This window comes from Haemaphysalis longicornis, unplaced genomic scaffold (genome assembly GCF_048455015.1).
Source record: "Haemaphysalis longicornis isolate Haplotype H1 unplaced genomic scaffold, Haemaphysalis longicornis Haplotype H1 scaffold_8, whole genome shotgun sequence".
Taxonomy (NCBI): domain Eukaryota; kingdom Metazoa; phylum Arthropoda; class Arachnida; order Ixodida; family Ixodidae; genus Haemaphysalis; species Haemaphysalis longicornis.
This window is the reverse complement of record NW_027526445.1, coordinates 102,324,513-102,383,696: the sequence shown is the minus strand read 5'-3', so window position 1 is coordinate 102,383,696 and position 59,184 is coordinate 102,324,513. Positions and strand designations below refer to the sequence as shown.

The window sequence follows — 59,184 nt, the reverse complement described above, 5'->3', positions numbered from 1 at the left end:
TGCGCACGCGGTTTGCCTGGCTTTTTACTCATCGGGAAACAGAATGCCGCGGTATGGTAGGGCTCGGTTAAATATAAATACTGTGATACGTGTCATAATATGCCAGGAAATCCAGAAAACTAGATTTATATACACGCGAAGGGTAGTGGTTATCGGGCGGAATGGTAATGGTATGAAGAGTCGGTGAGAGGGATTTTGTAAGTGGTATGGAAAAATGATGTTTCGCTATAGATTCTTAAATCCCCATCGAGGCCTGCGCTTTTGCAGGTGTTCGACTATTCACAAGAAAAAAATTAGCAGTGGCTTAGCTCGGCTATGCCAGGATATACGTAGCGTAAGCTAAGGTTCAGCTCGCTAATTTTAAGGTTTCCTGGTTGTCTAGGATTAGCTGATTATCATTATTACGGCTGTTAAAAGGGTGTCCTTTCCAATCCAGTCCAGTCCAATCCAAGCCAATCCAATCCAATCCAATCCAATCCAATCCAATCCAATTCAATCCAATCCAGTCAAAGCGGCGGCGGCTGCGACCGCCAGCTGTGCGCTGTGAGACGTCCTGCTACTCCCGCATGCACAGCACGGCTCTCCAGGAGCCACGCGAAACTGGTCAACCTCAGCCAGTGTAGCTTACGATACAAAACAAAACTAAAACGCAACAAGATCTACAAAAAATGCTCAGGGCCCTTAGGTCTGCTGAACAGACTCGGGTAAAACTGTAATTAATACCTTCTTTTGTGCTATGTTGTATTGGTGTCTCTTTCCTCGCTTTCACTTCGCCTTTTTGTAATAATTACTCGACCGTATTGCTTTATTATACTAACGCCCAATGACGTTCACGACTCATGCGGCACGCATAGTTGTCGAATTTTTAGGTTCACAATTCGTAGTCTTGTGAATTCTTTGAAACGAGGGTATTAGCCCTCTCTGATCTCTGGATTCCTGGCCAATCCCACCAGTGGGTGTGCCCTCAAACGAACGGAAGAACAACAACCGCATCAATATTTGTTCCACTGCTGGAAAGCCATAATCATTGGGTGCAGGTACGCTAGGTGATTTTTTTAATGTCAGAAAAGGAATCCTTTAAGCTCCAATCCGAGCACACACAATTATTAGCCCTGGCCAATTCCTCTGTTGTGCAAGAGCGACACACATCAATGGCACCACTATCAGCAGCAGTAATGTTCGGACATAGCGCTAGGGATGCGCATGTGGCTGCCGCAGAGGAGACCAGTAATAAGTTCATCGGGACACAAATGTTTTTATCGTCTGTATGCAGCTGCAGATATTTTCTTGACGCAACAATAACAGCCGCAATGGTTTCTCTCTAAATTGGCCACTTATACACTAGTTACACGGGCACAGTTAACCACGGTAAAGCAAACAACAAAGCCGCAGTTTGCTGCAAAGCCGCAGTTTGCTGCGTTACACGACAGACGAAACTGTGGTTACCCCGATGACCAGAATTAAGATCGAGCTAGGCCAGCTCAGTTCCGTCACCCTAACCATAGTCGTCACAGATGCAGTGTTCAAAATCACACAAGTCAGTACGGAAGCAAGTGGCTACGCATCAGCACAGGCAAAAAAAAAAAAAAAAAAACACCTGGCGTTCGAGACGAAGGCCCTCAAATAGCGGGCGCCCCGAAGTTGCCCCCAAGAGGAGCTTTCGTTCTTTTCGTCGTTCTCGCCGTCAGCGCGACTTCCCGTGAGCAGCGGCTCGTTTCCCGATCCACGCAATCAGCTACGACAAAAGCTGAGCTAAATTTGTGAATTACGCGCCTCGTTTGGCAGAAATATGGGTAAAGAAGGCAACCATGAAACGTTTTCAGCAATTGGAAACGATCCGCGCACACGTCGGCCGTGCCTGCTAACACGCCGGCGCGCCTGCCCGCCCGGCACTCGAAGCGGCTCGAACCGGCCCAGACCACTGCAGCAACATCTTGTTGCCGCTCTTAAAAATCAATGTGATTACGGAAAAGAACTTCCACATACGAAAAAGTGGATGTTAGTGTGTTGAGAAATTGCGCTGTGGATTGCAATGTGCAGTTGTAGACGTAGCGGCGGTCAAATATCCACCGCGATGCTAAGCCTAAAGTTCCAAACACCGATATGACCTGAGACAGGCATGCCGCGCATGGTTGCGAGCTGTTGGGGAAGACCCCTCCCTAAAACTCGCCGTGCGAAAGTGCGTTGCGTTTGGGTCTGAAGCAATTGTTTTAACAATATTTCTTTTTAGATGCAACGCATCTCTTTAACTCGCCTTGTCCCGGGTCGTTGTCGCGGCGTAATCCGCATCCCTCCCCCATTCTCCTCGCCGCGGCAGCTGCGCGCTCCGCGGCTTTCACCGCAGCGCCATCTGTGCGTCAGCGCGGTCAGCGCGCAGCTTGCGCTCGGTTAAAAATTTACACTATCTTCCTGCGAGTGGAACCATGGGGTAGATGCGATGCATCGGGGGTGAATATGCTGCCTAAATAGGATACACAACAACAGCAATCCACACGCTAACATCGCTAACATAACGGAAATGCAACGGCAACCTCCGATGCGTTGCATCTACCCCATGGTTCCTCTCGCGGGAAGATGGTGTAAATTTTTGTCTACACTGCTTCTCTTGTGTTTTTCATCGTGAGGTTAAAAGTGTGTTTATATTGTTTTTGTTACGCTCAAAAACAAGTGTCTTCTGCCTATACACTTCGAATTTTGCGTGTAACATCCTAAGCCGCACTTTGCAATGACCGCGCTTAAAGTTTAGTAACCATGGTTAAACGGAACTGAGGTTACTTCCGCCGTGTAACTAGGGTAACACAAGGCTAGCAACCCAGATTGCGTCTGTTTTGGCGTCTCCTCATATCTCCCCCTCGCATGAAGTCCCTTCATACGCACACAGGAACAGAAAGTACAATTAATTACTGTGTCCTCAGTCGTTTATTTGTAAATGCGCATTCCCTCCTTCTTTTTATCAACGCAGAAACCAGGACATCATGGTTTTTTTCTTAAATCATGGTCACGCATTATTATACGACAACTCAATACAGGTTCTAGCCAATACTAACGAATTAGTCTTTAAAAATGTAACCGCAATTGTCTGTTGAAGTCTGCTGTATACAGGATGCGGAGTATGGTAGGAAAGTCACAGTAACGAAAAAAGTGGTACGACGGGTAAGTCCCTCTGAACAAAAAGTTTTCTCCTCTTACTACGTCACCAATCACGTCACGGGAAACAGCGGATGTTCCACAGAAGAGGAAGCACCGCGGAGCTCATGCACGGACTCGCACACAATCCGGCGAGTCAAAAGCTGTACCTGACGGGCCATATTATCGCGGCCCAATTGCCCCGTCGGGATAAAACAAGAGAGAGTGCGGGAGCGTAGGACACGCGAGAGCGCGGATTACTGTACGTCGTGGTTAAAAAAGACGTTTTCCGTGTCTTTTGCCAGATATGGAAGTTGTGAGCATTTTATGCGCTTCCGGTTTTATTTCTTTGACGTACATTTGCAGAGGCTGGGTGCCATTGAAGCTAAGAGGTTGTCGCTGTTATCATTATCTCGTGTGTATTTTTCTGTTCCTTCATTTTCGTTCTTGCTCACACTTTGACAGTCTTTGCTAAGTTTGTAATCAGAGTTTACCGGCAAGTGGAATTTACTCGACTTAAGCTTTCGCTCTTGTTCGCGACCGATTACCTGTTGAGTACTTTGTGCATTTCTTGAGACTTTATATAGTCGGAACATTTCGTTTTGTGTGTGGTGTGGCGGTGGGGTGGTGGTTAAGCGCAGCGAACTCTATAAGGCGCACCGCCACACTCCGGATATGCCGTCTTTATCACCCTTCGGCGAAGTCTCTATTGGTCGGCGTTACTTCAGTACCTCATCCTTATTCCCAAGGCTATCCCCTTGTTTCCTGTTGCCATGTGCACGCTTCAAGGTCGTGTGAAAAGAGGGCGGCCCGATCATTGCACTTAGCCGTTAGCGCATAGCAATAGAGGCCTGCGGCTTGGAGGCAGGCCGGTAAGTTGCATTACGCTGGCCGCTGGCATGGCGCAGTTTCACGAGGGAAAAATCAACAAAATTCATGGGAGAGAATTGGTGCGCAGTTTTCAGTAGAAGTAATTTGCCAATTTAGTGGGCAGTTACTTGCGCTCGTCTCTCGAGAAGATCTGCGCACAAACGGAGTCCACGGTATGTTTTAGGAGTCCATTCTTTTCCGGCCGAGATTTCTTGCCATGTTGGCGCCGTGCCGAACCGAGGTATTCCGTGCTGTTTCGTTCGTTTTCCCGAACAGCGATTCCCACAATTTATGTTCGTTGTTACATTCTCTCTCACTGTGGGAGGTCCTCGCTTACAACTACTTGTTTCTTTTTTATTTTCATTGTTTTAGTACGTGACCGTTTGGGTTCCTTGCTTCTACAGTGCAAGCCAAAATAGAAAAAAAGGAGAGTAAATACTTCGGAAATATTGCGTCTGTCTTGAGTGGCAACCATTCGTCCTTATTTGGAGAAACTACGGTGGAGTGTGCGCCGCGTGCAGAGATTTGGATTAATTGTTCATTCGAGCCTATCTATAGGCAGTAACGGAAGGTCGGAGGGCAACATTTAGTCTAGTTGATGCGTGAATAATCTCCTGTTATGGCGTCATTGTTCAGATTTGGCGCAAATGTCTGCTGACAGTTTTAGATTTCCGAAATACGAGTCATTGAAATCAGCAGGTCTTTCAAACAGAGCGGGAGGGAAAATATTATAATGGTTTGAAAATACCTTTTTATAATTAAAGCGGCGGGTCATGGCAAGGAGAGGAGATGTGCAATGGACAAACTCTTCTCCATGGGTGATACGCTGCTTTGCCTAGATTTCGCGCGAACTAATAAAGGCAAATGAAAGCGTTTTAGCGTGTCAGGAAATGAGACGTCTCGTATTCAAAATACCCAACCTTACTCGCTAACCGCAATGAGTATGCATATCTTTAATACACGACGAAAGATACTTTAGTTGCTGATGAGAACAACGACAGTATATTAATGTCTGTAATAGTGGAAAGTCTTGAAGGTAGCTTTATATGTGGGTACAAAAATAACTTCCGTACAAATGCTATGAGAATGCCGCCATAGCCATAGACCAGCCTCCCTTTTCCAGTCCTGGACGTCTACGAACGCTCACTGTAAGAATTCAGGTTACCTAACGCGAACTTCGTTTCACCAGAGCTGAAAAATCTGTCCCGTTTCACTGTTCTGACATTCATAGGGACGACCACTTTCACTTACGATACAGAAAGCGCTTAAAATATGTGGTAACACTAATCTTAGTTGGCACTAAGTTGTTCCGAAACAAATGAGTCGTCGTTGTGCTTGCGGAACCACTCCGTTGCTTTTCGGGTGGTTTTCCTTTAAAGTCGGAGAGAATATGGCTAGGCGAAAGGCTCAGCAAACAGAAACATTTTACGGAGTCCGATGTAGGGAAGCCGTTACCTGTTAATTCAGAGCCAATCTAAGCAATGAAACAGCCATTGCCCACATTGGTGGAAGAAAGTTTACGCTTCAAAAGGAAATTGAAGCCCTGGAAAGCGCTGCACAACGACTTTACTCAATGATCGATGTCTGTAGGGCCGTGGTACATCCGGCCATATTTTACGCGGCCTGCGTCTCGACCATCGACGCCGGACCAGTTGCTAATCTTCACTGGACGTGCGGCATTTCTCTGGAGACCCACATGGGAGCCGTACCACACACATTTTCTGGAGTGCGGAAGCTGGGGGTCTTGGGATTGTTAGCGTGGACCTTAAACTGGTAGTGCAGAGGGTTATGTTCTACTGCAATCATCGTTACGGTTTCCAATATCTAGCCTCTCCAATATCTAGCCCCTTTACGCCTGGCCTGTCCCCTTCGGTCGCAACAACAGCGGAGCTGACGCATGATGCCTCCTCAACGGGCTTGTGCACAGAAGTGGCGTGGCGGTGGCTGTTTTGCAGGGAGTCTTCTCTCGGGAATACGTGTGCACAGCCAAACGGAGGGAGCTTTACAGGGACTTGGTGGGGCCAACCGTCTCACCACCCACGTGGTGAGACGGTTGGTGAGGCGCTGAGCGGTACCTGTACCGTTCCGCCCCTCTAGGTCTTCTGAAAAGCGACGTCCTAGGGCGTGCGCGGAAAGTCCCCCTTCTAACCGTTTCGAATGACTTAATCTTCCTCCTGCACACAGGGATCCTACCTAATAAGGCAACAGGGGAGCGGAGGTTCCTGAGACGCCAGCCGCCAGCGCTGTGGAACGTGGGTGACGCCCGAGCATGTTTTTTTGTGGATTCCATCACGGTGCTTTATTAAAGCGAAGATTAGTTCAGTTACTGATGGCATGTTAAATTGGAAAAACTCCAAGTAAAAAAAATTCTATCGGTGGCTGGAATGGGACCTAGGCCCCTCGAGTTATGAAACCGGCGTCTATCCGATTGCTCTATTTTGACATTTTTTTGTCTTAATTGCATTGAAGAATACCCCGAAGTTCTGTAAAAAGTCACACATCTCCACGCCGCGAACGATGCCGAGGGTGCGAAGCACTGGGACGCAAGTTGTTTATTGCCTGTGTGATGAGCGTCATCGTCCGTGCGTGCTGATGCACTATGACATTTAAATGATTTTGAGGAACAGTAAATGAACCCTAAACGACAAGCGCCACACGAAAGACAATTCGTGTCCTACTACTTCACACCCTCGGCATCATTCACGGCGTCTTTTTCAACGAATTATCATTATATAGTTTAGGGTTTTTTTATTTATTTTTAGATGCGACGCATCTCTTGCTCTCAGGCATGTCCCTCCTGCGTCGGCGTCGGCGTCGGCGTCGGCGGCGTCCGAACGCCACCTGTGCATGCGCGACTCTCCTCCGCTCTTCTCTCCGACAGCTGTGCGCCGTCCGTCTCATTATCATATAAACAACAGCTGCTTTAAACAACAAAAAAGTGCGCGCATGGGCGACTCTTCTCCGCTGTCTCCTCTCCTTCAGGCGCTGTGAATATAAAGCGGGTAGCGCGCTGCGGCGGTTCAGTCAGCGCTCGCTCTCGTTCGACTTCGCGTCACTTTGCTTGACGAGTGCGTGCTTGACTTGATTCTTCCGATGAAGACGTGATGGAAGCGACAGTCCCTTCAGCGAGTGGACTGATGCAATCCAATATCAGCGTCAGTGCAAACGCTCCCCCGTGATGCGTCGCATCACATCAGCGTTCCCTCGCGGGAAAATGGGCGTAATTTTGTTTCGTTTTGTACTCTTTGAAATTCGCGGTCTTTGCTAAAGCAGTTACCGGCGCTCTCCCCAGTTGGCGCGCGGATGGTACTGCAGTGTGCGCCGCTCTCGATAGATGGCGTACAATGCTTTGCGCATGCAAACCCCCTTCCGCACGCACGGACAACTCCATACATCGGCACCGGCACGGACATTGCGAGGTCCTACACACAAAACACAAGTTAGCCTGAATGGGAGTTTTTTGGCTGGAATACGTTTTTAAACTCCTCACGGCAGGCGGCCTGCTCCTACGTGTGGTAGTATGATGGTGGAAAAACTGCCAGTTTACACCTTGGGCCACAAGCCGTCGTAAATAAGCGCATTTACCACGATTGTACCCCTTCACAAAACGCAGTATCTAGCTGTGATTACTGCGTTTGTCCTAATGGGAGTATTAAAAACTCCCACGCCTCCTCCATTTCCTTCTCCTCCTCCTTCACCCCTTCCTCCTCTACGCCTCCTTACAAAATGGCTGCCAGTTGGTGTCGTGTGTCGTGTGAGCTCCAGCGTCCCCGAAAATTTATTGCCGGTGTGAACTTGCGGCCGCACGAACGGATGTGAAGTGCTTCCCAACAACCGAAGCTCGTTGCGAACATTGTGGAACCAGCCTGGACTGACGTGCGACGGGCTGCAACGTCGCCTCCGTGTCACCTACCTTCGAGCCGACGGAATACGCCAGTGAGCCCACGCGAGGCCTAAATGCAGTGATCGCTGAGAGTGGCTCGTTAAAAACGACGCGGTTGTGCCTCTGCGAGGTGGTTGAAGGTAAGATTTTCACGTTTTTTATTGTACGCAACATTTTGAGAGACTTGTGCCCCTTCTAGTGTCAAATAAACTCAACGTGTTTCCCGCGCCACTGCACGGGCGATTCTCCGCCACTGGAGGTGAGCGTTGTGCGTGAAAGACGGCGCCATGCCCGGAACGTCATTGGAGAGGCCGAACGGTGCGAAAGCAATGCGTATTTGCGCGGGTCTCGAGCAGAACAATCACTTATCACACTGGCGAGCAGAATGAAAATTGTCCGAACTCTGAACGGCTGTTAGGCTGTGTCTGTGGCTTACTGGCAGGCGAGGGTGAAAGTGGCCGGTCAAACGTCTCTAGGCGGCTGCTTTTCTTGAGAAGTACGTGTGGTGCCAGCCGCGCCTGCTAGGAGGAGGGTGACTGCCGCGTGCCGCCGGCGATTAATTGCTTTCACTGGAGAGGGAGAAGGTCGGGGCCCCGTGGGAGCTCTCCGTACGCTAGGCGCGTGTAACTATAACCAGCAAACGCCATTCGAGGGAGCATTCTGTAGAGTCGACAGACGACTGCTTATTTTATTTTATTTTTTTAAAAGGTGGGGCAGGCGCAGGCGTCACACAAATTTTTACTTGACTTCGGGTGGGGGAAGAGAGGGGCAGTACGGGTGGTAAAACCTGAAGCTCGCTCCCAGAACACTACAAGCAAGAAAAAGATGGAAAGAAAGCATTTTCAGAAATTGGTCGCCACAAGGGTCGCGCTGCATTTCGAACAGCAGAGCACTTCGTTTTGACGAACTGGTGAGCGCAGGTGCCTCGGACGGAAGTGCAATTTTGCGTAGCTTTAAATAAACATTCAGACATTACGGAAAGTTGGACACAAGAGTGACAAGTTCAGCGTCTTTACAGTGCCGCTTCTTTTTTTTTTCAGGTCAGATGCCCAATATGCTTCTGTATTTGTTACCGCAGATTTAAAGCGTTTTGCTATCCTTCTAATGAATGTGCTGCTGTGGCTTCCAGGGGAATGTGCCAGGGGGTGCGGCAACGTCAGCGTTTGGGAGGCAGGTGCAAGCAAACAGCGCACCGACGACATGCTGACCTCATTGTTTGCAAATGGCTTAAATTTTTTTTTGTTGAGGAGTGTTGTAGTAGATAAAGTTCTTTCCAAGGTACCTTGTGTTATCGATGTAGGTGTTTTGTTGATTCTGTGTTTTTATTGTCTTATTAACGTGTTCGCACGTATATCGTATTCCTGTAATTTTTATGCAATAAATTGACTGTGCAGAAAACAAACTTTTCACGTTTCGCCATTCAACGTTTGAAGCAGAAAAAGACTAGAAATTACGTGATCCCCAACGAAAAATAAAAATTCGGCCTGTGCCCTCATTAAGAACTCCCAAATACAGTAGTAAACTCCACTGCAGCACATATATATGAAGCGCACAAAAACACACACAAAAAAAACCTCGAATGCAGGTCAACACTGCTCCCAACGCGCCCCCTGAAAACTCCCAGTTGGAAGAAACAATACACTCCCAATGGTACCCCTGGAAACTCCCATTGTAGTGGCAGTAAAATGAAACTCCCATATGCTACTGAAAAAAACTGCCGAAATAATGGGAGTAAGGTGAAACTCCCATTGGAAGGAGTTTTGAAAACTCCGAATTGGTACTGAGTTATGACACAAGCCATTTACTCCCATTCCGGCTTATTTGTGTTCTGTGTGTAAATGGCTTCGCTCTTAATAACAAACTAACCTCTATGATTGTCACAAACTGCAGGCCAGACCCTCCATTTTTTTATTTCCGGACGGCCTCCCGGACGGAGTCGGCCATTTTGCGCCGCGCGGGGGAATTCGGGGTCCCCCCTTCGGCTTTGTGCGCACCTCCTTTGTTTCGTCCTGCCTGCTACCAGAACAATGCGAGCTGCCGCATTCCAGCGCTGTTGTCCGAGGGTGACGTCACGGTCGCTGGCGTGGACGCGCGCTTGCGATCGTAGCGAAGGAAGCAAGGGCCCCCAGGAGGGGGAAAAGAGGAACAATGGGAATACTTCGAAGTGGGTCTACGGGACGGCCGGCGGAGGTTATTTAAGCGGACGCAAGCGATCGCTTGGGGCAGTCGGCGGAGATTGGAGAACGTGCTACGTGGGGGTGATGCGCGGTGACGAAGAGTCCGGGGGTGATGCGCGGCGCGCCTTAGCGGAAGTGCATCGGTAGGCTCGCGACGGACCGGTCTACGCCTCGGCTCAGGGCTCGAGTTCGCCCGTCGCCGCGAGTCCCATGGCCGACCAGCTTCTGCACCCCGGAGCCCCGAAACACGTGAGCTGCTGCCCGGCGAGGCCATCTCCACCTCGTCGTGACTTTCTGCTGTTCAGCCGGCGGGTTCTACTTGCCTCGTAGAGACTTTCTCTTCCCGCGCCCCCTCCTTCGTAATTGTTTGTCGTATCGGGTAAAAATATCCGCCTTCAGTTTTTTTTTCTAGCGTCACTCGTAACTAACAATGTTTGTCCCCTAGAGGGTTTTGCGTGTTGTGTAATTGTTAGTATTTTTTTGGTAGTTACGTTGTTGAGGGTTAAACAAGTGTCTGCCTCTAGAGTGTTTTGCGTACTTGTTAGTACTTTTGTTGTAGTTGCGTTGTCGAGGTTAAAACCAGTGTTTGCCTCTAGAGTGTGTCGCGTACGGCTGTCTAAGTATGTTTTCGAGATAGAAGGTTAAGTCGTAGGCCACGGCGGATTAGTGCCTGCGCGCACAGGCCGATGGCAGTGTGAAGGTTTTTTTTTCCCCTTGTGTCGGGCGTTGCCCGTACTTTTTTTTTGTTTGTTTGTGTGTACAGTAAACCTATATAGTTCAAAACGTAGCCGAGCCTCTCCGTTGTGATTTCCTTCACCCCAGCAATCTCGGCACACGTGAAAACTCACGGGCCGGCCACCCTGCTAAAATATAAATAACTGTTGTCTCGCGCCCCTCCTTTGGTATTTGCAAGCGGACGCAATTACGCGGGGGAGGAGTTTGTGACAATAAGTGGCGTCCACGGCAGGACCGGTCGGCCACGTGTTGAGGTTGCTGAAATCGGAGAGGCTCACGTGTAGTAACGCTAGCCGCTGGCTCGCGCCTTTGTTCTTTGAGGCTCCACAGTAGCTGAACTAGCCGCCGCGACACAAGGTGCTTCTAGCAGATATTTTTTTTTTCGTGTTCTCCCGGCGCTCGAGATGGCGGAGACTGACAAGTTGATCGAACAGGGCCGAATTTTCGGACTGGAAGGAAGTAAGTTGATGGAGTTCGTCCAGCAGGAGATAGCAAGGCGTAGAGATGAGCGTAATGAAGAACGGCAAAGGAATAAGGAAGAGGCGGAAGCCGAAAGGCAAAGAGAGAGGGAAAGGTTTGAAAGAGAGAAGGAGGCGAAGGAGCTCGACTCGCAGTTGCGTATTCGGGAGATGGAAAAGGAGCAGGAGCGGCTGTTTGCAACGCCGGGAACGCGAGAGCCCAGGTTCGGATGCACCGTCGGACGGGTCTACAGGTTCAAGGGCGAGCAGGATAAGTCCGCATAAATTCATGCCGCCTTTCAACGAAGAGCGTGACGACCTGGACGCATATCTGCGACGGTTCGAACGTGTGGCCGAGGGCCAGAGCTGGCCTCGGGAACAGTGGGCCACGGCCCTGAGCCTTTGCCTGAGTGGCCAGGCTCTATGTGTCTTTAGCCGCATGCCGGCAACCGAGTGTGGGGATTACGACAAGTTGCGGCAGGCGCTAATGCTAAGGTTCCGCATGACCGAGGAAGGATTTCGCGAGAGGTTCCGTGATAGCGCGCCTTTGAACGGCGAAACATGCACGCAGTTTGTTACGCGCTTGCGAAATTTCCTGGAGCGTTGGGTTGAGCTCTCGGGGGGGGAGAAGAGCTACCAGGCCCTGTTAGAGTTGTTTTTGAGGGAGCAGTTCCTGGCCAATTGCTCCCCAAGTTTGCAGTTTTTCTTGAAGGAAAGGAAGGACTCCGGTCTGACAGACCTCGTGGCCCGGGCGGAGCAGTATGTCGAGGCTCAAGGGTGGAGTAACTTTGCGGGACGCACAGCGCTTAAACCGAAGCCAGGGGGAGACGCAACTGGAACCAATGGGAAAACGGGGCCCCTGCCTCCATCTCTCCCCGCCAAGGGCTTGATGGTAAAGCAATGTTTTCTTTGTTCCCGTGTGGGACACCTGGCGCCGGACTGTCGAGGCGAGCAGCTTGGTCGGGGTGTGGCTCCCGTGAGATGTTTCAAGTGCGGAAAAGTTGGCCACGTTGGCCGGGACTGCAGATTAGTGGCACCGCCGCAGACTCCAGGGTCCCGGGGAGAAGCCGCAGCCGCAGGCGTCGAGGGCCACTCCGTAGAGTTCGGAGATGGAGAGGAGGTGCCAACGGTTGGCGCGGCACACAGTCAGAAGGCGCCAGGAACGGACGTGGGGCTGCCTATCGTAGAGGGTCTGATCGGTGGCGAGAGGGTTCGTGTACTTCGCGACACGGGTTGCAACACGGCCATCGTGAAACGCTGTCTAGTTCGGGACAGGGACCTAACAGGAACGAGCTCTCCCGTCTGCCTCCTAGACCGGTCGGTCTTAATGCTCCCCGAGGCCTCGATAGTGGTTGACACACCCTACTTCACTGGTCGCTTGAGGGTCAAGTGCCTAGACAGCCCGCTGTATGACTTGGTTTTGGGAAACGTTGAAGGCGTCCGGCCGGTCGACTGTCCGGACCCCGACTGGGGGGAGAGAACCCGCTCTCACGCGACAACAGGCAACAGTCGAGGGGGATCGGAGGAAAAACTGTCAAAGCGGGCCGCGGGTGCGCGTGTGCAGGATCGCATGGGCACCCAGACGCCGGACCTGTACGGCGCGACTGCAAGCCCCGTGGTTACCCGAGCCCAGAGTCGCGACGCGGCGCCGTTCCGCAAGCTTAAGGTGGCTGAAGACTGTCCGGAAGTTACGCGCGGTGAGCTCGTCCGGGAACAAAGGGGTGACCCCACCCTGAAAGGATGTTACGAGCGGGTCGGAAAAATTTTCAACAACAAGAAAGGGGAAGGCCACCACTTTTTTATCAGTGACGAAGTTCTGAAGCGAAAGCACACCACCAGGTTTGGCGGCGAAGTTACGCAGGTAGTCGTTCCGAGGAAATACCGGACTGCGGTCTTGGAGCTCGCGCATGATGGGGTGATGGGAGGACACCAGGGGGCGAAGAGAACGCTACTGAAGATGCCTGCGGAGTTCTTTTGGCCGGCGATGCAAGCAGATGTCAAACGATACGTGGCCTCGTGCGACGTGTGTCAGCGTACGACTCCGAAGGGGCACACCCGGAGGGCGCCGATGGTGCGGGTGCCTATACTCGACGCCCCTTTTCAGAGGGTGGCCATCGACATCGTGGGCCCACTGAAACCAGGTTCCGCGCAGGGGAACAGGTACATCCTGACCATGGTCGACTACGCAACACGTTATCCCGACGCTGTTGCCCTCCCGAGCATAGAGAGCGAGCGAGTAGCAGAGGCGCTCGTCGGTATGTTTTCGCGGGTCGGGGTGCCAAAGGAGATCCTGAGCGACAGGGGAAGTAACTTCACCTCCGACGTAATGAGGGAGGTAGGCCGCCTACTCTCGGTGCAGCAACTCCACACAACGCCGTATCATCTCATGGCAAACGGGTTGGTGGAGCGCTTCAACGGCACATTGAAGCAAATGCTGAAGCGGATGTGTCAGGAAAAACCGAAGGATTGGGATCGGTACCTTGCGCCACTGCTGTTCGCGTATCGGGAGGTACCTCAGGAGAGCTTGGGTTTCTCTCCTTTCGAGATGTTGTACGGCAGGAACGTGCGAGGCCCCCTAACAGTGCTGAGTGAGCTGTGGACCAATTCAGGGATACCGAATGACACCAGAACCACGTACGAATATGTTCTTGGCCTCCGCGACCGGCTTGAGCACACGTGTCGGCTCGCACATGAGGAGTTGGAGAAGGCAGGTGAGCGGTATGGTCATTACTACAACCTGAAGAGCCGGAAGCGCTCCCTGAGGCCCGGCGAACAAGCTTTAATTCTCCTGCCCACCGACCACAACAAGCTGCTGCTGCAGTGGAAGGGGCCATTTCAGGTTGTCAGACGAAGAGGTGACGTCGACTACGAGATGGACCTCGGTCATGGAACGAAGACATTCCATATCAACATGTTAAAGAGGTACCAACCCAGGGAGCCGAACGCCAGTGTGGCGGGAGCAGGCACAGCAATTGCCTGGGAAGATGGTGACTCCAGCGACATGGAACTCCCACCGCCGCGCCAATCCCAGTTTTTTCACGACGTCAAACTGGGTCCAGGCTTAACAGAGCAGCAGCAGCAAGAGATGCGGGACCTGTTACAAGAGTTCGATGCGATTTTCTCAGATTTACCAGGGAGGACAGGCGTGGAGGAATGTAGGCTGGAGGTGAGGACTGAGCAGCCGGTCTATGTGCGGCAATATCCGCTCCCGTTTGCCGTGAAAGGTATCATTGATCAGGAGGTCAACGAGATGCTCGCCCTCGGCATCGTGGAGCAGTCAACGTCGGCTCATAACTCTCCACTTCTCGCGGTGCGCAAATCGGACGGAACGCACCGTGTGTGCATTGATTTTCGAAGGCTCAACGAGGCTCTTGTGGATGATGCCGAGCCGATTCCCCGCTCGGACGAGCTGCTGGCGGCGGTTGGCCAGAAACAGATCTTCACCAAGCTCGACTTCGCGAAGGGTTACTGGCAGGTACCGCTGTCGGCAATGTCTAAGCCTATGACGGCCTTCTCCACGGATAAAGGACACTACCAATTCTGCTATATGCCGTTCGGCATCAAAACCGCGCCGGCAATCTTTACCAAGCTCATGCGCAAGGTACTTTCCGGCGTTCCTGACGTCGCCTACTACTACGACGACGTGCTCATTGCGAGTCAGACATGGGAACAACACTACGGGGCTTTGCGAGAGGTCTTCACGCGCATCCGAGGCGCGGGGCGCACTGTAAAGCCAGCTAAGTGCGAAGTAGGCATGCAGGAGGTCTCGTTTCTGGGCCACCTGATAAGGTCAGGGGAAAAGGGAACGATAGCGACGACTGTCCAGAAGATCCAAGATGCCCCGCGGCCCAAGACCAAGAGGCAGGTCCGATCGTTCCTAGGGCTCACGGGCTACTATAGAGAGTTCATGCCGAGTTACGCCCAGGTTTCCACCCCCCTTTCTGACCTAACAAAGAAAGGGCAGCCTACAGCGGTTAAATGGGGCCCCGAGCAGGAGACGGCTTTCACTGCTCTTAAGGAGCGCCTGGCAAACGCTCCAATTCTCAAACTCCCAAACTTCGAGAGGGAGTTCGTGCTCCGGACGGATGCCTCTGATCGGGGATTGGGGGCCGTGGTTATGCAGGAGCACGACGGAAAGCTGCATCCCGTGGCGTACGCCAGCCGGAAGTTGCTCCCCCGGGAGACAGCGTATTCCACTATCGAAAAGGAGGCGTTGGCTCTGGTTTGGGGAATAGAAAAATTCCAATCGTTCCTGTATGGCCGGAGATTCCTCGTTCAAACCGATCATCAACCCCTGAGGTTTATCCAGTAGGCCAGCTCCGCCAACAGCCGGGTCCTTCGCTGGAGTATTAAACTCCAACAGTACAGCTTCAGGGTAGAGTACATCAAGGGAAGCGAGAACGTGGGAGCCGACTACCTGAGCCGTATGGACTGAGGGAGTAACCTGCCGAAGCGAGTAAAAAAAAAAAACACACACACATCGCGGTTGGATTGCTTCGGGGATACCTTTTTTTTCTTCTCATATGTGTTCATTTTGTACAGTCTCTTTGTTCCGTGCCGTGTGCCGTGTGGCGTGCATCTGCTCCGCACGTGGATAGAGTGTTGGTGTAGGATTGAAGGGTTTTATTTTCGTTCACCTCATGTGATTTGTGCGTTGAGTTCTCCCTGTGTAAGACTAGTGTGGGAGTGCAAGAGAGAGACTTGAACAGTTGTGTGCGCGATGTGGTGGCGCGTGAATTTGCGCAGTGCAGTCGACCGAAAGTGCTCTGCAGGTGAGCGCGTGCTCAGATTCGTGAGTGCGCGTTTCCACGATTCATCTGAGCTGTGCGACCAAAAGAGACACTGACTCGCCACGAACATTTTTTTTGTTGCTTTTTCTCATTGCCTGTGTAGAGCAGTGTGCATGTGTTGTGGCCTGTTGTTTGTGTGTGTTGGAATATTCTGGGATAATATTCTTTAGGAGGGGGCAAGTGTCACAAACTGCAGGCCAGACCCTCCATTTTTTTATTTCCGGACGGCCTCCCGGACGGAGTCGGCCAGTTTGCGCCGCGCGGGGGAATTCGGGGTCCCCCCTTCGGCTTTGTGCGCACCTCCTTTGTTTCGTCCTGCCTGCTACCAGAACAATGCGAGCTGCCGCATTCCAGCGCTGTTGTCCGAGGGTGACGTCACGGTCGCTGGCGTGGACGCGCGCTTGCGATCGTAGCGAAGGAAGCAAGGGCCCCCAGGAGGGGGAAAAGAGGAACAATGGGAATACTTCGAAGTGGGTCTACGGGACGGCCGGCGGAGGTTATTTAAGCGGACGCAAGCGATCGCTTGGGGCAGTCGGCGGAGATTGGAGAACGTGCTACGTCGGGAAGAGTCCGGGGGTGATGCGCGGCGCGCCTTAGCGGAAGTGCATCGGTAGGCTCGCGACGGACCGGTCTACGCCTCGGCTCAGCGCTCGAGTTCGCCCGTCGCCGCGAGTCCCATGGCCGACCAGCTTCTGCACCCCGGAGCCCCGAAACACGTGAGCTGCTGCCCGGCGAGGCCATCTCCACCTCGTCGTGACTTTCTGCTGTTCAGCCGGCGGGTTCTACTTGCCTCGTAGAGACTTTCTCTTCCCGCACCCCCTCCTTCGTAATTGTTTGTCGTATCGGGTAAAAATATCCGCCTTCAGTTTTTTTTTCTAGCGTCACTCGTAACTAACAATGTTTGTCCCCTAGAGGGTTTTGCGTGTTGTGTAATTGTTAGTATTTTTTTGGTAGTTACGTTGGTGAGGGTTAAACAAGTGTCTGCCTCTAGAGTGTTTTGCGTACTTGTTAGTACTTTTGTTGTAGTTGCGTTGTCGAGGTTAAAACCAGTGTTTGCCTCTAGAGTGTGTCGCGTACGGCTGTCTAAGTATGTTTTCGAGATAGAAGGTTAAGTCGTAGGCCACGGCGGATTAGTGCCTGCGCGCACAGGCCGATGGCAGTGTGAAGGTTTTTTTTTTCCCTTCTTGTGTCGGGCGTTGCCCGTACTTTTTTTTGTTTGTTTGTGTGTACAGTAAACCTATATAGTTCAAAACGTAGCCGAGCCTCTCCTTTGTGATTTCCTTCACCCCAGCAATCTCGGCACACGTGAAAACTCACGGGCCGGCCACCCTGCTAAAATATAAATAACTGTTGTCTCGCGCCCCTCCTTTGGTATTTGCAAGCGGACGCAATTACGCGGGGGAGGAGTTTGTGACAATAAGTAGGCTCGCGACGGACCGGTCTACGCCTCGGCTCAGCGCTTGAGTTCGCCCGTCGCCGCGAGTCCCATGGCCGACCAGCTTCTGCACCCCGGAGCCCCGAAACACGTGAGCTGCTGCCCGGCGAGGCCATCTCCACCTCGTCGTGACTTTCTGCTGTTCAGCCGGCGGGTTCTACTTGCCTCGTAGAGACTTTCTCTTCCCGCGCCCCCTGCTTCGTAATTGTTTGTCGTATCGGGTAAAAATATCCGCCTTCAGTTTTTTTTTCTAGCGTCACTCGTAACTAACAATGTTTGTCCCCTAGAGGGTTTTGCGTGTTGTGTAATTGTTAGTATTTTTTTGGTAGTTACGTTGTTGAGGGTTAAACAAGTGTCTGCCTCTAGAGTGTTTTGCGTACTTGTTAGTACTTTTGTTGTAGTTGCGTTGTCGAGGTTAAAACCAGTGTTTGCCTCTAGAGTGTGTCGCGTACGGCTGTCTAAGTATGTTTTCGAGATAGAAGGTTAAGTCGTAGGCCACGGCGGATTAGTGCCTGCGCGCACAGGCCGATGGCAGTGTGAAGGTTTTTTTTTTTTCCCTTCTTGTGTCGGGCGTTGCCCGTACTTTTTTTTGTTTGTTTGTGTGTACAGTAAACCTATATAGTTCAAAACGTAGCCGAGCCTCTCCGTTGTGATTTCCTTCACCCCAGCAATCTCGGCACACGTGAAAACTCACGGGCCGGCCACCCTGCTAAAATATAAATAACTGTTGTCTCGCGCCCCTCCTTTGGTATTTGCAAGCGGACGCAATTACGCGGGGGAGGAGTTTGTGACAATGATAGTAAGTTGACCGACACATGTTTAAAAAGTCAGTTGGCCGCCTTCATTCCTGAAGAACAGGCAACCAGTAGCGCAGCTGCAATTCCGCCGCATGGCCACTGTACGCAATCGCACATGGTTTACAAAAAATGATTTTGTTTCTCGAGGTGCCTCCGAATTTCGGTTAATCATGCGAAACTTCTATGGGCTAAACAATCCGATCAGTACACAAAGGTCGTATGGAACGAAACAGTTCTTCATGACTGGCAAGAATTGTATACTGTAGGGGGTGATATCAATGTGTTTTTTAAGAGTCCGCCGCAGAACACAAAAAAAAAACACAGCATCCCGACACAAAACAAAAGCGGTGATAAATCGTGCCGGGCTGCTCGCACAAACAACAGTTCACATAACAAGGCCTATATAAAATTTTACTATTAAGCCGTGTTTTAACAAGAAAGTGTATTTGTGCAGCTTCAAAAAGGAAGTTTTTGCAGCTGCATGAATGAATATTTGCCTGAGTCGGTTCAAAACACTATTTTATCTATTTATTTATTTAGGAAATACTGCAGGCCATAAGCCCGAGCAGGAGGGGTACATACGTCGCACACACACAAAAAACATCAAAAGCATCTTGCGTACATTCTGAAAAATACACAAGATGAGCCAAGACATCGATAGTATCAGTAACTCAATGACAAAACAAGAGGAACAACAATGGGTCAGAACAGTGAAGAAATGCAACAAAGCGGTCAGCAAAAGAATACGCAGAAAAGTGGCTATGACGATTAAAGCATGACAGGTATCATTTTAAACATTGGGTTCAAGGCGCTCTACTGATAGCAGGTCCTCTACAGAAGTGTTATTCCAATCGTTGACTGTTAGCGCGAAGAAGGAAACTTTGAATAAATCGGTCCGAGCAAAAAACGGCGTGAGATAACGCGTGTGAATGACGAGTTCGCCGCGTTGATAGAGGGGTTACGAAGTGGGAGGGGTCAAGACCGAGCCTGCGGTTATTAAGAGAATAAAGAAAATTAAGGCGAATAAACTTTTGTCGTGATTCCAAGGTTACAATCCCATGGTTATGCATTGTTTTTGTAACTGAGACATTTCTACCATATGCTTAATATATGAATCGCACTGCACGTCTCTGAATTTTCTCTAGTGAGTTAATGTTCTTTTTTGTATGGGGGTCCCAAACAACGCACGCGTATTCCATTTTCGGCCGTATGAGTGTGTTGTACGCTTACGGCTTGACCTGAGGTCGGGCTTCTCTAAGTTTATGCCTTAAAAGGCACAATTTGCGAAAAGTGGACGAAGCTACAATAGCGATGTGTGTATTCCAGCTTAGGGTGTATTGTGTAAAATCATGGTTGAAGCAGTTTCAAAAACATAGATGACATCCAAACACTTCGTCACGCGGAAGCTTCGCGTTCAACTATCGTCGTCGTTTGACGGAGGGGAGCATAATGTTTTCGTGGTAGTGCTCCTTTGACACCCTGCTTCAGTGCTCCTTTGAGATGCAATGGAAGTTCACGTGGATTAAAACTAGTTTTTTATATGCGGCCTCGGAACCCTTTCTTCCGTGACTGTATCCATTATAGATATGGAGGGTGAGAGTTGATGCTCTTGACAGATGAACGCTTTCAGCTAGCTTGGGTGAATTTTTTGCAGAGAACGCAGGGGACAATGACTGTCCATGACGAGCCTTATTCTAAATGTGATCTTCGTGAAGCACTGGCAAGGGGTAAAGAAGTACAGTAGTTGGGACTCTCTTTGAGGGCTTTAATCTGGAAGACATTACATCACTTTTCCCTCCAACGAGTTTCTTCCAGAGCCTCCCTCCGCCTCGGTTAGCTCCCATCCCTTTGCCTTCATGCTGTTCACAAAAGACCCCGTCCTGGATTTGGCAATCGCTACAGCATAAATAATGCCAGCAGTCGGTTCTTTGCTATCTTAACCCTACGCCTAGCTTTCATTCTCTTGCCACAATATTGACACTCTTGGCCCGCATAATTTCCGAACACGTGTTTTTGTGTGCGTAAAGCTATGCTCGTTAGTTCTCTTCATGTAGATCTATTTCTCGAATTGTAACGTTATGCTTGCAAGAAATGTTTTCGCCTGACCAAGTGGTAAGGATTGGGTTCGTGTAGTGGGAGCCAATGGTTTAGTTCTGGCGGGGCGAGGTGTTTTTATTTTTCTGCGACTCACTTCCAGCAGTTCGTTCTTGGCGACTATTGTAACTAGCCAACCGAAGGCAGACTAACCATTCGTCCGCCCACAATTATTCCCGAAAAGGTTTAATTGCTGTGGCAAAGTAAGTTAGCCCCCCAAATGACGATCCGATGGTCTCTTGGCCATTATTGTAGAGCGTGTAGCCTATTTTTAAAGATAAGGGTGATCACTGCCTCAATAATCCAGTTGATTGATTATTAGGTTTAACCACCCGACGCTACACAGGAGATGAGGCGCGCCGTCGTGGAGATATCCGGATTAATTCTGATCACCTGCTGGTTTTTAACGTGCGCTGGTCCTGAAACCCCTCACACGTCTATATAATAGCAGCAAAACATTTTAAACAGCTCGTTAAGGACCAGTCCTAACGAAGAGAACACGCCGAGGTAGCACTGGCGCTAGTCGTCAGTGTTATCGTCCTTCAGTAACGTGCCGCCTTAATATTTTTCACTACAGCATGAGTACCTGATCTCTTGGTATATTTTCTGCTGTGGTGCCCGGAAGCGGACTGAACTGAGGTAGCCACCAGCTCTACTTTCTTATTCTCGGTTGCTATAAAAATGAAATACATACCACGTCACCGTGGCTTCTGCCAACGGATAAGCGTGGGCGAGGCAGACGTTTTAACTTGACACCACACCCAGCACCGTGCGATGCGAACTGGAGGCGCTGCTGATCCCGGCGAACGTCATCGAAGAGCGCTACCAGGCGGCGGAGCGCCGGGCTGGACGTTTACCACACATACTGACAGTCGAGAGGTGGTGGCAATTCTCGGTGGCACCCCAGTCATCGTAAGCACAAGCCACCTCATCAAAACGATCGCGAAAAGACTTCGCATAACCATATACATTACCGTGTAGGTGGACTGGGTGCCGGAACACGCGGCCGGCGTCGGAAATGAGGCCGGCCACGCGTTAGCGGCTGACGAAGCAAGTATCCTTATTTACAAGTATCCTTATTACAAGTATCCTTAAGCAAATATTTTGGCAAATAATAATATATTTAATGTTGCAAAATAACAGCACACACAATGGTTGTCCAATTCGAGTGTTTAAGTACATTAAATGCTAGCGTAAATGTTGGTGAGACAAAAAGCACAGCTGCAGCATTTATAAAAAAATAAAGAAAGTTTATCGTTGGTATTGTAAATAAAATGATCACACAGGAAACAAGAGTAGTAATAAATAGAGGACGAAGGGAGGACTGGACGTGCGCTAACTTTCAACAATTGGTTTATTGTAGAACGGGCGCATATAAACACGAATCAACGCGGTGGCTTAACGGCCAAGGCGTTGTGTTACTGAGAATGAGGACGCGGGTGCAATTTCCGGTCGCGACGGCTGCTTTTCTGATGGAGGCGAAAAGCAAAAAAGCCGTGTATACGAGATTTTCGCGCACGTTAAATATCCCCAGGTGGTCCAAATTTTATCCATAAGAGCACCCCACTACGCCGCACCGCATCGCGAGCGTTGCGTCGGCGCGTTAAACCCTGCAATCCATCAACCAACCACGAAAACACGTCTGGCTAGCAACACGAGAGAAGAAGGAAAAAAGAATACATCAAAACGATTGGCGAAGGAAGAAAAACAGTGACGTGCCGCCTATGACAAGAAGTCAACCTCAAATTTCGATAAAGCCACAGACGGCCTGCTTACGCATTGATCACCTTGCTATGCAAACTCGGCCGCTAGCACAACTTCTTTTGTTCTAAAAGGGAGGTGAAAATACAAAAGAGTCGTTTGGTCGTACAGAGGGTGAGACGCGTTTACCGTGCTACATTTTTTTCGTTGGGCAGCGACCTTGCTGTCGGTTGCAGCGCTACCGACCTTGTACCCGGGCTCATGTACGCGACCGTTTAAGGATCTTCCGGTATGCCCGGTTTAGTGTCTGCCACATGACAGACGAGTTTTGTAGACAATGATACGTAGGCATTGAGCAAAAGCGTGTCTGTGCCTAATACCGCCGATTGGTTTGCTTTGTTCAATGGCGGCGTAGCGGCATTTCTGTGTGGCTATGAACCAACCCACCCAAACCTTTTGTCTTCTGAAGAAATGGTCTCCGCTGTAAAGAGTGAAACAGAAAGAGTGAAATAAAAAAGTATTATTCTTGATTTGTTTTACTTACAGTCGGCTGTTTAAAGTGGCCGAACGCTACGCAAAAAAACAAACAAACAAAAAAAAAACAGTAGCATACCCGCACGTTGCGAGCTGTAGAGCAAAAGAAAAGTTTTTTGGTTGACATTTGACAACCGGCCCGCGCTCTGCACCGCCGGGCGGCGGCTGGGCTTCCACTGTAGAAGGAAGCCCCCCTCACGCCCGCAAGCTTTCTCCAATTGGCGCTCTGCCCGACAACCACACGTTGGTAATAGAAAATTCTCAACTTCGCCGCATCCTCTTCAAGCTACGCGCCGAGATGGCAACCATGATGAAGGAGCTCGCAGCGTTTCGTAACGTCTCAACGCGCCGTCAGTGGGTCTCTCCAAAAACGAACCGGTTCGCCTCTACACGTAGTAGTCACTCGCGCAAGATTGTCGGAAGCCCGCTTCTGATGCAGCGCTGAACGTAGCCCAGCCTACATCACCTAACCAAACCTTGTTACCTCTCTCCCAGAAGGGCTTCCGCCCTCCTTTACTCAATAAAGCAATTTTCTCCCTTCTTCGGTTGTTGTCGTGTTGTTCGTCGTGGCACATGCCCACTTGAGTAATTATCCAGGAATCAGGAGATCTAAGGCGGTAATGTGGAAGCTTTGGAACATATAAAAAATACTACAAATTCCGAGCGCAAAAATTTCAGAATAGGGCCTTAAGCCTGGTGCCTAATCATGACACCACGTGAGTTGAAGAAAAGAATCTGTTCAAACTAGAGGTGGTGGGTATACGAGCCGCTCAACGAAAAGGACGACGACGGACCCATGTACGTGCATGCAGCACGCAGCGCGTGCTGGGCTTTTGTGGTTTTTGGGACCTTGAAAGATCAAGATGCTTGCTTTACAGATGCCTGGTTTTGTGTCTTTTTTATGGGACGCCGCTAGACGCTAGGCGCGTTTTCACACACAAGTCTTGCGCGGCTGTTGCCTACTGCCTACCCCTTCGCACTTTCACGATGTTTTCCTTTCCTCTGACTTGGTCACCGTATCTCATCTGCCTTCGGTATCGTCCTCGTTCTCTCGTCTACATCGTTGAACGATCGTGCCACGAAAACGCCGGAGCGGGTGGGTAAGAGGCAGTCCTATAAATATTGAATTTGCGGAAGCCGGGGAGCCGGCGACCGGGTCGTCCGACAAAAAAAAAAAAATGGAAAGAGGATTGAGGTAGGATGGTCGGAGAAGGGCTCTGAGGGAGCTCTGATGTAGACTCCCCGCAGCACTCGCTGGGAGTTTGTGACGGCACGCGAGCTGAAAGAGCTTGAGTGGATAATGCCAGCGGGCTACTACTCAAAATGGTGACGCACCGCCGAAGAGTTCGACGCGAAGTTCAACAGTAAGTCAACAGAATGTCAAGTAGGCTTCGGAAATTGGAGGGATCCATCGATTATTTTTTTCTTGGTTGGGTGGGGTATGATCACATTTAACTTTACTTCCTCGCCTTCTATTCCTGTCAAGGGTTCCTACGGTGCGAATAAATTAAGAAAATTGTTTGTCACTTGACGCAGTTTTTGAGTTTTGAAATCGATTTCCTTATTAGCTATTTTCAAGGGTACCTTTTGTTGATTGATTGTGCGGTTAAACGCTCCCACGCTACACAGGTGTCACACAAGAGGGTAATGCAACTAAAGAAAACGAAGCTCAGCTTAGGAACTAGGCGACCGTAAAAGTAGAGGAGGAGTAAGGTAGATAATAAGCGGGTTTGGGGGCTTTCGCTAGGCAACCCCCCCTAGGCTAGGCAGGGCATGTAAAGCGAAGGCAAGATAACCGTTGGTTATTGAGGGTAACAGAGTGGATCTCTAGAGAAGGCAGGCGTTGCAGGGGGCGGCAGAAAGTAAGATGGGCAGATGAGATCAAGAAGTTTGGGGGATAAATTGGGCGCAGTTAGCACAGGACCGGGGTAATTGGAGGTAAATGGGAGAGGCGTTTGCCCTGTAGTGGGCGTAGACAGGCTGGTGGTGATAATGATGACGATGTCTTCCGAGAATCAAGCGGGTGGGAGCTCTGTTGGTAGCGGCGCTCTCGCCCCGCTCTCGCCGAAACACATGGCCACTGACGCGTGGGCCGCAATGGCGGCGAAGACACTCCAACTGCGCCGGCATCCCCCCTTTGGGCCCCAACATGGCGAGCGAAACAAAGACACCCGTGGAGGGACTCTAATTTCGCTCCAACAGGGGATGAGGCGCGGAGAAGTTGGGAGCTCTGGATTATCTTCACTACGTGAGGATCTAAAACGTGGGCCGAAATCCATAACACACGGGCGTTTTCTCTTTTCGCCTCCATCAGAAAAGCGGTAGCGCTGACGGGAATCGAACGCGCATCGTTGGGCTCATCAGCACAACACCTTAGCCGCTGGGCCCCCGCGGGGGGTCAAGGGCACATTCGACTAGCGTGACTATATTTTTGCAGAGAACGCAGTGGATAGCCGTCCTTGACTGCCTGGTACTAAATTTGATTTTCATGAAGCACTACGCGAACTCTCACGGAGTTCAAGGTAAAGAAGCAGAGTAGTTAGGACTCTATTTCAGGGTTTGAATCGAAATCATTATAGGTCGCATTACCCTCCAACGACTTTCTTCAAGAACTTCTCTGCCCGCAGTGCATTACCGCCGGCCCTCTAGGGCTTTGCTAGCTGTACCTTTCGACTGGCTTTCCCTTTTCCATAACATGTGCGTCCTTGGCCACCAGAATCCGTGAAAGCTTGTTTTTGTGTGCGTAAAACTATGTTCGTTAGTTCTCTGAACCACCAGGAATCCCTACATGTGGCCCTGTTTCTTTAAGTGTCAATAAAGGTACTCTTGAAAAACCGTGGCCACGTGACTGAACGGTAAGGACTGGATTTGCGTTGTGGGATTGAATGGTTCTCTGCCGGCGGAGCGAGGTGTCTTTTATTCTTCTCAGACTCACTTTCAGCAGTTTGTCCTTGGGGAGTGTACGGACGCACCAACCGGTGGCCGACCTACGGGGTCCGCCTAACCGTTCGTCCGCTTATAATTAGTCCCAAAAAGGTTTAATTGTTGCTGCTAAGTAAGTTATCACTCCAATGGACGAACCGTTATCCCTTTACCATTAGAGTATGTATAGCATGTAGCTTATTGTTCCAAAAATAAGGGAAACAGCTGCCCCAAATCCAGTTGAATATTTATCAGGTTTAACGCGCCGATGCTTCACAGGCAATATGACTCGCGCCGCTACAGAGGGCTCCTGATAAGGTTTGACCACATGGAAATTTTTAACACGCGCGGGGACAGAAAGCCTCTATAAGTCTATATAACAGCCGGTATAGATTAAAACAGCACGTTAGGCACTAGTCTTAAAGAAAATTGCGCCCGTCTTCACGCGAGGGAAACCTGATGTGATGCGGCGCATCGGGGGGTTCAATTAGTCGTAACGTTGCCTTGAGCGTTTTCGCTGACACTGGTATTGGATTGTGTCAGCCCACTCGCTGAAGGGACCGTCGCTTCCATCACGATTCATCGGAAGAATCAAGTCAAGCACGGAGTCGTCAAGCAAAGGCTAGCGGCGTCGAACGAGAGCGAGCGCTGACTGAACCGCCGCAGCGCGCTACCCGCGTTATAATCACAGCGCCTGAAGAAGAGGAGACAGCGGAGGAGAGTCGTGCATGCGCGCACTTGCGCGACGGAGCAGACGCGAGCGAAGCGAAGTGCGCGCACGCAGCTGTTGTTTATGATAATGAGACGGAGTGAGAGTATTGTGCACAGCTGTCGGAGAGAAGAGCGGAGGAGAGGCGCACATGCGCAGGTGGCGCGCGGACGCCGCCGACGCCGACGCCGACGCAGGAGGGACATGCCTCAGAGCAAGAGATGCGTCGCATCTAACAAAAGACACAGAGGGGGAACTTGAGCTGGTAATGTGTGTTTTTTTCCTTCAGTAACTTGCCGCTTTAATATTTGCCGCTACAGCAGGTTAACCTGATATCTCGGATATCGGCTGCTGTGGTACCTGGAGGCGGTCTGAACAGAGGCAGCCAAACGCCCTGCTTTCTTCTTCCCCATTGCATTAAAGAAGAGCTAGATTTCATCTCATCTGCAGGCATAAACTCGGCCGCGTTATTGCACTGACAATAGCTGAGCTTTCAAACATTCAGTGAACTGTAACAATGACGATGAGAGTTAGCCGGTCGTAACGCTTACATCAAATAGCCTAAGAGAGTTTCTGCATGTGTCTCGCGCTTCCTTCCGCTTTCTCTTTCTATGTGTGTGTGTATGCGGGTGCGTGTGAGTGGGTTTGTGGGGAAATGGGCCCGCGCGGTAGTGCGTACGGGTGCGCGTGTTTTGGAAAGTATATGGGATTGGGAATCGCAGGGCTTAACAAAATACGTGCAGTGGCGCTCATGGGATGTTTCTTCAACTTTTTGTTCTCCCTAAATATTTTACAGGAACTTTTATCACGTTACAAACACCAAAAAGTAAAATATTTAAGGCATGTAGTGTAATGTCGGTCCAAATCACGTTGTTGGGGTGCATGAGAAATGTGTTTAATTAACCGCAGCGTATGTACAAAGCGATGAGATGGGTGCAGAAAAGCTTAGGCAAATGCAATTCTTCAAACGCACCTCCGTGCTTTCACTGCCCACTTAAGTGTGTGGAAGCCACATCTACACCGTGGTTTTGAAATTGCAATTTGCACAACGTACCTCACCTGCCCTATTGTGAAAAAGGTTTTCGAGCAGTTCAGACACCACTGACTCGGCTGCCGGCGACGCCCGTAAGAAAAGCGCAAACCCGCTGACCTGGGCAAATTGCGACCGAGTGACGATTACGACTTTTTGTTATTGTAGGTGTCCTTGTTTGCTTGTGACTGGCGTGCTAACCGTGCGGCTAGTCACGCGTTCATCGTGTTGGGCTTGAGCGGCATGCAGGTATAGCACTTTCTGTTGTGCTGGCGTTACGTTCAGGGCACACATTGAATATTTTTGGATGCGTGACGGCGATCCAACGTCGTCGTTTTTGGCGCGTGCATATAGTCGCGTACTGGAGATCTCGTTTTCCTTCCCTAAGATTTGCTGGCTTTAGCTCCCCCATTTTTTACCGGTTTGAATAGGAAAGTTGCTTCAAGCAGTTTGGTTTGTACAGAGGCAGTCGCGTCAAACTTGTTATTTGATTGCGGTTGTACGCGTTATGATGCATAATAAAGCAAAAATATTTGTTCCAGTGGTATAGAAAGGATTTACGTGATTAAACAGCCGTTTGAGGCAACTGCCCTATATTCCGGCAAAGAACTAAATATTTAATGATGCTAACTAACTACACACGCAACGTTTTCTACAAAGTGTGTTTAAGTACATCAAAGGCAAAAAACAGAAGTGCCTCATTTATGAAAAAAAAAAAAAAAACTAAACCGTTTATGGCCGGTATTGTTGTTGTAGTGAAGAAAACGGTCGCTGCCGTAAAGAGTGACAAATGAAAGAGAAACATTCATCCGTCATTTGTTTTATCTCCACCCCACTCTTTATAGTGGCAGCGTGCTGTGGCGAAATAAACTACTGTACCCGCACGTTGCGACCAGTGGAGCAAAGTCTCTTTGGTGGATGTAGTTTCGTTCTTCGTGGCACATACAAACTTGCCTGATTTTCTAGCCACAGGGAGCTGTAAGGGGTTAACGTGGAAGCTTCAGAACAATTTAAAAACGATAGAAATTCTAAATCCAAAAGATTTAGAATAAAATATTGTCATCGAAGTACACGTGCTGTTACTCTGTTACTCTTGTGCATACTGTATATAAATGTTTGCTTCAACTTTTCGTCGGTTTGAGAACTTCATCACTCCGCTCTGCACCGCGTCGATAGCGGACGGAGCAGAACTTCGCTAAACCGGTGACTGCGCTCGGATGGCCAGTCGCAACACCACTCAGCTAGCGAGGAGGGCTACGGGTACCTTATGCATAAGCGCCCACACATCGTTAGAGCTATCCCGGTATTTACGGCCATAATTCTATATCAATTGATATTCTTCTACTTTAAGCCACTCATAAACTATTTTCTATCATAATCCGCCTTAACTCGTCTTACCCCATTTCATTTCTACACGTTCTTTTCTTACCATTATCCACGTTGACCTTACTTGGTTCTTGTTACTTCGTAACGGTCACCTTATTACACCATTGCCCAGCATATACTAATCTTGACCATAAAATCCTAATTACTCATTATGGCGTTTGGCATATCCTAATGCTCTTGTGAAACCCGTCTTCGATATTTCTCGGGTCAAGCACCAAAGCCTGCCGTCCTTCGGGAGCTTTCCCTCAACGACGTTCGATGACCCGGTCTGTCCACGATGACGTCGCGGTGAACTATGCTGCCACTGGACAACACGCCTTTCAGCGAACTCGCGGCCCCTCAAGCATCAATCGGCCAGAGTCGGCGGTGACAAAAACACCGCTCGGCGCCTATGCACGGCAAGCTTGGGCGGCATGCCTCGCTTCATTGTCATGCCCTTTTCTGGCATGTCTAACGACGCTGGAGATGTCTTCAACGAGCCAGCCGACGATATTACGAGAGAGGAACGCAAGACGGCATCCCGGCGGTTCAACATCGAAAGGAACCAGGCAGATTGCCTTGGTGGAGGCAACCTAATGCTCGCCTTCGCAATGGAGAAGCGTGTCTCTCGGTGTGTGTGTGTGTGTGTGTGTTGTGTGTGTGTGTGTGTGTGTGTGTGTGTGTGTGTGTGTGTGTGTGTGTGTGCGTGCGTGCGCTGTTTGGAGGGATAGTGGACTCGAATGAGGGCGGTAAAACATTGCGCTATCGAGAGTATTTAGTTAGCGCCTAACACAACGATGGAGATTTTCTGTACTTTGTGAGGAGCGGTAGCACATTTCGGGGTAGAGGGGCCTGTGTACCATTTTCGAAACGCTTCCGAGGATAGGAGGAATCGGGAAGAAATTTGTGTCCCTGATGAAATTATTTCTAAGAGGAAGGTTTTGAATTGCTGCATTGCTCAATTTACATCTCTAAAATATCTCACACTACTCCACCATCAGATATTTGGTTTTCCATAAGTGTCATAATTACCGTCATCGTCATCATCATAATCAACATCGTTATCACTGCCATAGTTGACATCATCATCATCATCATCAGCCTTTTTAAGTCAATTTTAGCACGATGGTCTCACCCATTGATCTCCAACCATTGCTATTATGAGCTGCCGCAGTCGTCTTTCTTTCCGAATTATTTTTAGTCGGTACATCGAGTTGAGGCCATCCCCTTTTTTTATATTCGAGCGAGATCGGCCAGTAGGTCCGACAGCGTCGCGCTGCTAATATGGATGCTCCTCTGAGCCGTATCGGGCGAAGGCACGTTGTGGGCGCACGTCGTGTTCTTTCTGCGCCCTATGCGCAGATGAAACGCGTGCACAAGAGTGGTTGCTGTATTTTGGTTCCTCAACATTCAATACAATGTTGGAAGCGGCAAGAAGCTTGCCCTACGAGGCTGAAAGCACCCACCTGTCGGCAATCACTACAGAAGACTTGTATAAGGTACTTCGTAGCATGAAGTACTTTCGCGAGAATGAAGGTCCCCAAGTGAAAAAATAACATGATGCATCTGAAGCTATTGGACGTCTAGAAAAACTCCCGACACTCCAGTGCTCAAGCGATCATTACAGGAACTTAAGATATTTGGTTGCGTTCGGAAGCCGACACAACATTTATGCCAGTCAACAGATAAGTTCAGTGTGGCTGGAGCGGGGTTATAGCTGTGTTAACAAATGTTCTTGGACGCTTACCTTACAGTCAGCAGAAATATTAGAGATTTTAAGCATATCGTTATCGTGCTTGCGTTACCGTTTACCGTGGAACCGTAACCCGGAGTTTCCGTTTACCGCTCAAAACGGTAGGACACGTTTGAGCTCACCGTTAGCGGTTTGCCCATTCGGGCGCCGTTGCGCAAATAGTGACATCTGATGAATTTGTCTCACAGCAAATTACGCATACCTTGTTGCTCATATCTATTTGCCTTCGTTTAAAGTACGTTGAACATTTCTATTTTCGGGTGAAGCGCTCAAAATAACTGTAGTTGTTTTGAGAATGCTGTATCCATCATTTGTATAGCTTAATGATTGATGATTCCTATTGGTTTCCCCTTTGAAGCGGGGTGATGACATGTCATCTTACCAAAAAGGACTAATATAACCATGTTTTACACTCTTGGTTTAATACTAGCGCTGCTTAGGGTAGGCACTAAAGCTTATTAGGCCCGAAATACTTTCTTTTCCCTGTTACAGGTGGTAACTGTCCTAGGCAATATTCCCCTCTCTGCTTTTCGCCCACCAACATTCTAATCTTCTTTTCGTCTCCTCGACAGCCTTGAAGTTAACTTCCTCTCTGATACCCTTAAATCCTAGGGCTTCTGAAAGCCTAATATTCCCTTCATGTAGATTTGGATGGATACCCTCACATTCTAACACTATGTGCCGCATAGTTTCTGTTTCTTTTCCGCAGACCACACATACCCCATCATTTTGTGAATACTTCCTCACAAAACTCTTAGTTCGCAGGCAACCTGCTCTAGACTCAAAAAGCAAAGCACTGCCCTGGGAATTATCGTAGAAATTTGCCTTTCTGATGTTCATCTTCTCAGCCCTGTACATCTCTAACGAAAAATCGTGTTAGTGCGCAATCTACCGAGTAGAGTTAGAATCAGGGTAAAATACAGTTGGCCCCGTGCTATATATTTAGGCAAGAAATGAGTAAAATATGTTGTAGTAATTACTCAGTAACCCACCCTACCTTTCCCGGCACAAATTAGGAAGCCTATAAGCACTTTGAGAGGTCAAAAACTTATCTGAACAATTTCAGGGGGACAAGGCTTAGCACGAGTAGGGGTGGCCATTTTGCTCGCCAATCTGAGAAAAATGGTCGTTTGTCATTCTCCTGAACATTATTTAACAAGAAAAACGTAACACAAGTGATTAAGTTACATTACTTTTATCGGCTGTACCAAGCATTAACGCCGAGCGCACTGCATTTGATGTAATCAATACTTGAGGGTACACTTGTTGACGGTAAAGCTTGTGCCGGTCACTTACCGTTCTCAGTAACTCTCAAGCATGCGCAGTCGACTCCCGCAAATACTGTAGACGGTAACGTAAACACTGCACGCTATGCTAAAAATCTATATTCTCTTACTGCTACGTCGTTGATTCTTCCTGCCTCATTCCAAACCTTATAGGTGCCTGGTTGGCGGGCTTTGAAACCTTACAAAATGTCTCTTACAAAGCCTACTAACCGACACTCACTTAGAGACCCATAAAGAGAGGAAATGAACTTGCCCAGTTACTGAAGTTCTGAAACGTTCTTCCTCCATTTTACCTCTAAAAATAACGCAGTGGGTTCTTGAATTACAGCGATATGTTGTCAACTGAAGTTCTTGTTTGTACTAACATTCGATCTTTGAGGTTTGCTCGAAAAAGCACGATTTAGAGAAATATGTGCTTTTTTTTTTCCTTTAGGTTCCGGCGGTCATTCCAGTCGCAGCGTGAAGAGAACACGTTTAGCGCGTAGAGCCAAACGGTAACAAGTATAACGTGCCGGTGCAAGCCCCCTGGACGCCGTGTTGCATTGGCGTGAACTGTAAGACATATATAACAAATACATTGAATATTTCAAAATCTCATTACGAGCACCCTTTTTTAATGAGTTTGTCCAGGAATTACGGCTCGCCTTTTTAGGGCCCAACCCTTTGGCAGCCGTCTTGGGGCTGAGCCACGTTGTCGGCGTCTCCAGCGGAACGATTGCAAGTGAAAGAAAGAGCGAAAGACGAAAACAGCAGAGGAGATTGCCGCGAAATTGGCAAGTGGGGGGGGAGGGCGGCGGCGGTTTGCCGTCCAAGAGTGTAAACCAAGAGTGTAAAACATGGTTATATTAGTCCTTTTTGGTAAGATGACATGTCATCACCCCGCTTCAAAGGGGAAACCAATAGGAATCATCATCATCATCACCGTGGAGACCCGAGCCAGCGCTCTCCGAAAGTGTTCGGTGGGGGAGGGGAAGGGGCAGTATGCTGCGCCCGCACGAGCGCTCGACGGCGCGACCCTTGGCGACAACTGGAGGGGGCGTGTGCGTGACTATGATGTGTGTACGCTTAAAGGGACACTGAAGTGAATTTGTCAAGCTCCCGTTTTTGCTTGCACTGCGTAGACTGGCTCAAATTAGCACACTTTTCATCGTTTATCCGGTTGACAAATCGGTAATTATTTTACAAAGCGCGAAAGAAGAAAAACTACCATGCGCGGTTTGCGGCGGCCGCACCAACTAAGGCTGTGACGTTGAGAGGAGGGGCGCCGTGATTGGACGATGCCCAAGGTTAGCAATCACACAAGTTTCGGTTTCGGTTTCGGTTCTGTAAAACATAACCAATGGCTTTGTTGGATGGGCATTCTCAATATCTCAGTAATCATCGTACCGCGCTTCTGCCATGTTGTCGGCTGTAAAATGCACAAGATAAGCCTCCCAGGACGGCTTGTAGTCGTAGCATTCACTAGCCGAGACCTACGCAGTGCATGAACGCCCTCCGCGTACCCGCAGACGCCCAAATGTCATGCGCTTTTCACCCATATTTGGAGCTTGCCTCCCTCATGCCTGTATCGTAAAAAGCGTGTTCGCACCAGGCCAAGGGTCTGTTCATTCTGGCCTGTGCCCACTGCCTGCAAGCAGTCGGTGCTTATGGCAACAGCACGCCAACGAGAACTCGCTAGCGCGCCAGTGCCAGCCTGCGCGCGTTTTGTGAACTAGTTCGTGTAGCCATGAACGTTGCGGCCCCAAAAAAGGTGAACTCAATATAGAAAACATTGGCGGAAAACAAAAAAGTTAACTTACAAAAAAAAAAGCACGTACCCGCGGGGATTCGAACTCGTGACTCGCAAAACATTTGCCGTGAATTCCCAGACCCTCAGACCGCTAGGCCACGGAACGGGACGCCAATGCCTTGCTAATATAGGGTATATATTGTACAACCGGTTTACACTTTTATTTAGTTTTGGCATTTCAAGCCGCTTAGGTGACTATTTGTTGTACTGCGATCGTGCAGTAAGCGTCGCCCGAGTTTCCACAGTAGCTCACGTCTAGCAATTGCATTTCGTAGACGGAAAAGCGTTCGCAGATGCGTAGTCGTGCTGCTGACCGCTGTGCTTGTTCGCCCAGCGCAAAAACGTGCTTCCCGCGCCCTAGTTTTACGCTGTACGGTAAAAATATCAGTTGATTTTATTTGCTTAGTACCTATATTGACTTCGCTGACTCTTCTCCCGCCTTCAAGAGGCCTTATATTTTCCTACTGGCGTACCAGTCAGCGAAGCGTCGCATGTGCAGCGCTTGTGTGAAGCGACCTTGACTTGGAGCTAGATACAGTGTACAAACAAACCAAGTAAAGAAAGGCACATTCTTCCATTCACAAACGTGTCCTGGCTTCGTTTCAACTAAGCGAACGAATTGCGACCAAGCAATTTTTTTTTAACCTCCTTGATTGCGACGACCCGCCGGCGGCCGGCGGACGAAACGCTGGGCCGACTGGCTCTGTCGGCCGGGGAGCCGTGCAGTAGCGCAGCCGTGGCGCAGCCAATTGCCAGCTCATCCCCTCCTGACGTCACACGAAAACGCCACAGAAAATGGGCGAGCGTAAAGAGAGGAGGACAGCGTTTTCGAATTAGTTTTTCTACTAAATAAAATCGCGTAAATGCGCCTAGAGTGGTCGAAACATGGCCTGGGGACTCCGGACTACAATTTGCCCTAGTAATCCCGCAATGTTTACATATCACTTCAGTGTCCCTTTAAGACCCACTTCAGGCTCCCTTCTTGAGACGCGGAGGCTCATCATCGCTGCCGTGGAGAGAGCCCACGAGTGAGTGCTGCCTCAGCGCACTGCTGTTGCGCTTAAATATGGCATTACGGAGTATCGTAATCGCCAGGTAATTTTCTTCCCAAAAACTATTTAAAGCCGGTAGTGTGGCACAATAGGAAAAAATCGAGTGAGTCGTGGCAATTGCGTTGTAGAATATATTCGTGTTTTGGTTCGCTGGACGAGTACTGTCGTTACACGTTGTTTAATTTCTTTTATTTATGTTCTGGTGGTGTTGAAGGGGTTGAGAGCTGGATAATTTTAAGCATTTTGTTAAACGGAGCGAGACATGTTCTTGAGCGAGCTGATTCCTTCCACGATCTAAAATGGACTGCACACAAAAACAATGCAACAATGGCAACACGATAGGCGAACACTCACTACTCTTTAATTCCAGCGAAGTATCCGGCTGAATTTGTCTCCAACGTACCAAAAAGTATATACAACAAACATACTTTAAAAAGCAACGTAAAGTTGCCCAGTATTACGGGCGGCTGTCCCACACAGTACCTAATAATAAAAAAAGTTGGCGGCCTATCTGCTCCTTTCTTCACAAATGACCACAAAGACTATATATACCGTATAAACCGGATTATAGGTCGACCCGGTATATAGGTCGACCCCCTACCTTGAGGTGGGAAAAGATGACAAAAAAATAATTCGGCACAGAAGCGCACTCACAATGTCTATATTTATTTTCGACGCCCGTCCGTCACTGCCACTCACTATGCCTGCCGAAGTCACTCGTCCGAGCTCTCAGAGTCGTCCAAGGAGGACTGCTTCGCACTGTCATCTTCCGTGCCATCAGGCGCGTTGCTGATGGAGCACTTCCTGAACGCTCGTGTAACCATGTCGTCGGACAGCGACTGCCCAGAGAAGGACACCCACCTTGACACGGTCGCAACCGGCCTGTATAGGTCTTTTTGTTGTCGCCGGCTATCCACTCATTGTACAGTTCGCGGAGCCGGTCCGCGCATGGCCTCCGGAGCGATCGTGAGCAAGTTCCTGGACGAAGTTCCCGGACGAAGTCCGCCACTTTGTTCTCCAACTCGGGGTGCACCGCTTGACGTCCACGGAACGATCAGTTTCGGGGGTTGCACGCGCACAGCTTAGCTTTCTGGCTCCGCCAGTACCGCACACTTTTCTCCGAAACGCCTAACTGGCGTTGCGCCGCCATATTCCCATTCTGCTCGGTGACTCAATTGCCGTCAGCTTAAACGCCGCGGTGAACTGGCGTCGACTGCCGCCACTCATCTCGGAACAGAGACGTACAGAAATGTACGCACGCACGCACAATAAACGAGTAAAAGACGAAAAACTAGAGAAAAGCGAAATCAAATAAAGGCCTGATAGTGCGAGAGAGCAGTCCGACACGAATGGCGATGGCGACGGTATAGTGAACTACATGGAGGAAAGAAAAGGTTAGGAGAGGCCCTGACGTCGCATTTGTGAAGCCGAGTCCCGCCATGACTTGAGCCCACGGAGCCCAGCACTCTATCCCATCATCCTTTGCTCTCTCCAGTTTGATCTGACTAATATGGCGTCGCCCTGCCCTCCCGCTTTGAAGCGAAAACAGCTTCGTCGCTAATTCTTCGGTCCGATGTCATCTTCTAAGCTGTTGATTTCGCCTTCAATTTGCCCATTCTAACCCTCACCCAAAGTTTCAATCGAAAAACGGCCTTCGTTTTTGAGATAGAAGGACGATTTTTCAGCTCTTAAGCCTGGCAAAGTAGCGTTTGTCGTCGTCATAGCAACAGGCTCGCGGGATGGCGAACGCAGACGCCTCCGACGGCAGAGTTTTCAAACTGGCCTAATCTAAAAACGTTTGTCGTAGCGACTGCCCTGTTTTGCAAGCGTAGCGAGGCAGCCACATACCAAGCGCCTTAGAAATTTGTCCGTTCTATTCGCCCAAATTTGGCCGCCGCAGTTGTAAACAAGTAAGCAACATTGTCCATGGGCTCAAGAAAAATCACATGACTTCCTCCACACTTTTCGCAATGCATTGGGGTGCTTGGGGCCTCTCCTAAGTATTCTTTCCTTCATGGTGAACTAGAATACTCTAGCGACGGACTGCCGCTTGCACATTGTTGCCAGAAAACGATTTACATTGTGCCAATGACCGCTATATAAGACGAGGGATGACTTTTGTGCGGATTTTTTTGGAAAAAAACTCGACCTATATTCCGGTTTATACGGTAGTCTTTGTCGACGTTTGCGGAGTAAATCCCTCTTGTCGCTTTCCCGCTCCCCTCTCCTGTTGTCTCCCTTGCGTCGCGCTCCTCCGAAGGTAAACAGGCTTAACCGTTCCTCTAGTCTATTTAAATTTACCGCGTTCCACTGGAATGACGGCGCTGCCTTACGGCGGAGATGCGCGTGAATCGAGGCGCCCGACTTCAACGTATATAGAAACGCGTTGCCCTAGTCCACGTGCGTTCCAAGCAAGACGTAGAACCAATCAAGTGGAACCTTTCGTAATTGTTGCCGCTTGCATGCTTATAATGCCGCTAGAAGCTATATTTGCGAGGGCGACAGCAGGCCACAGTTTGAAATATTTTTCTGCCATAGATGTAGTATATCATTTTGCAAAAATCGAGCACCTACGTTTTTTTAAAAAGGGACACTGTAAATATCTGTTGTGTAATATTTTCTGTCTGATATTTGTGTAATCTCTTGTTCTTGTTCAACAACGTTGACAAGTACGAATATATAAACCAGACTTAGACATTTAGATTTCGCTGTGAGTATATAATACAATTGCGCAGACTTCGTGTCACTTTGCCCGGGTGGCTGAATCGAGTCAGAGACAGACAGACATAGAGACAGACCAAAATTTTCGGGTTTAACTAGCCCAAGAAAGACTGTGGCCTTTGCAAACATGAATTCCTCCCTCAGTAAAGGGTTCTTGGCATGTGTATAGTACGTCTCCATACAGTTTTGCGTGGTGCAGGGCTCCAGTGCCAAATAGTTGTTTTTGTTAGGAGAAATGATCACAATGTTATGCTAAACGCATGTGCGTATTGGCGGCTCTCATCTTCTCTCTTGCCGGTCTTCGCGTAAATAATTTTGTCCTTTAATAACTAGCAATCCAACTCCAACAAAACACCCTTGGCTATTCTCAAGAGAGCAGACGACTGCGCTCACCGGTACGAAATCTACTCCGAACCTACAAGCAGTCGAAACAAAGTTATCAGCACGTTTCAGGCGGAAAGCGATAAGCACAGGAACGACGTTTCACGAAGTTAAATGATCACCCTATTCAGCGGAGGTTGGTAATTAAAATCCGCTAATTGAGGTTACCAGGCCATTTCTTACTCGCAAACAACCAGACATATTTTTTTTTCTTTATCGCGGCCGGCGTGTCTTTTGTTTTGCGCAACCTGCACGAGCGGCCGACGATAAAGCACCATCCACACTTGAAGCGGTTCCTCACTCTGCCGCCAGGGACCGACTGTGTTCGATGTCCGGGCATTACGGGTCTCTCAGTATCCACTCTCTTACCGTAGTTGCCTGACAGCTCCATTCTGTCTCACCACATTCACTGCCAAAGTTCATTTCTTTTTCCTAATTAGGAATATGTTATCTTGCACTCGAGTTATTTCTCTGATACAGGAAGCTCGTTTCCTGCCGCTGAGCCTTACTCCCATAATCCGTCCTTCCATGGCGCGTTGGACCAACCTCAGTTTATTTCAGATTGTTTAGAGAGACGCCAAGTTTCCGCCCCGTGTGTCATCATCAGCAGCACGCATTGGTTCTATACTGTTCTTTGTAGCGAGAAAAATAGAATATTTTTCAATATTTGGTAGTGCCCATCGAGTGACCTTACAAAAATGTATTGTGCGCCGGATTTCTTTCTCGTCGCTTTGATCGGCACTGAAGACCTGTCCAAGGTGGTTATACTCAGCTTGTTCTTGCGCTTAGTAGCCTCGACAGAAGAGGGCGTTTCAGCATGCTAATATATAATCAACTCAGAATTATACATATTTATTTACATTTTCAGAGGCCAGGCTTTCTGAATATAGTTCCTCAAGCATTTTTCGCAGGAGTGCTCGAGACTCGCTCAGGAACACCATGCCTTCTGCAAACCTCAAATGACCCAGGCATTCGCCGTTTGTCTGTAACCCAGTGTTTTCCAAGTCAAACTGCCTAAATATCTCCTACAATCATGCTGTGAACAATTTGGTCGAGATGGTACGTTCCTGTTGTACTGTCTTTTCGCTTTTATTGTGAAAGGTTATTCTGCCCGATTACTCAAAAAATGTCATATACGAGTGTCATATAGGTTACCTCTGTTCCCCAGCTTTTTAATGCTTGCAGCGGTGCTGGTGTGTTTACTCTATCTTGTTTGCCCAAATACCTATCAGAGACGCGGCGTATAAAAGGTATTTACGCGCGCTAAAAATAAAAAAAATTACTCCCACCTCCCCTCGCGGGAACCCCTGTGTAGATGCGACGCATCTACCGTTCCGTTGTTGGTTCCGTTGTTGTTTCCGTTAGGTTGATTCTCCCATCGCGTGAAACATGCCGTGAACCCCCTGCCGCGGCTATGACGCAACGTGGCGCGGCTATGACGCAACACAATCCAATCCAATCCAAGCCAAGCCAAGCCAAGCCAATCCAATCGAATCCAATCCAATGACCCTCGCGAGAGAGTGTTCACTATCGGAGAGGAGAGGGGGTGAGCGGCGGAGAGTGCAGCTCGCGCGGCGAGGAGAATGGGGGAGGGGTGTGGACGGACAACAACAACGCCGTATGGAGGGACAAGGCGAGTGATGATGATGATGATCGTTGGATGTTTATGGCGCAAGGCCAACTGGGGCAAAGAGCGCCAAAACAATGACAAGGCGAGTGAATGAGATGCAGTCACATCTAAAAAAATATATCTAAAAATATAAAGCTAAAATTTAAAAAAATAAAACAATTGGGATGTGATCACTACTTTTATCTTGGTCCCAAGTATACCACGAAGATGTATTTCCCGACGTGGAGGAGGTCAAATCAAGAACAGAACTGGTCTGCCATCGAAAAAATATTGCAGATCCAGAGTTAGAACAATACCAATTGTTGCCCCGCATCCAGCCCCTAAGACGCCTGCCACAGGAATCTGTGCAGAAACCCCGTGGTGCGAATTCAAATCCCCGCAAAGAACAACTTGCTTGTCACACGCAGACAAGACAGCATTGAGTGAAGAGGTGGAAGTTACTCTACCCCGAAAGTACGCGTTCACTATAGAAAATGCGACGCAACCATGAAGGTTGAACGTCACTGCCAAAAGTTCCGATTCCCTGGACATTAATTCAAATAAAAGATGGGCTTTGACAAAATTCAGGGGATACTAAAGTTAGCAATCCTTAGCAATTCCGCCCATGGCGGCCCGGTGCACTTGATGATCATGCGCTAGGGTACCGGATCTGGAACTGACGGCTCGTGTGTCGCAGCAACACCGGCGTGCGCCTGTGGAACGCGCTTAGCTCTGCGGCGATTGGTGACGCTGCGCCGGAGCTGCTTGATAAATGTACATGTGCCACATGATGCGTATACCATGTGTCAATGAAGCAGCAGTAAGCCTGATAAGCAAGCTAATCCTAAACAACCAGGAAAGGTAAGAATAAGCAGCTGAACCTTAGCTCACGCTACGTATATCCTGGTATAGCAGAGCTAAGCCGCTGCTATTTTTTGTTCATCTATGCCTTCTACTAGTCTTAGTTTTGCTTAGCCTTGCCAGCTTCACACTCGCTCTTTCCCCTTCAAGTTGATCAACCCCGTCGGCCTTATGTCGCAAGAGCATGGCACGGGGCTGGCGGCGCCTGCTGCTCAAGTGGTGTATATTGACGCGCCATGACATGAGGCCTGCCGCGAGCCCCAATATGAAGCGCCGGGCGGCGCGGGTGTCGCATAGCGCGCTGCTCTTGGCTGGTGTGCTGGCGCAGTCGCCGTGGATGTGAGGAGGGCAGACCATAGGCATTTCTTTTTTGTTAACTTGGGATTTCAGCGAAGAGTTCGTGAATAACGCGAGAACGCGTTACATATAGTGGATTAAATCAGTTAGTAGCCCACCTGTCGCGGGAGACAGTATACAAGGCCGCTATTCACCACACCCTGCTCTTACGACACCCCGGTCATACGACACTTTCTCGCGGTCTCTTGAAAGTCGTATTATCGGGGTTCCACTGTATACAGTTTGTCTCGGTGAGCGTCGCTTTCCTGGCCAATCCCCCTCATTGGGTATGAGCCATATCTTTTGGCACCACTACCAGTGCGACGCCAGGTAGTCACGGCGACGCACGTGCTCAGGTGAGCTCGGGGGTTTTTGTCTACGCCGGACGGATTGGTGTCGACGTATAGAGTTATGTTGATAAAAATACCGAGTCGACGAGACTATGTGCCTCTTATCCCTTTGATACCCAATGTTTCTCAGGAGCAACAACGCAAAAAATATTTTTTTCTCTCGCACTTTGTGGTTTTTTTCCACATTTAACACCAGCTGTCGACAGACAAAGGTTCCCGGGCCTTTAAAAATTAAAAAAAGAGGGCAGCACGTATTTCCGTGTGATAAAAAGTATTGTTTATGCGTGTCAACTCGCATCGAGCTAGGGGGCTGAATGGGCTTGTGAGAGGTAAGCAAAATTGTGCAATTTCGTTGTTGCTGCAAATGATAGCAATACAAACTCTACGTTATTGTCTTCACTTGAACCATAAATGATGCTGATCAACATAGCTTTCTTTGTTAACTGGTATATGGGCACTGGCAGCCAGAGCGGAGTGTTTCCCAGTGCCCAGTATGTCGGAGTGTCCGTTCTAATGAACCAAATGTTTTTCTGACTTCATATTTTGGATGCCAGAAGTCTTTTTAGATCAATAAAACGTTTTCACATGCTTAAGCAACATATACCGTGGGCTCTTCTTTTCACTAGTTGCCGCCGAGTTCGCGAAGGCGGTGCCTCTGGTTCTAGTGCGTGATAACGCGGTAGGCTTTGTGAGAGATGTGAAAGCCCACGCACGAAACAAAAGGGCATCGAGTGGTTGTGAGATCGAATAAGTAACAAAACAGAGCTCCAGTCTCCAGTTGTTTATATAAAACATAACCAAAATGTGCCGACACATGGACGGCGAGAAGTAAAAACGCGGTAAGATTGAATTCAGCAAATTGTATTACCATGATCTTGGGATACGCGAGAGAAGAGCAGTATGACCTTGTGTCGTAAAGGCGGGATCAACGGACGGCGTTAATTTGCAGGGGCGCATACAGCCAACCACCTCCTTTCATGCATTCCTGGTAAAGCAAGCGCTTACGCGGATATTAAACCTATGATTCTAACATACCCACTTTTATGAAATAAGGAGGAGCTAAGCTGCTATTATTTAGCGCAATAGCTACATTTCCGCCAAAAAGATACCATAAAATTTGTTAAGAAATCTTTGCAAAGCTCTAAAAGAAAAAAAAAAACATTTAAATTGCTTTGTTTAACTCTTATTTTTCTGTTAAAAGCATATTTAAAAATCAACAGTTTAATTATGCTGTAATTGAAATGATTAAAAATAAAACGCTGATTACCATTTTATAAAAAAATTTAAAAAATAAACACAGTAAAGGTTTGGCAGCTTAATACGGTTGCGCTGCCTAAGCATTGCCGGTTTTTTCATGGGTCTGCGCACTTGTATTTGGAATGTCATGTGCCACGGTCTGGACGTTCATTTTGCCGGACTCGATACGACTCATGTCCGGCCAATTTCTTATCGCCAGGATGCTGGCTGCGCCCATTCGAGGATACCGTGGCAAAGCAACTACGTACGAGCAACAAAGAGCAATAAAAACAGGGAAGAAACTGAACCTCGTCAGCACACAGCCCCAGTACTTGTACGGGTGCAAAACCAAATTCTGTACTGGTGGTGTGCTGCTCCGACAGCCATGGCCTTTAATAAAAAACAAACATTTGGCAGGTGATCGTCGTCAGTATGGAAGAAGGTTACCATGAGGGGCTAGGCCCTCAGCTCTTCCCAGCTAAGCAGTAGGTTCTGCATTACTGAAGTACAGATTATGTGAAAATGCAACACAGTTAGGCGACATATTATGTATTTTTTCTGATAGGTTCGCTATAAAAAGCTTAAGAAGTGCTCTTAAACCTAAAAAGTATACGAATCAAATTACGTTATTTAGTATCACTTTTCTGTTGGTACAGTTGCCAGAGTTGACCTCGTCAAGGTAATTTGAAAGCTGAAGATTGCATGGCGGTGCTGCCCATTGCTGCACATCATGAGCGAAGACATACCAGGCACGTAATCGCGTGTTAGAACAACCGCTTAACCTAATTCTCAACAGCCACGCGGCCGACAACTCTTTCAGCATGTTGCTTGCATGTCGCGGATGATTTGAAATCTTGTAATTAAGCGCATTTGACATGCGTTTTTGAAATGGTTTTCGACTTAAATACGGCCACTCATCAGTTATTAACACTTACCGTTGCAGCTGTTTAAAACGTGCGACGTTTTAAGACGCCTGACTCTCTTGGGAGGTCCAGTTTTATTGTTTATGTCTGTCCGTCGGTCTGGATCTCACCTGATACAAACGTGAGGAGATAGGCATGTGGACTTATTCTTAACAAATTATGCGTGGGCAAGACCATTTCAAACTATTAAAACTGCTGCCACCGGTTCTACACCATCATCATAATCATCTTAAGTGTAGTCATCATCATCCGACTAAGGTCCACTGCGGAACGAAGGCCTCTCCCATTGGCCTCCAACCACTCCTGTCCTGTCCTTCTCCATCCACAGTTTGCCGCCGAGTCTCCTTATTTCATCCCTGCATCGGGTTAGTGGCCTTCTCCTTCTTCTAGACCCATCTATTGGGATCCGCTATGTTACCATAATCGTCTACCGCTTGTCGGTTCGTCTCACTATATGGGCAGACCAAGTCAGTTTGTTTTTCTTTACTTGAACTCTGATAGCATATACTCTAGTTTGTTCTTTGATCCAGATAGCTCGTTTGCTGTCCCTGAGTGTTATTCTTAACAATATTCGTTCCATCGCTTATACGCGTCCATATTATTCAGAGAAAAGGTAACCTTAATGCTATTTCCTTCATTATACCAGAACGTAACCGAGAATACCAGCTTTATTTAGGTTGCGAGAACAGATTAGCTTTTACGGCAGCAGATGAAAACGCGTTAAAACGCGTTCCAAGAGAGGCGAGATAGAAGAAAACAATGGCACAAAAGATGTTGGCTCAAGCTGCTGTCACCACAAACACACGAAGAGAAAACAGAAGATCCGAGTAAGCGGTGTGCGAGCGGGGCGAACTAGTGAGAATCGAATGGTGTTGAGGAATGCTTTATTGCATATATCAGAGTAGAGTTGTGAAGGGAAGGGACGTGCGTGCGTAGTGCAAGCGTGAGGGATGAAAGGAAGTTAATTTTCAGGCGTGCTAGGGGTATGTATTTTCTTTCACCGACGACATTTACAGCCGAGCGAGTATATAAGCAGCCATTTTTTTTGTTTTGCAGCGCACTGAACAAGTTTGTGGGAGTCTGCAGCATCCCGTCAGCAAAGCACAGCACACCTTCCGTCTAGGGCTCGTGCAAAATTGCATCTCACTTTCAATATATTGTGGCTATCTGAAACAAAGGGTACTGAAATGGGCCGCTGTGACGACTCTATCATTGAGCCGATTTTCATTTAGTTCAATAAATAGCGCACGATGAAGTAGTAAAGCTACCGAGTCCCAGTCTGCTTCATGGCAGCACACGTGTTTTAGGAAGGAATTGTCAGTAGCATTACCGCACAATAAGAAAATAAATAGGAGAACCCTCTCTTCCCCTGTGCTCGGTGTGTATTTTGCTTAGCTTTGTGGAGCAAACTTTGGGTTACAGCTCAGAAAATGTTCTTTCACGGCAAAATGCACTGGAAACTGTTTGGACGAAGCCACTAACTGTGCATTGAAGTCATTTTGGGCTATCATCAGTGTATGTTTTTCGTTTAGATACCAATATGAGGAAACCCGGCGCATTACTATAGAGTGCCTCAGTATCGGAAACGCCTTCGAATTGCGTTCGGAGTTCAGGCCATGAAATAATACATGCAGTTTTTGAGGGCCCGGAGTTGCCCTAAACTTTCCGCGAACAAACTGTGGGTACGATTTTTAATAATGTGCCGTGGGATTTGTAAGAGTATTGAAAAGAGCGAACGTACAGGAAAAAACGGAAAGCTCTGTTCATGTTTAGAATCTATTCGTTTGAATAAAAATTGTTAGGTTTAATCAAAGAACGACTTTATAACACAGGCGACATCGCTCACTAAGACTTTAAAAGTATCCATGGGTTAGATTCTAGATATTCTCTATAATCTATGTATCAAACTGTTTTGTTAGGCAATGCTACTGGCGTTATAACAAAAACAAGGAATGATCGCAATTTCCCATGAAATGCTTTGATTCGTACGAAACCGATCTCAGAACATTCCGGCACAGATGTTCCTGTGCGTGCGCCGATTTTCACCACGTAACTTACCCTGAAACGGAATCCTCATTGAGTAATGTTAACAAAAATCGGGACGCGCTACTTTCACAGAGCGACCATAAAAACAGCGCTGCTAATCATCTTGTTTCCATGTCACAGTATGCATATTTTCACGAACGATGCATTCGGTTTGCTTGTTTTTATGTTCTGTTTTTGCCACCCGGCCGTGCCGGGCTTTGTTATCTCTGGGTCGAATGAAGCGCTTGTTCTATTCTTTATTTTTCATTCCGCACGGGTTATCTTTTTTGATAGGGAGAGTGTTTTGCCTTGACGTCTGTAGCCTAGAATATTCTTCTCTGATCTGCAGTGTTCCCGATGTGATTCTACGGTAAGAGTAACATTCGCACCGAAAGATAAATGCCGAAGAGCTAACGCCACGGCATTTGATTCGCCAACACTCGCCTATCGAGACGAGTGTTCCCGATAAGCGAGTGTCGGCCCTTATCGAGGCGCACGCTTTTGCAGGTGTTTGATTATTGACAAGAAAGCAAATACACGAAGCAACAAGAGCAACGAAAAATGCTCTGGGCCCTTGCATGTTTGTAATACGAACGTCGGGCAATACTAATTAGGAACTTATTTTGTGCTACATTGTATTTGTGTATCCTTCTTCGCTTTCACTACTGTGTGTTTTGGGGCGAGCTAATTTGACAGTATCCATTCTTCTATTAGCGTGCAGTCACTTCCAGGCGTAACGCGTCACCAACAATTTTTCCAATTTAAAGTTTACAATTCGTATTTTGATGAATTCTTGGAAGCCGGGGCATCAGCCCTCTCAAATCTTTGAATTGCTGGCCAATCCACCCAGTGGGTGTGCGATCAAAAAACGGAACAACAGCCACGTCAATACTTGTCTCACTGCTGAAAAGACGCAATCATTGGGTAATCGCTGTTTTTGTTAGAGTGGAGTCGCATTTATGGACAACAAAACAATGCTTTAGCCTCAAACCGAAGCACAGTCAATTATTAGCCGTGGCCAATCCCCCTTTTGGGCACGATCCATACACATCAAAGCAGCCAGAATCACCGGTTTCAACGTTGGTTACATAGCGCACGGGTGGAGCATTTGTGTGCTACCTATAAGAGCAGTACGAAAATCCATTGCGACGCGCGGGTTTTCAGTTGCTCTTTACAGTTCTGATATTTTATTGACCGGACAACAACAACAACAACAAAAAAACAACAAAGGCGATGTTTTCTCCCTAAATTCGCCACATAAAGGGTTAGTAATTTCGATTGGTTTTCTTGTAGCGTCTCCTCATATCTGCCCTTCACATCACGTCCCTTGGGACACCCACAAAGGAACAGAAACTGCAATAAATTACTGCGTAACTAATGTTTTTTTTTGTTAATGTGCATTCCCTCCTCCATTTTAGCATGACTGAAACTAGAATATCAGGGCTTTTTTTTAATAATGATCATGCATTTTCATACGGCAACTTAATACAGGTTTTATCCAGTCCTAACTAGGAGTATTTGAAAGAATAATCACATTTGTCTGCTGAGGTCTGCATTCAGGATGCGGAGAATGGTCGGGGAGTCACCGTAAACGAAAAATGAGGTACGACGGGTAATTCACGCTGAATCAGACGTTTCCTCCGCTCAGCACGTCAGCAATGACGTCACGGGACACAGCCGGTTCTCCACACAAGACGAAGCACCGCGCAGCTCATGTTTGGACTCGCATATAATCCGGCGAGTCAAAAGCTTTACATGACGGGCCATATTACGCGGCCAAGATTGTCTGGTTGGGATAAAACAAGAGAGAGTGGGGTGCGTAATACACGTGATAGCACGGATTCCTGTTTGTTGTCGTTGACAATGGCCTTTTCCGAGTTTTTTGCTGATGTGGAAGTTGTGCGCATTTCATTTGTTTCTGCTTAGATTAGTTTCCCGTACGTCTACAGAGGATAAGCGCCTTTCAAACACAGCGGCTGCCGCTGCTATCGCTTTCTTGTTTGAATGTTTTGTTATTACATTTTCCCTGTTTCTCAGTTTTTGGCAGTCTTTGCCAAGTTTGAGATAAGAGTTTGCCGGCTGGTGGACTTAAACAGTACCCATTCGAAGCTTTCGCTCTCGTTTACGACACATTACCTGTTGAATACTGTGAGGATTTCTTAATCCTTTATATAGTCGGAACTTTCCGTTTTGTGTCTGTTGGGGGCGGCGTGTTGTTTGGGAACGGGCGAACTCTATAACGCGCGACCGACACTCTCCGAATATCCAGCCTTTATGCCCCTTACGCGAAGACTATTTACCGAGGTTACTTGAGTGCCTCATCCTTATTCCCGAGGCCATCACATTGTCTGCTGTTTACATGTGCACGCTTCAAGGTCGTGCTGAAAGCGCGGAGCCCGATCGCTGCGCTTCGCAGTGGGTGTGTAACATAATAAAGGGCAGCCACTTGAATACAGGTCGATAGCTGGCATTATGCTGGCCACTACGCGCGGCTTCACATGTTAGGAATCAACAAAAAGCCCAGGCTAGAATTAGTGCGCCGATTGCTGTCCATTTAGTGGGCAGTTACTTGCGCTCGTGCTCTCGAGAAGAACTGCGAACAAACAGAGCCCATGGTATGTTTAACGAGTTCCACCTCTTCGTGCGAAATTTCTTGCAGTGTTGGCGTCGGGCTCAGCCAAGACATTCCTTGCGGTTTCGTTCTTTTTCCTGAACAGCGATTTCCGCAATTTATCTTCCTTGTTGCATTCTCTCTCACTGCGGGAGTTCCTAGCTAACAAGTACTTGTTTCTACTTTTTTCATTTTTTCTGTAAGTGACCGTTTTCTTTCTTGCTTCTACAGTGTAAATAAAAATTGCAAGAAAGGGAGAGCGAATTAGAAGGTAACACCGCCGTCAGTCTTCGCGGGCAACCGTTCGTCCTTAAGTGTAGAAAGTGTGGTGGAGTATGCGCAATGTGCAGAAATTTGGAGTAATTGTTCATTCTTGCCGATGTATAGAGAGCAACTGAAAGACGAAACATTACACGTGTTCTAGTTTATGCGTAAATAATCTCCTGTGAGGTCGTCGTTGTTGAGATTTGGCGCACATGTCTGCAGACAGTTTTAGATTTCCGAAACACGAGTGATTGAAGTCTGCAGTTCTTTGAAACAGTTCAGTGAGGAAGAAATGTTGCGATGCTTAGAAAACCGCTTGTTATAATTGAAGTACTGGGTCATGGCAAGGAGAGGAGATGTGCAATGGACAAACTCTTCTCTGTGGGTAATAAACTGCCTCGTCTAGGATTCGCGCGAGGTAAGAAACGCCAATAAAAGATTTTGAGCGTGTCACAAAGTAACACAGCTTTTAATCAAAATACCCAACGTTACGCGCTAAGCAAAATGAATATGTATACGTTTATTACACAAGGAAAGGCTCATTAGTTGGTCATGAGAACAGCCACAAAATATAAACTCCCGCTACAGTTAAGCGTCTTGAATGTAGCTCTTAATTTAGGTACAACATAACTTTTGAACAGAAGCTATGACAACGCTGCAAGGGCCGTAAATCAGCCTTCATTTTCCAGTCCTGCTCCTCTACGAACGCTAACTTGAAGAATACAGGTTAAGCAACGCGAAACTTCGCTTCACCAGCGCAGAAAAATGTCTCCTAATTCAGTGTTGTGGCACTCACAGATACGACTACTTTCACATACCGTACCGAAAGCGCTTAAAATAGAGAGCGAACACTAACAGAATCGTATTTGGCAGTAATGTGCTAGAAAAAAATGAGTCGTCGTTGTGCTTGCAGAATCACTCTCTCGCGTCTCAGGCAGTCTGATAAATCCTTTAAGGTCCAAGGGAGCATAGCTAGGAGCTTGGCTCAGCAAACTTTGACAGCTCTACGGAGTGCGATGGGGGCAAGACATCACCAGCTACCTCGGGGTCAGAGTAGACATCAGAACAGCCATTGCCGCCCCGGTGGCAGCCGAAAGTGAAGGCTGCTGATAGAAAAATGGAGCCCTGGAGAGCGCGGCACATCGACTTTTCCTCAAGAGCCGATGTATGCAACCATGTGGTATATCGGGCCATCTAGTCCGCTCGCCGCGCCTCGACCATCGACGCAGACACAGTTGGTAAACTTCACAGTACCTACGGTATTACTCTGATGATCCACGTGGGAGCCTATCCACAGCACACACATTTTCTGCAGTGAGGATGTTGCTAAAAATTGGTAGAGTTGTGCCTATATTCAAAGGAGAGGACCCAAACTGTGTAGAAAACTACCGTCCTATAACAATCTTATCGTGCATTAATATCTTGTTTGAAAAGCTAATAGCGAAGAGGGTAATGGAATTCGTTGAAAAATATGAAATCTTAACAACAAATGAACATGGTTTCCGCAAAAAGTACTCATCCACAACGGCAGTTAATGCAGTAACAGATGTAATTAACCAAGCCCTAAATAACAACCAAATTACATTAGGTATATTTCTTGATATACAAAAGGCTTTTGATTGTGTGGATCACGGCATTTTGTTGGAAAAACTAGAACGCGATGGTTTTCGAGGGCCAACTTTAAACTTTTTTCGCAGTTATTTAAGTAACCGTAAACAGTTTGTACATATAGCAGACAGCAAATCTGGGTTAAAAACTGTTGTAGCAGGGGTACCCCAGGGGTCGGTTCTTGGTCCCATATTATTTTCTCTATTTATCAACGACTACCCCCTAAATCACGCAGACGCAGTTATCTATGCCGATGATACTGCTTTACTCGTCTCTCATCACAGTCTAAAAGAAGCCGAAACTCTAGCAAATTTAGAATTACGTGAGACATTACACTGGTTTAACAGTAATAAATTAGTTCTAAATATTAAAAAAACAAAATTCATAGTCTTCTGCTCTAACCGAAAACAAGTAACAGACGACTGCAAGTTATACATAGGAAATACAACCCTTAGTAAAGTTGAGAAATATAAATATTTGGGAATAACTATAGATAAATAAATGCACTGGGCGCCTCACATAAGAGAGCTCAGCAAAAAGTTGTCATTTAGATGCTATACATTACTTCAAGCGCGCAAACACTTTGACGCTAAAACACTAAGAATTATATACTTTAGCATTTTTCACCGCCATCTTAGTTATTGTATAGAGTCTTGGGGATATACATTCACGTCATACAGCTCCGTTATTGTCAAACTCCAAAAAAGGGCGATGAGAATAATGACATGCGCCCCCACCACCGCGCCATCGTCCCCAATCTTTTCAGAACTTAACATTATGCCATTTAATGTAGCAAGGGACTACAAAACAACATTACTAGTTCAAAGGGCACTAAATAAATCCAATCGATCATCCGTTGTAATAGAACCTAAACGAAACACCAGACATGCCCACAAATGTAATCTTAACTTACCAAAAATACACAATGTGTACGGTCGCCGCACTATTTCTTACCTAAGTGCCAAACTATGGAACAATGTCCCACTGAATATAAAAATGAAATCAAATAACACTCGTTCCTTAAGAGAATTTTTCATGTCTGAACATTATACCTCACCCTTTTACCATATAGCTAAATATATACCTCGCTCACATTATATGTAATTATTGTAAAAACATTGTTTGGATTATTTTTTTTGTTTATTGTAGTTATTCTGTTATGGATCCATGACTAGCCATGTCGGCTAAGGATCCAGATGTTTTTCACCCATTTTCTGTACCTGTTTTTTATGTAATAAGCATAGTTCTGAGTTCTGAGGTCTTGGGCTTGTTAGCGTGGACCTTATAAGCTGATAGCTCAGAGATTTATGTTGTTCCTCAATCACCCTGATGGCTTCGTCCAGGTGGATCTCTGCAGTCAAGGTACCTTACGCCTGTCCCTTTGGCTTGCAACAACAGTGAAGTTCCCACATGGTGCCTGCGCAACAGGCTTTTACAGCGGAGCGGTGGATTTCTTTGCGGGTTGTTTTTTCTCGTAGCGAAACGGACGAAGCTGTATTGGGACTTCTAGGGGCAGACAGTCCCACCACATGCACGGCTCAGCGCCTCTAGGTCGCCGGAAGAGCGACACCCTAGGGTGCATGCGGAAACACCTCCTTCCGGGAGTTTGGAATGACGTAATCTTCCTCTCAAACACATCGGTCCTTCCTAATGACAAGGCAAAACAGAGTAGCGGAGTTTCTTCCCTCCTGCAGGGGAAAACCACCTGCGGTGTGGCACGCGGGTGATGCCCGGGCATGTTTTTGTCGAGCGCATCACAGCGTCATAAAAAGCGAAGCTATAGTGTTTTAACTGACGGCATCTGTAACGAGAAATGCGAAAAACGCCGAAGTAAAACGGACAACTTTTCTGGTGGCCTGAATCAAACCTAGGCCTTTCGCGTTGTGACGCCGGCATTTATACGATTGGTCCATTTCAACATTTATTTTACATAGAAGAATAGCCCGAAAATCTTTGAAATAACACCCTCACTACAATGAAGGTAAGTTCGCTGACACATATTTTAAAAGTCAGGCAGGCGCACGCTCCAAAAAGATGGAACCATTCCTGCAACTGCGGTTACGTCAAATAAACGCTATAAACAAGTCGTCATTGTTGACGAAGATTTGACTCAGTTCCCTTGAGTTCCTCTGCATTTCGGTAAATCGTGTGACACTTCCATAGGCTAAAGAATCCGATCAGCACAAAAATGTCGTAGGGCACGGAACAGTTCTTCATTACTGGCAAGAATCGTATACTCTAGTGGGTAACACCTATGTTCTTTTTAAAAGTACGTTGCACGACATCCCCTCCACTCCCGCCCCCCCCCCCCCCCAAAAAAAACACATCATCCCTACACAAAACAAAGCCGTGATCAATTGTCTCGAGCTGGTTACACCAGCCCCCTCTTCTCGACCAAGGCACATATACACCTTCACTATTTAGGCATGTTTTAAATGGTAACATGGATGTATGCAACTAAACAAAAAAATTTTTGCAACCGTCTGGATCCTCGTTTTCTTGACTCGCTTCCACACTATATCGACTAAAATCATCATGGTCGAATCAGTTTGAAAAAAGTAGGCGGCGACCAAAAATCTGTCACGAGAAAGCTTCACCTCCAGCCATCACCATCATTTGACGGTGGCCATGATTCTTTCCTGGTAGTGCTCGTTTGACATGGTTTAATGGTCTAACCACACAACCAACCAACGAAGAGTGCTGCTCTGCTCCTCTTAGACACACTCGCAGTTCACCTGGATAAAATTGAGGTTCTTAGATGTGGCCTCGCAAATCCTTTCCTCTGTGATGGTGACGGCAATATATATGCAGGGCGAGAGTTGATGGTGTCGACGGATGAACACTTTCGGCCAGCGTGATTCCATTTTTTGCAGAGAACCCAGTGGGCAGCCGCCCTCCATGACGAGCCTGACTCTAAATCTGATGTTGGAAAGCACTGGCGCGGAGCTCCCGCGAACTTTCGTTGATTTCAACGTTAAGAAGCCGAGTAGTTGGGACTCTATTTGAGGGCTTCATTCGGGAAAACATTACAGGTGGCATTCCCCGCAGACGAGTTTATTCCAGAGCCTCCATTTCCATCTGTTTGCTTCCATCCCGTTGCCTTCGTGCTCTTCACAAACAACCCCACTGTGCATTTGTCACTCTTTTAGCACAAATACCGCCAGCCCTTTGCGACTTTCCTAGCTTTACCCTTCGACTGGCTTTCATTTTCTTGCAATAGCATACACGGTCTTGGCCAGCATAATTGTTGAAAGAGTGTTTTTGTGTGATAAAGGTATGTTCGTTAGTTTTCTGAAGCATAAGGAATCACTACATGTGGCTCCGCATTATTACGTGCAAATAAATTTACCTGTGCAATAAAAGTGGTGGCGGGAGTGAGTGGCAAGGAGTGGGTTTGTGTCGTGGGAGGCAATGGTTCGCTCCCGGTGGTCCAGGTGTTCCTATTGTTCTGCGACTCACTTCCAGCAGTTTGTCCTTGGGGAGTATTGGAACGAAGCAAGCGGTGGCCGACTAACCATTCCTCCGCTCACACTTATACTCGAAACGGTGAAATTGTTGCGGCAAAGTAAGTTAGCATCTTAACCGACAAACTGTTGGTCTCTTTAGCATTTCAGTATAGAGTGCAGCCTATTTTTAACGATAATGGTAACAACTGCCGCAAAAGGCAGTTGTTTGATTGTAAGGTTTAACCCGCCGATGCTACACATACGATGCGGTGCGCCGTAGGGGAGGGCTCCTGAATAATTCTGAACACCTGGGTATTTTTAACGGGCACCGGTCCCGAAAGCCTGCATACGCTTCTATAAGAGCATTAAAACATGTTAAACAGCGCGTTACGGACCACTCCTAAGGAATAGAACACACGGAGTTAGCGCTGGCGCTAGTTGTGTGTGTTATCTTCCTTCAGTAATGTGCCGCCTTAATATCTCTCACTACAGCATGAGTACCTCATCTGTTGTTGTATGTGCTGCTGTGGGGCGTGGAGGCGGCCTCGACTGAGGCCACCCGAACCCACCGCTCTACTTTCTTTTGGTTTCCATTAAAAATAAACCACATGCCGCGTAGCAGTTGCTTCTGCCGATGGGCCAGCGCTGTCACGGCGGACGTTTCAGTTTGACGCCACGCCCAGCACAGTGCGATGGGAGCTGGAGGCGCTGCTGATCGCGGCGAACTACATCGAAGAGCGCTACCAGGCGGAGGAGCAGCGGGGCCGGGCGTTTACCACACATACGGACACTCGAGAGGTGGTGGCGAGGCTCGGTGGCACCTCAGTGACCGTTTACAGAAGCCACCGCATCAAGACGATTGCGGAGAGACTTCGCACGACGAAAGTGATTTCGGTGCAGGCGGACTGGGTGCCGGGACACGGGGGCCGGGTCGGGAACAAGGCCGCCGACGCGTGAGCGAGCGATGAAGCAAGTACTGTATCCGCTCCGAGCCATCACATCCCGTTCCTCTAGCTCAGCCCTATCCAGACCATGCGTACGGCAGAGCCACCGCCAAGCAAGACAGCAGGACGAAGCTCCGTGCCGATACACCCCATGACCCATGACCACTGCCTGCGGACTTGGAGGGGGGCCGAAGCTTTGGTACACAAAAAAGAGCCGGGACTGCTCTTGCGTATGACGTGCTGGAAAAGCGGCGGGATTATGTTTTCCGCCGCTCAAAAATCTTGGGTGACCCCACCCCCCTTTACCCCCTCGGAAACTCCAAGGGAGACGACCATCGGACCTGCTCTTCGTGTCACGCGCCAACGAGACCCAGAATTCAGCACACGATGTGGGAGTGCTCGGGGCTTGCGGCAGAGAGAAGAGCCTATTTTCCGCCGAACATCAAGACCCCCAAAAAGGGGCATCGCTCCTCTTAGGCGGACTCACCCAAAACAGACTGTCATGTCCATGTGGACTGTACCATAGGGATACAGAAAAGTATTTAGATGCCCTCACCTTATCAACGGGTTCCCCATTGGTGACTAGGCCCTGAATTCCGCAGTTTACCCGCCGCGGTGGCTCAGTGGCTAAGGCGTTGCGCTGCTGAGCACGAGGTCGCGGGTTCGATTCCCGGCCGCGGCGGCCGCTTTTCTCATGGAGGCGAAAAGCAAAAATGCCCGTGTGTACGAGATTTCGGCGCACGATAAAGATCCCCAGGTGGTCAAAATTAATCCGGAGCCCTCCACTACGGCGCGCCTCATCACCTGCGTTGCGTCGGCGCGTTAAACCGTACAATCAATCAATTCCGCAGTTTGTATAAAGATTAATAAAAATAATAATATTTATCCCTTCTCCCCCACAAACAAACTCGGTCACGATAATGCACTGATATTACAAGAGCTTTGCAAGTTCTGTGAAGCTTAACAATGACGATGACAGTCACCCGGTCATAACTCTTACATCAAATAGAATAAGAGGGTCTGCGCATGCGTCACGCTCTCTTTCCCGCTTTCTCTTTGTGTGTGTGTGTGTGTGTGTGTGTGTGTGTGTCTGTGTGTGTATGCGTGCGCGTGTGAGTGTGTTTGTTAGGAAGTATGCACGCGCGGTCGTGCATGCGGATGGGCGTGTTTTGAAAACGTACACGGCTCTCGGATTAGCTGGGCGTAACCAAACAAGTGCAATTACGGAATTGTAATGTTTTTAAACGTTTTCTTCTTAATAAAGTGTTTTGCAGACGTTTTATCAGATTACAAACACCAAAGAGTAAATCAGTTAGGGTATGTAGTGTGCTGTCCGCCCAAATTACGCGGTGGGGGTGGTTGAGAAATGTCTTTAAAGAGCCACAGCGTATTTTCAGAGCGATGAGATGGGTGTAGAAAAGCTTTCTGAGAGGCAATTGTTCCCACACACCTCCGCGGTATTACTGCCTACTAAAGCGTTTCCAAGACACATCTACCCCGCGGTTTTGAAATTGCAATTCGCAGAAGTTATCTCTCCTTCGCCATTGTAAACATTTTTACCGCTGGTCAGACCACCGTTGACTTGGCTGTTTGCGACGCCCGTAAAACAAGCGCAAACCCGCCGACGGGTGCAAGTAGCGGCCAAGTGATGACTAGGGCTTTGTGTGATTGTGGCTGTTCTTGTTTGCACGTGACTAGCGCGCTCACCGCGCGGCTGACAACGCGTTCGTCGTGGTGGGGACTTAGCGGCATGCTAGTGAAGAACTTTCTCACATGCTGGAGTAACGTTTAGGGCACACATTCAATATTTTGAAATGCTTGACGATGATCACACGTGCTGCTTTTACGCGCGTCCATACAGTCGCGCACACGAGAGGGTGTTTGCCTTTTCTAAGATTTGCTGGTTTCACTGCACTAATCTTTAGCGGTTTGAATCAGGAAGTTGCTGCGAGAGTAGTTTAGATTGTAGGGAACCAGTCACGATAAACTCGTTTATTATGATTGTGATCGTTATGAAGTATATTAGGGCGAAAAATATTTGTTTCAATGCTTTATAAAGGATTTACGGGATTACACAACCGTTTGCGGCTACTGCTCTATATTTTGGCAAAGACAATGAATATTTAATGTTGTTAACTATCCGAACCCGCAATGGTTGTCAAATTCTTGTGCTTAGCTACACTATATGCTTGAGTAATTGTTGTCAAGGCGAAAAGCAGAAGCGCACCATTTGTATAAAAAAAAAAACGTTTATTTTCGGTGTTGTTGTTGTTGTGAAGAAAATGGTCACACAGAAAACAAGCGCAGCAATAAAGTGAGGACGAGGCGAGGACGGGACAAGGGTTAACTTTCAACAAATGTTTTATTGCAGAACCAGCGCATATAAACACATGTGGCTAGCAAGAGGAAAGAACGAAGGAAATGAAAACAGCAAAGCGATAGGTGAAAGAAGGAAAACAGGGACATGCCCGCTATGACAAAAAATCAAGCTCAAGTTTCGATAAAGCCACACACGGCCTGCTGACACATTGATCACCGGACCTCTCAATGTCTGCCACTTCCGCAATTTCTCTGGTCCTGCCAGAGCGGTTAAAATAAAAAACAGTCGTTTGGTCATACAGAGGATGTGCTGGTTTCCCGATACAATGTTTGCAATGGGCAGCGAGCTGGCCGTCGGTGGCAGCGCCACTGGTCAGCGACTTTGGCTAGTTTCGGTTACAAAACTTGCGGCGATCCTATCGGCAGGCTGCTGTGGCGTGGCCCTTCTTTCTCTTTCCCTCGGCGTTTCTTTCGTTCTACAGTGTCCCTGCTTCTGTTTTCCTGCCGCAAGCACAACAGCTCAACGGCTCCAATTTTATTTTCATTCTCTTCGCTTGGATGGCGGGCCAGTTCGGTGCGTGCGAGGGAGCCGGCATGCGAGGGCTTGCGCATGTTGCCCATAGAGCGCAGCCTATTTTTAACTGTAATGGTAACAACTACCGCAAAAGACAGTGGTTTGGTTATAAGGTTTAACTAGTCGACCCTACACCACCGATGCGGCGCGCCGTAGTGGAGAGCCCCTGATTAATTGTGAACACCTGGGGATTTTTATTGGGCGCCGGTCAGGAAAGCCAGCATACGCTTCTATAAGAGCATTAAAACATGTTAAAAAGCGCGTTACGGACCAGTCCTAAGGAATAGAACACATGGAGTTAGCGCTGCCGCTAGTTACGTTTGTCATCTTCCTTCAGTAATGTGCCGCCTAAATATTTCTCATTACAACATGAGCACCTGATCTGTTGTTGTATGTGCTGCTGTGGGGCGTGGAGGCGGCCTCGACTGAGGCCACCCGAACCCACCGCTCTACTTTCTTTTGGTTTCCATTAAAAATAAACCACATGCCGCGTAGCAGTTGCGTCTGCCGATGGGCCAGCGCTGTCACGGCGGACGTTTCAGTTTGACGCCACGCCCAGCACAGTGCGATGGGAGCTGGAGGCGCTGCTGATCGCGGCGAACTACATCGAAGAGCGCTACCAGGCGGAGGAGCAGCGGGGCCGGGCGTTTACCACACATACGGACACTCGAGAGGTGGTGGCGAGGCTCGGTGGCACCTCAGTGACCGTATACAGAAGCCACCGCATCAAGACGATTGCGGAGAGACTTCGCACGACGAAAGTGATTTCGGTGCAGGCGGACTGGGTGCCGGGACACGGGGGCCGGGTCGGGAACAAGGCCGCCGACGCGTGAGCGAGCGATGAAGCAAGTACTGTATCCGCTCCGAGCCATCACACCCTGTTCCTCTAGCTCAGCCCTATCCACACCATGCGTACGGCAGAGCCGCCGCCAAGCAAGGCAGCAGGGCGAAGCTCCGTGCCGATACACCCCATGACCCACGACCACTGCCTGCGCACTTCCAGGGGGGCCGAAGCTTTGGTACACAAATAAAAGCCGGGACTGCTCTTGCGTGTGACGTGCTTGCAAAGGCGGCGGGATTGTGTTTTCCGCCGCTCAAAAATCTTGGGTGACCCCACCCCCCCTTTACCCCCTCGGAAACTCCGAGGGAGACGACCATCGGACCTGCTCTTCGTGTCACGCGCCAACGAGACCCAGAATTCAGCACATGATGTGGGAGTGCTCGGGGCTCGCGGCGGAGAGAAGAGCCCATCTTCCGCCGAACATCAATCCCCCCAAAAAGGGGCAACGCTCCTCTTAGGCGGACTCACCCAAAACAGACTGTCATGTCCATGTGGACTGTACCATAGGGATACAGAAAAGTATTTAGACGCCCTCACCTCATTCAACGCCTTCCCCATTGGTGACTAGGCCCTACATTCCGCAGTGTGTATAAAGATTAATAAAAATAATAATATTTATCCCTTCTGCCCCACCAACAAACTTGGTCATGATAATGCACTGATATACAAGAGCTTTGCAACCATTCAGTGAAACTTACAATGAATATGAGAGTTACCCGGTGATAACTCTTACATCAAATAGAATAAGAGGGTCTGTGCATGCGTCACGCTCTCTTTCCCGCTTTCTCTTTGTGTGTGTGTGTGTGTGTCTGTGTGTGTATGCGTGCGCGTGTGAGTGTGTTTGTTAGGAAGTATGCACGCGCGGTCGTGCATGCGGGTGGGCGTGTTTTAAAAAAGTACATCGCTTTGGGATTAGCTGGGCTTAACCAAACAAGTGCAATTGCGCAAATGTAATGTAACATGCGCAAGCCGGCATGGGAGGGCTTGCGCATGTTGCCTAAACATCTCCGCGGACCTCATTCTTGGGTAAGTGAACGCTTAATTATCTTGAGGTGTGGCCGATATAGTGTCTGCCACATGAGAGAGGAATGTCGTAGGCAACGCCACGCCGCCAATGAACAAAGGCGTGTCAGCGCTTCGCACATCGGCATCCTTTTTTTTTTCTGTGGAACTATGAACCAACACGACCAAACATTTTCCTTTCTGAAAAAAATGGTCGCCGCTTTAAAGAGTGAAACAGTAAAGAAAAATTCATTCTTGATTTGTTTGATTTTCACATTGGACTTTACAGGGACAGCACGGTACGGCGAAAAAAGAGCACCAAACTCCTGCATTGCGAGCACTAGAACAAAAGTTCTTTAGTTGTAGTGCCGTTCTTGCTGGGACATGCCCACTTGAGTGATTATCCACGATTCGGGAGCATTAAGGCACTAATGTCGAAGCTTGAGAACATTTAAAAAATACTACAAATTCTCAGCGGAAAAGATTTAGAATAGTGCGTGAAACGTAATGTCTAAACATGACACCATGTGAGTTGAAGAGAAAAAATTGGCTCCACCCTGCGATGTGAAGGTGGTTGACTGAAAAGCTGTAACCGACACCCACAACTCTTTCCTATGCGACTTAGCG

The 59,184-nt window shown here is 48.3% G+C and overlaps 1 protein-coding gene across 1 annotated transcript; it reads left to right on the top strand.

Moving 5' to 3' along the window:
• Positions 1 to 11,538: 11,538 nt before the first annotated feature.
• On the top strand, positions 11,539 to 57,547 carry LOC144148414 (uncharacterized). Its single transcript, XM_077679950.1, has 3 exons — positions 11,539 to 15,471; positions 53,544 to 53,830; positions 57,274 to 57,547. The coding sequence occupies exons 1-3, from the start codon at positions 11,539 to 11,541 to the stop codon at positions 57,545 to 57,547; spliced, it is 4,494 nt and encodes a 1,497-aa protein (XP_077536076.1).
• Positions 57,548 to 59,184: the final 1,637 nt, after the last annotated feature.

Bases quoted from the DNA above. Each gene is read 5' to 3' on its own strand.
- LOC144148414 (XM_077679950.1), top strand. From the start codon at position 11,539: ATGCCGCCTTTCAACGAAGAGCGTGACGACCTGGACGCATATCTGCGA. The intron at 15,472-53,543 runs GTTTGGGGAATA...CGGACGTTTCAG, and splicing joins AAAAGGAGGCGTTGGCTCTG to TTTGACGCCACGCCCAGCAC. The intron at 53,831-57,273 runs GTGAGCGAGCGA...CGCCACGCCCAG, and splicing joins GGGAACAAGGCCGCCGACGC to CACAGTGCGATGGGAGCTGG.